Below are 72,089 nucleotides of genomic sequence, written 5' to 3'. Positions count from 1 at the left end.
CATCAGAAGAAGGGAGGCAGATGACATCAAATACAGCATTTTACATTACAGTATATGCCATGTGGCACTGTAAGCAAAGGCATTACCATGGTAGAGACTGCCACATTACTGTAACTCACCTTTATAAAAGTAAACTACAGTATAGATTCAGTCATATGGTACAGTGAGATCATTTACTGTATTGGCAGCACACTCTGTTCTAGCACAGAACATCATGGCTGTGTCATATTTCACACCTTTTGATAACACATGGATACTATTACAAACATTATAGATTTTATGTCAATTATGTAATTTAGGTAATGTAAGTGTATTTCCTAATGTGATACTCTAATTATTTCAGCAACAAGGGTGATTTGAAACATCTTGCGTTGTTTGCTATTAAATTAACTGATTGTTAAAAGTACTACATTGAAGAAGAACAAACTGCTGTGTTTCGGTGATTAAACCAAATGTTCTCATTACATATCACAATGATCTTGTGTTTTGAAACAATGATTATGTAGAATAAAAATATGTACAACTAGAATGAAAGCATGAGATCAGGTTTTGAAAGAATGACTAGCTGTGTTACAAGTGTGATCAATTTAGAGTTTTGAACTAAGAGTTTTGAAAATGTACACCTTACTTGTGAAAATAGTACCAAAGCAAAAAAAAAAAAAAAAAAAAAAAAACCTGTAATATTAATACCAAATCAAAAATAGTTAGCACATCAGTTGTAATTGAAATGGTTTAATGACAATATCTATGACAATAACTGGTTATGGTTACTCTCAAATAGTTAAACAAAATATAGATGTATGAGATGATAAAAACTTATACCATGAATTTGTACCCAATATATATGTAGAATGTTACCTGAGTGATAGGAAGGGAGAGAGAAAGTGAGCAAGAAAGTGTAGAGAGAAAGAAACAAAGAAAAAGAAGAGCCAGAGAATAAAAGAGACAGAGTAACAGATACAATCTTCTTTTATCCATTCCTTGACCATGTGACTGAACCCAAATGTGAGACATTCAGACCAATCAGAAGATTAAAACGTCCCCCACTGTACTAAAGTTGTGACAATTCGTAGACCCCCCATGTACACACATCTTGGCCAACAGGCCTTGATCAATATCAACACCTCTTTGCCTTTAAGAATTCCAAATGGCTCTTAAAGGGGGTTGAAGCAGTAAAGCAAATGTCTTTGTTCATTTTAAAATATCTTCAGATATTTTCAACCTTACACCAGTCTTTCTGTCTGTCTCTAGAGCCTACTATTAAAACCATCAAACTTTTATCATTCACTGTCTTTATAAACTTTTTGTGTCTTAGTCAAACTTCATAATTTCTTAATCATGTTTGATACTGCAATTCAAATTTGAATCAAATTCAGCAAATGTTAACATTCTCAATTAAATTTTGAATGGCTCACAACAAAGAGATACACTCAAGCAGTGAATCCATTGCGAAGGTCAGCACACCACCCTCCCCAGTTTCTGCCATCCCTTCTTGCATCTCTCCCTCTTTCTGTTTTTTTCTCTCTCTTTTATCTCTGCCTGTATTTCCTTCTCTCCCATTCCACACACAGACATTTTGACAAATCTGTTACGTCATATTTCTTCCCTGTTTTAATCAAACAGTTGGGTGGCAGGCTGACTGGCAAGCAGATTAATATCACTATTGATCAGATGGGATGAAAATATTCTCACACATGTTTTTTCTCTCCTCTCCTCTCCTCTCCTCTGCTCATCTCCTCTTTAAAAGCTTTTTTTTATTTGCTACTATTTTCACATGTAAGTTGTACATTTTCAAAACTCTTAGTACAAAACTCCAAACTGATTACACTTGTAACACAGCTCATCATTCTTTCAAAACCTGATCTCATGCTTTCTTTCTAGTTGTACATATTTCATTCTACATAATCACCGTTTCAAAAGTTTCACAAGATCATTGTGATATGTAATGAGAACATTTGGTTTAATCACTGAAACACAACAGTATGTTCTTCTTTCAGTTTAGTACTTTTAACAATCAGTTAATTCAATAGCAAACAATGGAAGATACATGTTTCAAATCACCCTTGTTGCTGAAATAATTAGATTATCACAGGCTACAGATGCCACATTAGAAAATACACTTACATTACCTAAATTACATAATTGACATAAAATCCATAATGTTTGTACAGTGTTGGGGAAGCTACTCTGAAACTGTAGTTTGACAAACTACAAGCTACTCATAAATTAAAGTAGTTAAACTACAGTCAAGCTACCCTTTTGAAAAAGTAGTTAGCTACATTACAAGTTACTAACAAAAAGTAGCTAGCTACATTGAAACTACTTTGATTTTTTTTTTTTTTTTTTTAATGACGTAGCCAATTACAAATAACTGAACAACTGTTAATGAAGAATGTTTAAGTAAAATGTTTGGGGTTTAAAACAACGCAATGCACTACAATTATGATTTCAAAGCGTACCGTTTTATTTTGTAATGTATATCAAAAGATACAATACTCAAATATAGCCTGTATCTCACACCTGACTGTCAAAGTGCAAAACTGCTACAAATGTCACACCAATGCAGGTCCGGTTCTACACACCTAAGCACCCTCAAACGCAAGCAAGAGCACCCTCAGTTGATACTGTAAGAATATCATATAGGCAGAAAAGATTTGGCAAAGGCTCCAGTGTGTATTTGTGTTTATGCCCTGGAGAATTTCAAATGTTTCTATTTACAACATGATTTTGCAGTGTTGAGCAAGCCACAAATCACAGACACAACTGTTGATCTCTTGAACGCAATGGCCAATCAGGAGTGTTTAAGTTAGATAGAATCACTGGAAGAAACGCCAGAGTTTTTATTCAGCATTGAGTTTGCACGCTCGCAAAGTCTCTCATTAACAAAGTGTAGACACGATGTAAGAGACTCATTGTGCAGTGTAGACAGCTATAACTGAGATGAGTTATGACTTTTTAGTGATTATAAATGAAGCGCTCTTTGCACGCTTTATATTATACATTCAGAATTTGAATATAAGTTTTGTTTTTCATGCTATGAGAGGGCCAACGACCAATTGCACTCTGCAGTTTCAGAAGTAATAAATACAGGATTCACGCTCAAAATTGCAACCATAAACATGGGACAAAAATATGCAATAATAATAATAAGCAATGTGCAGACTACAAAAATATTTGAATTTTTGTATCAATATTTTTTAAGTTCTATTCCAATTATTTGTAAAATTAATGACTTAAATAAATCTTAAATGTCTCACTGTACATTGCTAATCCTGTTATGGTGGAACCGTTGTTTACACATTACATCTGCACTTTACTATAGCACCCTCACTTATTTCAGAGGCACCCTCAATGATTTGATTCTGGAACCGAACCTGCACTTAAACCGAACCGGAACTTAAATTGGATGCACAGAAAAATGCAGGTTAAACACAGCACATGCAGTGATAAAGCTTTGAGACGCGAATCATGCACTTCTCGCGTCAACATTCTGAAACCCGAGCAACCTATTTTATTAGATCAACCGTGTAACAAGCGCACTAAGCTATATCGCGATTTTGTTTTCTGTTCAATTGATGGATGCTTTAGCAATGCAAAACACCGCGTTAGTGAATTAGGTTCATTAAAACTATGGCGGGACAGATAGACTATGGCGGGTCACCACTGTAATAAAATAGTTTGCATAAATTTGATATAGACTGCAATAAGGCAGGACAATCAGTTTAAAAAGGCTATTATGTGCTTCGACATAGACAGCGTTTTAATCATTTGTTTATAAGTTAAGCGTAGCCTACCCTTTACTAATCGATTCGTCCAGTTTGAACCCACTCCTGTCCTTTACATAATCATTAGACGATCTCTTCTCGATGAACTGCTGAACTGATAAAGCCGCAAGATGCGTGATATAACAATAGATGGCGGTAATGCTCGATTTTAGTTCGTGATCTGAAGACGCTGTGCTGCTTCAATGCATCGCAGAATGCAAAACGGAAAGTAGCTTGTAGCTTTTGGTCGCGCTACACCGCTATTTGCTGGAAAATGTAGTTAACTACTGGAAAAGCTACACTGTTTTAAAAGTAGCTGAACTACATACAAGCTACTGAAAAATGTAGTTAAACTAGTAGCGCCGCTACATGTAGTTAACTACTCCCCAACGCTGTGTTTGTAATAGTATCTATTCAGTGTGTTATCAAAAGGAGTGAAGTATGACACAGCCACGGTGTTCTGTGCTAGAACAGAGTGTGCTGCCAATACAGTAAATTATCTCACTGTACCATATGACTGAATCTATACTGTAGTTTACCTTTATAAGGGTGAGTTACAGTAATGTGGCAGTCTCTACCATGGTAATGCCTTTGTTCACAGTGCCACATGGCATACTGTAATGTAAAATGCTGTATTTGATGTCATCTGTCTCCTTCTTCTGATGCATCTCTGATCAATCTGATGTTACACAGTCACTGACTGTTTCTTTTCCCTTGTACCCCTGCTCTGTGGTCACAAATTTCAAATCTCTCTGTTTCTCTCTCTCTCTCTCTCTCTCTCACGCACACACACACACACACACACACACGTTTGTTTTTGTGAATTGTCGGGACATTCCATAGGCATAATGGTTTTTATACCTTACAAACCCTATTTTCTATCGCCCTACACCAACCCTACACCTAAACCTACACCTAAACCTACCCATCACAGGAAACTGTGCACATTTTTACTTTTTCAAAAAAACAAACAAAAAAAAACTCATTCTATATGATTTATAAGTCTTTTGAAAAACGGGGACATGGGGTAATGTCCTCATAAGTCACCCTCTCCTTGTAATACCTATGTCATACCCATGTCATTATACAAATTTGTGTTCAGATATGTCACAAAAACACGCACAAACACACACACACACACACACACACTTTGAAAATTGTGGTTATCATCTAAGATAAATTGCTTATAATGTAAAAAGAATTCACTACATTTGGTTATCCATATCATAAATTAAATTCCAAACAAGTTCTATAGAAACTATGCCTATAGAATCAATATCTATAGAAATCTATATGTGTACCAAATGATTCATTGATTATCCATTAAGATCAGTTGAATTCAATAATAGACAAATGTATTAGACCAAACGAGAAGAGATGAAAATGAAAAGTTTGATAGTAATAGCATTAAGGCCCCGATATACTTCAAATGAAATCGAAGAACGAACTGATGTGACGTCATTTCGAACAAAATCAGGCCAAAACGAAGTTCGTTTTGTGTTCTTTCTGGAAGTTCAAAACGGCTTGCCAAAGCGAACTTTCAGGAATAGTTCACTCTAGTTGCAAAACACCTTCGTACTACCATTGGTCCGTGACGATAACGAAATAGGAGGTGTGCGCCAATGCTCTGCCTTCACTCGCGTGGAGCGCTTCTTTGACTCATTTAGTGTATTTGAGTTTGTTGAGGAAAGAGCTCCGCGGGTGAAAACATGAACACACTGGATAGCCGCTTTATAGTACAAAATGAAGTTTTGCTTTGTTTGATACTGTAAAGCTGCTTGATTTTAAACAATCTATTGAATAAAGTGCTATACAAATAAACGTGACTTGAGTGCTAATTTGCAGAGCTTGTGCTAACATACCCATGTTGTTATGATCAGACGCTTTTCTTATGCTTTCTATAAAAATGCTTGCTGTTTTCTCAGTTTTGTTGTGTTTATTTTGTTACTGAGAAGAAAGTGTACAGCACATATTTACATATTCATCTACACGTCGCTCTCAGCAGTGTGGGTGGCGTCAGATGTTCGTTTACAGTATACCGCTGGTCATGCATTTCGAACTTCATTTTACATCTAAACGAAGAACGAAAAAGAACTTCGTTTGAAGTATATCGGGCCCTTTATGAAAGGCAGTTACTGTGAATGAAACATTTATATAGATGAAACACTTATTTTGTGTTGTGAAAAGGATACTTTGTGATTTTGCATATTGTACTAACACAATCGAAAGCAAGCTGAAATGTTTGAAAAAAGTGCACTTTTGATGATCTGTATTAGTACTAAGAGTTTTGAAAATGTACCAGTTGCTTGTGAAAATTGTACCAACAATACTTTTCACACATTACAAAGAATAAATATATGAATTTATGATTCATAAAATTGATTTAAAAAAAAAAAAAAAAAAAACTGTGGGACATTTGCGTTACACATTTATAACTATATCTCTCTAATACCTGTTCTCTCCAACCAGCAGAGGGAGCCCTCACCAGAATACTGAATACACTCCATTTCTTCTACAGTTACGTCCTGTTTGTTAGATATGAAGAGCCATGCATTCCACTATTATTTTGGGTCTGTACAGTTGCCTTAGAAGATTAAAATATGTTGGTCAAATTGACCCCTGAACATCACAATCGTAATAGTAATTATGTGTTACGAACTGCACAGGGACACAAAGGGTTGAGGATCCAAACGCAGTTTTATTGAAAGGGTAATCCACACTCGAGGTCAAAAACAGGCAAAGGGTCAAAATACACAAAAAGGCGGTCCAAACAGACAAACACAACCAGGCAGGGAACACGGGCAAATGAGTTCCAGAAACAGGCAGGGAGTCCAAAATTCAAGATACATAAACCAGAAATAACACTCAGAATTGCAGTGAAACACTAGACAAGACTTCACAGGGAGTGGATGAGTGAACCAGGCTTATATAGGTAAAGTGAACAAGGCTAATGTGCTAAACAAGGTAACAAGATAACAAGGGGGCGTGGTCCAATGAATGTCCATGGTAACAAACAAGTGAACTGAGTGGCAGGGAAACATGGGGTGAACAGACAACAATGGAGACACAAGGAACACAGGCAGGGATCGTGACATTATGTGTGTACATGTAAAAACACAGCATGTTGAAACTTTGCATGCATGTTGATGACCCTAAATGAGAAAAAGTCACAAAATGTCAAAACAAACAAACAAACAAACAAAAACCTAGGTTAACCAGCATTTCAGTCCACTCAAACATCGAAATGGGTCAAACTGACCTGCAACATAACACAAGGGTTAAAATAGCCATTAAGTAGAAAATATCCTTATAGAACCTCTGCAGTTTCTTTATGTTCTATATTCTAATATTCATGTTTTTTTTTTGTTTTGTTTTTTGTTTTTTTCAGTTTTGAGGCCATACTACCATTCAAAAGTTTGGGATCACTAAGATTAAAATTAATACTTTTAATTATTTTCAAATTAATACTTTATTTAAAATAATTTAACACAAATCACATCAATTTTATTTGTTCGGTGTACTCCAAATCTTTAGAATCCATATCAACAGATCCAAATTTATCCCTTTATCCGGTGATCTTTAGCTTCATTCTCAGCAGCGACCGTCACAGTCAAAGCCCACGCTCGTTATGATTCAAATTTGAAAGTTGTGCCCTTGAGAACCTTTACGGCACTGATATCGAATGCTCATTGGTTCACACCTGCTTCGTCACAGATTGCGACATGCCGTGTTTCAGTGGATTGACATTTGTAATGAGTGTGCACCTTCACGGAGAGAAGGTGCACACTCATTAAATAAATGTAACTTAGGTTAAATAAATGTAACTTATTAATCCATTTTTATGGATTAATGAGTTAAATTCTGCTCTGTACGCTATAAAAAACTATTACCAGAGAGGACTGCGACTGCAACTCATCATCATTTAAACTACTTTTGGTACCACTTTTGACATTTTCGCAATAAATAAATTATTGTGATTATGCTTATTTGTTTGTTATTCTTTTATTTGAATAAACTTTTTGGACTTATGAATGCTGTCTGAATCATAATCAAGCACTGTTTACTGTTGGCCAGAGGAGAACTGCCCCCCCCCCTCTCCATTTTTAACACCTGTTTGTCACCTGAAGTCACCTGTTGAGGTTTGGGTTCCTTGCCGCCATCGCCTTTGGCTTGCTTAGTTGGGGACACTTCACATTTGATATTCAACAATGTTTTGATCTGCCTGCATCGACACCATTGTATGCGAACTAAAGTGAACTGGATGATGACATCACTGTTTATTACAGTGCTGCTATAGATAAATTGACTAAATTAATAACTATTGATTCTTACAACGTGTAACGAATGGAGACTCAGGCTGAGATCCATTTGCAAGCTTTATTACAAAAGTAAGCGTGGTCGTACAGGCAGGGTCTAAACAGGGGCAAACAGGAACAGCAAGGGCTAGGCAGAATCGTTGTCAGGGTACAGGCAGTAGATCGAGGCAGGCAGATATCATTCACAGTCCAGGAAACAATAAACAGTCCAGAGGTATGTAGCAAGGAATCATAAACGGGTAACCAGACAGGATCAAGAACAGATAGGCAGACAGGATACAGGGAAACGCTCAGAAATGTTACACAAGTGAAAACAAGACTTCGCGATCAGGTGATGAGTGTGTGAGTCTTTTATAGTCCAGGTAATGCATGGCAGCTGGGTGTGGTGATTAGTGTAGTGATTGGTGGAGTGAGTGCAGGTGATTGGCAGAGAGGATTATGGGGAATGTAGTCCAGGAAGTGACAGGAACTGACGGTGATCGTGACATAACGCCCCCCTTCCGGAAGGCGCGTCCTCGCGACGTAAATGGCACGAATAGGGAGGGGGAGGTGGGTGCATTGGAGCTCGGACGGGAACAGGGTCTCCAATGCAAGTTCCAGGACAGCCACGGAGGGTCTGGAGCCACGGGCAGCCACGGAGGGTCAGGTGCCACGGGCAGCCACGGCGGGTCAGGAGCCTCGGGCAGCCACGGCGGGTCAGGAGCCTCGGGCAGCCACGGCGGGTCAGGAGCCTTGGGCAGCCACGGCGGGACAGAGTCCGAAGATGACCACGGCGGGTCAAAGTCCATTAATGGCCATAGGGGTTTATAGTCCATGGGCGGCCCTAGCAGTTCGGAGCCCGCTGATGGTTGCGGCTGTGCAGGGTCCCCACCCACAAGCTCCCCACCCTTAGGTATACGGCCCCCCCCCAAAAAGTTCTTGGGGATTTCAACGGGGTCCGTAGCGGGTTCGTGGGCAAGGAGTTCGGGTGGCGCCGGCAGAGCAAGGCATTTGGGCAGCGGCGGCAGGGCAAGACGCTTAAGTGGCGCTGGCAGAGCAAGGAACCTGGGCGGCGCTGGCAGAGCAAGGAGCTAAGGCGGCGCTGGCAGGGCTAGAAGCTTGAGCGGTGCTGGCAGAGCAAGGAGCTTGGGCGGCGCTGGCAGGGCTAGAAGCTTGGGCGGTGCTGGCAGAGCAAGTAGCTTGGGCGGCGCTGGCAGGGCTAGAAGCTTGGGCGGTGCTGGCAGAGCAAGGAGCTTGGGCGGCGCTGGCAGGGCTAGAAGCTTGAGCGGTGCTGGCAGAGCAAGTAGCTTGGGCGGCGCTGGCAGGGCTAGAAGCTTGAGCGGCGTTGGCAGAGCAAGAAGCTTGGGCGAAGCAGGAGAGACCTCTGAAGTGGTCTCTGGACCCACAGCGGGCTCTTGAAGAGCTTCTGAGCCTTGAAGAATGGAAGAAGCCTTCTTCCTCCTCCTCCTCCTCTTCCGAGGATGAGGCGATGGTTCACCGGTTGGAGCGGGTTCTGGAGCAGACTCACTGGCTGAAGCGGGTTCTGGAGCGGACTCAATGGCTGGAACACCCCCTACCTCCGTGGGCACCGAAGGCGCAGCCATCTTGCCCGTGGGAACTGGCAAAGCAGCCATCCTGTCCATCGCGTCCAGGGCGCTTGAGTGCGTTGCAACCGATGAATTTGAGTGCGTTGCAATCGGTGAATTTGAGTGCGTTGCAATCGGTGAATTTGAGTGCGTTGCAATCGGTGAATTTGAGTGCGTTGTAACCGGCGAATTTGAGTACGAAGCCGCCGGTGGGTTTGTGAGCGAAGCGGGCGACTGGCTGGAGAGCGAAGTGGCCGGCGGGCTTGAGAGCGAAGCGAACGGCGGAGGCTTAGGAATGCCAGCCGCTCGGGCTGAGGTCAGCGGTGGATCAGCCACACTGGAACGCAACCCTCTCTGCTCCCTGACTGATCTAGAGACGTGACGTGACTCTGGGCGATCAGAGGAGATGTGGCGTTGCTCTGGGCGATCAGCGGAGACGTGACGTTGCTCTGGGCGATCAGCGGAGAAGTGACGTTGCTCTGGGCGATCAGCGGAGACGTGACGTTGCTCTGGGCGATCAGCGGAGACGTGACGTTGCTCTGGGCGATCAGCGGAGACGTGACGTTGCTCTGGGCGATCAGCGGAGACGTGACGTTGCTCTGGGCGATCAGCGGAGACGTGACGTTGCTCTGGGCGATCAGCGGAGACGTGACGTTGCTCTGGGCGATCAGCGGAGAAGTGACGTTGCTCTGGGCGATCAGCGGAGACATGGACTGGTGTAGTTGTGATGGTGGCCGCCATTTTGTGAGTGTCCTTCTTAGTGGCAGCCATTACATGATTCTCCGCGACACCCACAGTAAATGGAGAGCCAACAGACCATAAAGCATACTCCAGGAAATGACTGAGGGAGAAACGTGGTCCATTACAAACTAATTGTTCTTTGAGAGGTTGATTAACACCCTCACAGAAAAAGTCAATGAGTGCACAGTCCGGCAAGTCTGAATAATGTGCAATGTCCAAATATTTCGCAATATATTCCTCCAGCGATTGTGAGCCCTGCTTGAGCCCTAGTAACAATAATGCAGTGTTCCTACCAGACCAGGGTTCACCAGAAAAGCTGCTGGATCGTTGTTGTGGCGAAGTCTTCTGTAACGAATGGAGACTCAGGCTGAGATCCATTTGCAAGCTTTATTACAAAAGTAAGCGTGGTCGTACAGGCAGGGTCTAAGCAGGGGCAAACAGGAACAGCAAGGGCTAGGCAGAATCGTTGTCAGGGTACAGGCAGTAGATCGAGGCAGGCAGATATCATTCACAGTCCAGGAAACAATAAACAGTCCAGAGGTATGTAGCAAGGAATCATAAACGGGTAACCAGACAGGATCAAGAACAGATAGGCAGACAGGATACAGGGAAACGCTCAGAAATGTTACACAAGTGAAAACAAGACTTCGCGATCAGGTGATGAGAGTGTGTGTCTTTTATAGTCCAGGTAATGCATGGCAGCTGGGTGTGGTGATTAGTGTAGTGATTGGTGGAGTGAGTGCAGGTGATTGGCAGAGAGGATTATGGGGAATGTAGTCCAGGAAGTGACAGGAACTGACGGTGATCGTGACACAACGGAATGAATCAATACTGAATTTACTTAAGCTGGACAATGACACCATTTTCTTTAAGAGCTGCTGTGCAGCCAAAATTATTTGCCAGTTATTACTGTAAAGCTGCTTTGACACAATCTGCATTGCAGAAAGCGCTATATAAATAAAGGTGACTTGACTTGACTTTATAACAGTATAGTTTTAAGAAATGGTTATGGCTAGGTTTAGGGGTAGGTGTAGGATTAGTGGCTCAAAATATCATTTTAATGTAATATTTTTACTAAAATTGTCATTTTCCTAAACATTTTTGTCGATTATGTTTATTTTAACATTCTGTATAAAATGGGTATGTTTAAGTTTGGGATGTGGTTTTTGGATCTTACTTTTATCTACAAAACGATAAAATGGAAAATATACATATCTTTATAACTTGAAAGATTTGTAAAAATACGGGGGAAAAAAATTACCTTTTAGTGCTATAAATACGTCAATATTGTACGTTTCAGCACCTTTCTAAACTTACAAAAATGTACGTATTGTGTCTTTGAAAGTGAGGTATTAATACCTACGTATTAAGTATCCTTACTCCCCTTTAAAAAAAAAGGTTTCTTAGAACTAAACTGATGGTTTGCTCATGGCTGTTGATCTGCTGAATTTCAAACAATGCAATAACTTCTTGCTTTCCTGTATTCTGCTTCAGCTCTCTCTTTCCCTTGGTAAATTGTATGCATGTATGTGTGTGTGTGTGTGTGTGTGTGTGTGTGTGTGTGTGTGTGTGTGTGTGTGTGTGTGTGTGTGTGTGTGTGTGTGTGTGTGAATGTTAGAGTAGTTTAAGTGTTTAGTCTAGTTAATAAAGTCTTGTTCATGTCACACGTAAAGTTGTCCGTGTTTCATGCTCATATATTGGAGTCCCTAATCATGCAGATCCTGACTACATGCTCTGAGTAGTAGTGTACAATAAGAATTTCCCATTACCATAACCAGGAAATTAACATTTCTTAGAATGAATAAACAATTAACATTAGTGTTCATTGGCCAAACAGGTTATTTTATTGTGATATTAATTTTATTAAATTAAGTTAATTGTATTAACTCAGTGGTTCTCAACCACATTCCTGGAGGCCCACCAACACTGCACATTTTGTATGTCTCCTTTGTCTGACACACCTATTTTAGATCTTTGAGTCACTACTAATGAGCTGATAACCCTAATCAGGTGTGTTTAATTAAGGAGACATGCAAACAGTGCAGGGATGGTGGGCCTCCAGGAATGTGGTTGAGAAACCCTGTATTAACTGATCACTTTACATAAAGGGGTTATAAAGGTGTTTTTAACGAGTAATAAGTAATTTACAAATGCATTATAAATCATTAATAATGCAGTTATTAATGCATGAATAAAAAGGGTGACTTTAATGCAATACCTGCCAAATAGTGAGCCGTTTTTAACTCACGTTATAAATGCTTAATAAATGTATTTATTAACAGTTATTTAACCCAAAACCAGATTCCTGCTTTATTTCATATTTAAAAATTGACTATCAGACTATTAGACTGAAGGGTGTTGTATTTGTGCTTTTCTTATTAATATCTTATTAATATCTCAAGACTGCCACTTTTCTTACAGTGTTGCTTACCAGAAGTTTCTGTCTTGCCCATGATACTCTCCAAAAAGGTCATGATGCCTATCCACAGCAGTGTATAAAAACTGATTTCTTGTTTTTTTAAGATGAAATTCCAACTTTATTTTGAAAATGAAACATAAGATAATAACCATAACTCGATGAGATATTAATAATGACAAATTTAATTCCAGTATTAGTTAACTGTGAACCTTAATGTAGGGTGGACACTTGTGAACCAATTATTAATGAGTTATAAACATTAATAACCTGTGAAAGTGAACCTTAATGTAAAGTGGAAACCTGTGGACCATTTATTCATGAATTCTAAACATCAATAACCTGTGAAAGTGAACCTTAATGTAAAGTGGAAACCTGTGAACCATTTATTATTGAGTTATGAACATTAATAACCTGTGAAAGTGCACCTTAATGTAAAGTGGAACCTGTGAACCATTTATTAATGAGTTATAAATATTAATAACCTGTAAAAGTGAACATTAATGTAAAGTGGAAACATGTGAAACATTTATTAATGAGTTATAAACATTAATAACCTGTGAAAGTGAACCTTAACGTAAAGTGAACACATGTGAACCATTTATTAATGAGTTATAAACATTAATAACCTGTGAAAGTGAATCTTAATGTAAAGTGAACACATGTGTATCATGTAATTATTAATTATTAATGTACACACAGAAGATAGTCTTTTTTTCTGATGAAATATTTTATTTTTGATGCATGTATCAGTAAACAAAACTTGAAACTTGAAACAAAAAAGTTTAAACTTTTCTTTTACAACACAAAATTACAGAACATGATTTCTCATGAAAAGTGGCTTATGCAAGTGAACACATTTATTTTATTAATGGTTATTAATGTTTATAATTCATGAATAAATGGTTCGTATGTGTTCACTTTACATTAAGATTCACTTTCGGGCAATGAATCGGTCCTCCAATTTCATCAAAGGACGATTTTACCTTTTGTTAAGATGGCTCTGATAGCAGCAAAGAAATGTATAGCTATACATTGGAAATCAGAAGAACCACCCATTCATGCTGTATGGCTTAGAGAACTTTTGTCCTATGTGCCTGTGGAAAAAATAATATATAATTTGTATAAAAAGTATAATTTGAAAAAAATAATCATCGATGCTTGAAGGCAAATTTATTGTGTAACGATTATACAGTTATTAATCAATTTATGGGTGGAATATGAACATAATAATTCATAAAGCTTTATGAATCATTATTATGCACATACCGACCCAAGGGGGAATTAAACATATATTGTGAATTAATTACAATGAATTATAATCAATTACATATATGCTTAGTTCTGGTTTAATAATTATTTAGAGAAACTGTTAGTTTGTCCGGCAAACTATAGCTCCTCAGTATGTTATAAAAAGGAAGGTCTGTTCTCTGGCCACGAGAAAGACTTCCTATTCTAGCATCCAAACGTAAAGCAAGGATATAGGATCGAAACGTTAAAGTGACCTGACTTTTGTTGAAATGAGCAAAAAGAACAATCGAGCATGAATTATGTGTTTAATATATGCAAACTACGACTACAGAGGTTATACGTCTAAAATATATACAGAAGGTATACACATATATATACACAAGTGTGAAAATGAAGAAAAGACAGGAAAAGAAAGATGATCAAAGAATGGCAAATTACACAGTTAAACCTTTTTGAGAAAGCCAGCACAGAAATCAGTTTAAACAAATTTCAGAGGAATTATAATACTTGCTTATTGGTTCAAGTCCGTGTGTAGCAGTTTCAATGCGCCTGGCTTGGTTGGTCCTTTCCGAGAGGGTTTCTCCGGTGGGGTTTTCAAGCGAGGTTTAACTGACGCGTAAGATGCCAGAGGAGAAAGAAGAGAGAGAGAGAGTCCAAGGAGATGGTCGTCCCGGAAGGAGAGCGCGTGATGGCAGCGCTGTCACCTGAGGCAGTTCAGGGCAGTCGAGAGACAATCGGGAGACAAAGGAAAAGGTGTGTGTCGTTGTTTTTATGGAAACCCAAGCTAACACACCGGGTGCTCCTTTTGAAGTCTCCAAAGTTGGGAAGTTGGAGTTTTCTGTTTGATTTCAGAGGGTAACAAAGGTGTCAAGTGGGCTCATCTTTTGCAGACCGGTCGGAGCCGAGATGAGATTTTACAACCCCCCCCCCCCCCCCCAGAGACTGACCAGATCACATTCCAACACACACCACACACACATCAGACACATACAGAAACACACAAACATACATTTTTGACTCTATATGTAAAATACAACTATGCCGAAATATATCCATCATGTATTTCGGCATATGCATGTTTCCTAGTGTTTAAATGAGTTTATTTGTGCTAGTGTGCATTTTAATGATGGAATTCCGTCTGTAAACCATAACTTCTTCTTTTTATATGCCTTTCTGATCTATCGAGTTTGATCTCTCCATAAAGCTCCGGACTCGAGCTATTCACTGAGATATGTCACATAGCTGACAAATGCATTTTTCTATGTGTTTAATGATATTGTGAAGAAAGTACTCCATCGTGAAATCCGATCTGATAGTCGTAAAGTATGCAAATTCAGCTAGGAGACCAAACAAAGAAACTTTGCCCACCAAATAGTGCTGCGCATCTATTGGCCGCTACAATTCAGGAGGTGTGTTAGCTTGGGTTTCCATAAAAACAACGACACACACCTTTTCCTTTGTCTCCCGATTGTCTCTCGACTGCCCTGAACTGCCTCACGCGCTCTCCTTCCGGGACGACCATCTCCTTGGACTCTCTCTCTCTTCTTTCTCCTCTGGCATCTTACGCGTCAGTTAAACCTCGTTTGAAAACCCCGCCGGAGAAACCCTCTCGGAAAGGACCAACCAAGCCAGGCGCATTGAATCTGCTACACACGGACTTAAACCAATAAGTAAGTATTATAATTCCTCTGAAATTTGTTTAAACTGATTTCTGTGCTAGCTTTCTCAAAAAGGTTTAACTGTGTAATTTGCCATTCTTTGATCATCTTTCTTTTCCTGTCTTTTCTTCATTTTCACTCTTGTGTATATATATATGTGTATACCTTCTGTATATATTTTAGACGTATAACCTCTGTAGTCGTAGTTTGCATATATTAAACACATAATTCATGCTCGATTGTTCTTTTTGCTCATTTCAACAAAAGCCAGGTCACTTTAACGTTTCGATCCTATATCCTTGCTTTACGTTTGGATGCTAGAATAGGAAGTCTTTCTCGTGGCCAGAGAACAGACCTTCCTTTTTATAACATTCTGAGGAGCTAGAGTTTGCCGGACAAACTAACAGTTTCTCTAAATATTTATTAAACCAGAACTAAGCATATATGTAATTGAATATAATTCCTTGTAATTAATTCACAATATATGTTTAATTCCCCCTTGAGTCGGTATGTGCATAATAATGATTCATAAAGCTTTATGAATTATTATGTTCATATTCCACCCACAAATTGATTAATAACTGTATAATCGTTACAGATTTTGGTGGAGAATGCGGGCATGAATAAACAAAGGTTATGAGCTTAAACCACTGTCAACTTAAAAGTGTGCATTTGATAATTCCAGTCAGAATACGTCAGACGATGCGCATTTTGGTCACTAATTGCTGGCTTGTTAGATGCTGATAAAATGATAGCTTGAATTGACATCTCTACTGTAACTGAAAGAGTCTACTCTTGACACATTTTAGCATTTGTTCAAATGGTATCAGTGTAAAGTTAATCTGATTTTAGCGAAGAAATCCTAATCTCAGTATTAGAGCGTAAGCCTGTGTTGACGAAGGAATCTCAGCTCAGCGGCATGTAAACTGTACCAGAATTGATTATTCTGCTTTGGTTGGAGAAATACCAATTGCAGTATTGCTTAACCTGTTTCTGATGAATGAATCTCAGTACAGTGTTATATAAATGTAGATTTGGGTAATGCTCCCCTTTTATAGTTAAGATTGATGTCATTCATCTAAACTTTGGCTGCATCTACAAGCATAGCTACCTTTTGACCAAAACTGTGTTTCACTCGCTGAAAGGAACATCAGTATTCATGCACAAGACGGACTTAACTACATATGCTTAAACGAGCTTTGACTTACAGCAAAACGGTGTAATTACCCTTTAAACAAGTACAAGACGTTGTTTAAAGTAGAGAGAAGAGTTTACATGAGTAAAATTTGCAAATTCCAAAACATATTTGCATTTTACTGAATGTAATATCAAGTTTTTGAAAATCTGAAAGTATAAGCGTCACATTTTAACTCTGTACGTAACAAGTTTGAAATGAGCAGACAGTCTTCATGAACTGTTTGAATTGCTGTGGTGTGCATTGGTTCCCATGACAACGACTTGTCACAGGAAGTGCTAACTCATCACCTTGTGACTCCATGGTGTAAACAAACCAGGCTAGGTGGCTAAGCTAACCCCACCTAGCAGCCTTTCCGCTCAGGCTAAGCTAACTAATAGCTTCTACAGTTAGCGGTTAGCATCATTTACGTGAAGCCTTTAACTACAGCTTGTGTGTATGCAGTGTGAACTGATCTAAACTCATTCTGCTGTTTTAGTCACTTCTTTAAATCTTTTTATTGATTTTAATTATAATAGCAGTCAGCTATTAATTTTTACTAGTATTATTTCTTTCATCTTTGAGATTTATTTACATCTTCCTTTTTAGTCTTGTGTGGTTTAATTTCCCAATATAACCACAAGCAACTAGACATACTCTCCTTCTTGATTTTGTTTATTTACAACAGTTGCTTCAATTTTATGAGCCAGTTACAAAGGAATCTGAATGATTGCTATGGCCTAATTTTGAGCACCACTAATAAGCACAATCTAATAGGAAAGCTCTCCCCTTCCTCTCCCTTTCTCTTTTCCATTTGTTCAGAGGTCAAGCCTGTTGTGAGCCATCAGTAAGAAATACTAAGAAATAATTTGACCACAAGAACCATCTTAAGTCATTTATTAAACCTAGCTGTATTTTATACACCTGGCTGCTCACTGTGCATTTAGCCCTAAATTCTGTTTGATCTTGCAGTAGTCTGTTGCCCTTACTCTCACCACAAGCGTGCCTAAATGTTGCAGATGCTCAGCCTAACTTCCCAGATGGCAGACCGAAAGGACTGGCTAGGTGTTGTGAGGAACACCCTCCTAACCAGTGCTGCTGATCAATTTCAGCACCAGAGCCAAAAGCAACTGGACAAAGATGGAAGAGAAGTAAAGGCAGATGACTCAAACCAGAGGTGTGATCACAATGATCTGACTGAAGTCAACTTCTTCCTGGCCCCCATCCTCACTGTTTTGAAACAGGAGGTGAACAACCTCAAACTCCAGATCACAGAGACTCACAAGGAGCTGATGCATGCTAAAAGCCACATAGACCAGCTAGAGTTGGAGGCTCGGGACAGACACAAGGACCCTGACAGAATAGAGACACAGAAGAAAAGCCACAAACTGCAAACAGCTCTGACAGCTGCTCAGCAACAAGAGCAGCTGGAAAAGGCAGCCAGAGAGGACCTGGAAAAGGAACTCTTTCACAAAGAGTCACTGTTAAAAACAGCAAATTCTGAACTCTTGGAAAAAGACACCAGAATCAGGGCCTTTGAAAGTCACCTGGACAACACCCAAGATGAACTTGACATGGCCCAAAGAGAACTGAGACTCTTTTACCTGCAGCAAACAGAATCACTGCAGGAGAAACATCTCACTTCACCGCATGGAGTCAGCAGAAGAACCTCCCCCAGCCAAGCACAGAGGTACAGAGAGGGAAGCCAAAGCCTTCTGCTTGACACCTTATCAGCCAATTTCCTGAAATCCTCTGCAGCTGCAGAAGGAGAAGGATTAATTCAGACAGACCCAGGTACCAGACCTACCACAGGGAGAAGCCAGGGATGGGAGCATCCTCTTCCTGCAGACACAGCAGGATCTCCAACAGCAGGCAGCACAAGGACAACTGGACACGCCTGCATCGGACCTGCAGGAGCTTCTAACGCTAGTAAGATAGCTCCTTGAACAGTTCTTACCTGAGAAGTACTCAGAAGTACAAGCTTCTGACCACTCACACAACACCACGCAGCCCTGCTCAAGCCAGCCACGCCACAAGAGCAGAGTGACACTGCAAACTTCAGGCTGCTTCTGACTGAGAGCAGAGGCTACAATCACCGGTTGCTCCTCTGCCATCAGACCTAGGTGAGTCTGAAACCCTCTTCACACTACAACTCCTGTAACCTCCTCCTACAACCACCTGCTTCACAGGCGTCCAGACGACAGGTGACACTGTCAAGGCACCTGCTACTTCAACACCTGCTGAGCAAGCTCAGAGACCTGAACCTTGCCACCAGCAAACATCTTGCCCGCATTAACGGTACCAACACTAACTGACAGGTGACACACTGTCAAGGCACTGGCTGCCTTGATTCCTGCAGCACCAGCTCAGAGACCTGAGCTTGCCTACTGTCTACATCAGCCGCCATGGAACGATCACCACTCCAGAAGACACATACAACCAGAGTCCATCACAGCCTTCCAGCCTTGTGTGCTAGTGGTGTGCCTGATCTTTCTGCACCTTCAACATCGCTCGCTGTTGTCCACAGAAAGAACAACAACGATCGAAAGGGGGGATATATGTAGCGTCTAGACCAATCAGGCACACAAAATTATTCAAAATATTTAATGAATTACCTATGAACTCACTTTATAAAAGTTTTGTGAACCCATCCCCCTAAAACTGCAACCAGCAACCTAGGTGTCCTGTTACAGATATATGGTACTTTTATGATCCGGAAGAATGCTGTAGAGACTAGTGACTCATTCTTCCTGAGAAGGACAAATAAACTCTCTTAATCCTATGTATTCTCTATATAACCACTGGGGAAATGTATAAACATGTATCCAATTTTCCCATCTCATGGCTTTCCTTTTATAGGCTTTATTCTATGTATTAATTCTCTCTTTTGAACTATTTTGGTATTAATGTTCCATAGTTGCAAATGTATAGTTAACTGAGATCACATTGGCAGCATGTTTGGTATCTACGGACTCCAACTTTCATTTCCTATTTGGAGATTTATGTTACATGTTACTAACTCTGTGACATGTTAGTATTATAAGAATCTAGAAGGTTATTCTCTCATTCATCCAATCCAGTATCTTATGCTAATATCTTGCTACAGAACAAAGACTCGTAAAACTTCCCTCTGAAAGGGAAACTCCTTACTGGCTCAGACACCTCAAGAGGGTGTGACATCTTCACCCCTTATATTCACTGATCACAAGATCAAACCCCCTTCTCTTCCTGCTCTTCCTCCTCTTCTTCTCTTTTACTGACAAATGCTGACGTCAAGATGACGCTTTAAGAAGCTAGAAGCTTCTAAGGAACCCCAAGCTTGTGCCAGGCCTCGGCCTAGACCTTCCATTCACCAAAGATCCTCTGAATCCAACTGGTTCTCTTTCATCAAGACAATATCAGCAAAGATTCAACGGGAGCCTCCACAAATTGCATCAGGACAGTTTTAATTCAACTTGGAGAGACATGCAAGTATCAAACTTAGTCTCATTATTGGATGCATTGAGTATCCTTACCCCTTTTAAAGAAGGGCCTGTTAAAACTAAACTGATGGTTTGCTCAAGGCTGTTGATCTGCTGAAATGTCCAACAATGCTGTAACCTCTTGCTTCCTGTACTCTGCTTTAGCTCTCTCTCTCTTGGTAAACTGTATACATGTATGTGTGTGAATGTTAGAGTAGTTTAAGTGTTTAGTCTAGTTAATAAAGTCTTGTTCATGTCACACGTAAGGTTGTCCGTGTTTTGTGCTTATATACAGGAGTCCCTATTCATGTCGATCCTGACTACAGGCTTTTAGTAGAATAAGATTGTTATTTCCCATAACCTGGAAATGAACATTTCTTAGAATTAATAAACAATTAACACTGTGTGTTCATTGAACAACAGGTTAATTGATTGTAATATTAATTTTATTACATTAAGTTAATTTTATTAACTGATTCAAATATTAATAATTAATTATAACTAGTTATGATTAATTATTCATATTTATTTTGAGCTAATTTGCTACAATTGAATATTTGAATAATTTGGATGTTACATTGATTGAAAATGCCTTTTTTACTTTAACTTTTTTAAAATGTATTTATATATTTATTTTATTATTATTATAATTTTTATCTTACACATCACCTCAAGGCCTTGTTATAATGTCCATGCAAGTGTTCTCTCTCTTGAGGGGTGGGACAGGGGTGAGAGGGTGTTTAGAAAAAATAGTTTACTGAACTGATTCTGTAAATTGTTCATGTAAAAATAATACATTTATTGATAAATTTCAATTGATAAGCATCATGACCTTTTTGGAGAGTATCATGGGTAAGACAGAAACTTCTGGTAAGCAACATAGTAAGAAAAGTGGCAGGCATGAGATATTAAAGATGCCATAGAACACATTTTAAAAAGATGTAATATAAGTCTAAGGTGTCCCCTGAATGTGTCTGTGAAGTTTCAGCTCAAAATACCCCATAGATTTTTTTTATAAATTTTTTTAACTGCCTATTTTGGGGCATCATTAAATATGCGCTGATTCAGCACGCAGCCCCTTTAAATTCTCGTGCTCCCTGCCCCTAAGCTTGCGACTGCCTTAAACAGCATAAACAAAGTTCACACAGCTAATATAACCCTCAAAATGGATCTTTACAAAGTGTTCGTCATGCAGCATGTCTAATCGCATAAGATTATCCAAGATGGCGCCGTGCATGTGGCAGCCTGTTGCAGCAGCTCTGAATGTTTTTAATGTTTTTAATGTTCTTAATTTTTTGTTTGTTTTGTGTTTCTTAAATTCACTTTATCAGTGCCTGAGGACTACGTTTGTGAGCAGTTTTAGATATGAGAGCATCAGGAAGCACTGGACTGTGATTGTTTTTATTTTGGCACTCATAATTGGATCTTCAGGTGCTAGCTTTAGAGCAGCTAATTCTGATTCCATAATTTTCTCAAGAGAACAACTTTTGGATCTTCAGTACTCGACAAAGGTACTGATACCTGAAATGGAGATCCCGCTTGACTTAAGGAGGAGGCAAAGGGGATGTAGAGCTGGAATGAAAAGCCGACTAAAGAAAAAACGATACAAGCCATCGCTACCAGCCATCGTAATGGGAAATGTTCGATCACTTGGGAACAAGATGGAGGAGCTAACGGCACTTACAAGGTCTCAATGGGAATATTGTGAGTGCAGTTTTATGAGTTTTACAGAGACCTGGTTGAATGAGAGAACACCGGATACAGTTGTTACGCTGGATTCCTTTCATCTGGTACGTGCGGACAGGTGTGCTGTGGAGTCTGGTAAGAGCAAGGGTGGTGGATTGGAATTTATGGCTGTAGGAATGAGGCCTTACTATTTGCCAAGAGAATTTTCTTATGTGATCTCTATCACGGTGTACATCCCGCCCTCTGCAAATGTGAGACATGCAAGTGAGCATATAAATACTGTCACAGCCAGGATGCAGACAAAATATCCACAATCACTCATCATTATCTCTGGTGATCTTAATCAAGCTTCTTTACATAATACCCTCCCTACGTTTACACAATATGTGGACTGTGATACGAGAGATGGTAAAACTCTGGATTTGTTATACGCAAATGTGAAAAATGCTTATTGTTCTCTACCACTGCCTCCATTGGGACGATCAGACCATAATATTGTTTCTGTTAAATCTGTGTATGTTCCGGCTGTGAGAAAGCATCCGCCAACAATAAGAACAGTTAAAGTGTGGTCTGAATCAGTTTATGAGGCATTAATGGACTGTTTTGAAACTACGGATTGGGAGGTTTTATGTAAATCGCATGATGAGGACATTGATAGCCTAACGGACTGTGTTACAAACTACATAGATTTTTGTGTTGAAAACACAGTACCCACCAAAAAGGTAAAATGTTACTCAAACAACAAACCATGGGTTACCCCGGAGATAAAGTCATTACTAAATGAAAAAAAGAGGGCGTTTTTAACTGGTGACAGAGATGAACTGAAGCGAGTCCAGAAATTATTAAAAGTTAAAATTAAGGAGGGGAAGGAATGTTATAAGTTAAAAAAGGAACAAAAACTCCAACAAAACAATGTGAGAGAGGTATGGAGTGACCTAAACATGATGTCTGGACATGGGAATAGAGTACATGGATCTACTGCCTCTGGTGGACAGGCATGGACAGATGAAATTAATATATTTTTTAATAGATTTGATGGTATTGACCCAAAATTTTCCTCAACGGAAGGTCTGAGGGGGAGCTTTCGTTTAGACCTCTCCTTAGAGTTAAATTCACCACACTCTATCACCTGTGAGTCTGTTCCTGTGTTTACTATACCTATGGAACAAGTAAGAAGTGGTTTAAAGAGAATTAAAATGAGGAAATCTGCAGGCCCTGATGGTATAAGTCCTAGAGTTCTTAAAGTTTGTGCTGATCAACTTTGTTGGGTGACACACTATATTTTTAATTTAAGTCTGCGTCTGGAAAGGATACCTGTGTTATGGAAGACGTCATGTATTGTACCAGTTCCTAAGAAAACTAACCCTACTGAATTTGCACATTACAGGCCGATAGCCCTAACGGCCCAGTTGATGAAGATGTTTGAGAGATTGGTTTTAAACTATATTAAGCAGTTACTATGTGCTTTTGATGATAAATTGCAATTTGCTTATAAAACTGCCATTGGTGTTGATGATGCAATTATCTATCTTTTAAACAGATCTTTAAGTCATTTAGAGACCTCTGGTAATGTTGTCAGAATTACATTTTTTGACTTCTCTAGTGCTTTCAACACTATTCAACCTGCTTTACTTAGGAATAAGTTAGAAAATGCCGGATTACACCACAGTATGGTCAGCTGGCTAACTGACTATCTCTTAAACAGACCACAGTATGTAAGGGAAAAAAAAACTGTGTGTCTCAAGTAGTTAAGTGTAGCACTGGTGTACCTCAAGGAACGGTTTTGGCACCATTTTTATTTACTTTCTATACATCTGATTTTCAATATAATTCCAAGAATTACCATCTTCAAAAATTTTCTGATCATTCTGTAATTGTGGGTTGTATAAAAGATAATGATGAGAGTGAATACAGGGAACTCCTAAAGAACTTTGCAGATTGGTGTGAGATAAATTCTCTTAGGCTAAATGTCAGCAAGACCAAGGAAACTGTGGTTGACTTTGGCAGACATCCGTATCACACTATGCCAGTGAATTTATACGAGTCAGATACTGAGATTGTCACATTATATAAGTACTTGGGTGTATATCTGAACAATAAGCTTGACTGGTCTGACATCACAACACAAATCTATAAAAAAGGTCAGAGTCGTATTCATTTATTAAGGAGACTTAGATCCTTTGGTGTATGTCAAGCATTGTTGAAGACTTTCTATGCCTCTGTTGTGTCATCTGTGATTTTGTATGGCGTTACCTGCTGGGGAGGAGGACTTGTGGAGAGGGAGAAAAACAAACTTAATAAGCTAATTAAGAAAGCAGGTTCGGTTGTGGGGTGTGTGTTTCCCACTATAGATGACATAGCTCAGGTTAGAATGACTGACAAACTGATTAACATGATGAATCATGAATGCCATCCTCTTTATGATTTAGTTCATGCTTGCGAGAGTTCTTTTAGTTCAAGATTAATTCAACCTAGGTGTTATAAGGAACGTTACAGAAGGTCCTTTTTACCAACAGCCATTAGATTTTACAACCAGTGCTATACAAGATAATTGTTAGAAATATGATTGTGTATTGATGTGGAATGTGTACTTTATATGCTCAAAACTAAACCAATGTGGTGCAGTGTATAATGTAGTTGCTCAGGTTATTGTGCACAATCTGTTGTAATTGTTTGTAATTTTATTTTTTTTGTATTTCTATTCTATTTATTATTCTGTGTATTGAGCTTGCTGTGGCATGTGAATTTCCCTTCGGGGATTAATAAAGTTAATCTAATCTAATCTAATCTAATCTAATCTAATCTAATCTATTAAGTATGGTATTTATTTGGATGTTTACATTTGATTCTGAATTAATTTGAGGCTGTGCTCCGTGGCTAATGGGCTAATGCTACACTGTTGGAGAGATTTATAAAGAATGAAAATGTGTTTATGCATAATACAGACTGCAAGTGTTTAATAATGAAAATAACGAGTCTTGTCTCTGTGAATACAGTAAGAAACGATGGTAACTTTAACCACATTTAACAGTACATTAGCAACATGCTAACGAAACATTTAGAAAGACAATTTACAAATATCACTAAAAATATCATGTTATCATGGATCATGTCAGTTATTATTGCTCCATCTGCCATTTTTCGCTATTGTCCTTGCTTGCTTACCTAGTCTGTTGATTCGGCTGTGCTGCTCCAGACATTAATACTGGCTTCCCTTGTCTAATGCCTTGAACATGGACTGGCATATGCAAATATTGGGGGCGTATATATTAATGATCCCGACTGTTGCGTAACAGTCTGTGTTATGTTGAGATTCACCTGTTCTTCAGAGGTCTTTTAAATAAATGAGATTTATATAAGAAGGAGGAAACAATGGTGTTTGAGACTCACTGTATGTTATTTCCATGTATTGAACTCTTGTTATTCAACTATGCCAAGGTAAATTCAATTTTCCATTCTACGGCACCTTTAATAAGAAAACCACAAATACAATATCATTCAGACTAATTATGATAGTCAATTTTTGCTGCATCATGAAATAAACCAGGAATCTGGTTTTGAGTTAAATAATTGTTAATAAATACATTTATTAAGCATTTATAACATGCTTTTATAACAATAATATTTTTAATGATTTAAAAATAGCTCACTATTTGGCAGGTATTGCATTAAAGTCGCCCTTTTTATTCATGCAGTTATAACTGCATTATTAATGATTTATAATGCATTTGTAAATTACTCGTTAACAAACACCTTTATAAACCCTTTGCAAAGGGAACCTTAATGTAAAGTTTTAACTTCTTTTGAGCTAATTTGCTACACTTATTAGGTAATCAATCATTACTGAATGAGATTAGTCTCAATTACTATCAACAAACAATGACAAATTATAACGAATTACCAATTTATTACTAATCACATTATTGTGTTTCTGAGAGGTAATCATTTTGTTTACACTGAATATAGTCATAAAATGCATCACTAATTATTCAGGTGTTACCTAGTCACTCTGCAGGAATTTTTATAGATACATGATGCAAGGAATAACCAAAAAAAAAAGAAAAGGATACTTTAATTAACATTAGAAGAATGTACAAAGAAGAATTACCACTTGACATATAAACATGAACAGACAAGGAGCTGAACAGAACAGGGAGAATATATACACATGTCAGGGTTCTCCTCTGATAGTTCTGTCTGACTTGTCGTTGTTCAATGTCTCTTTCTTTGGGTTGTGCTTGAGCACATGGCTCTGTCTTTGTTTATGTTGGCCATGTGCTCCTCTTGTACCACCTCCTTATTTCCAGTTACCACGGCCCCTTGTTTAGTCCTTGCCTGAGTCTGCTCACCTTTTCCTCATGTTACTGTTGTAGTTTCACCTAGATCTAATCTGCCTATTCTAGTTGTGTTTTGTTCTTCCTGCTGTTCCAGAGTGTCCTTGCTATTGCTTAATATGTTTTCCCTTTGTTTTCTCTGCTTAGTCTATAGTTCTGTTAACGTTAGTATTTACATTTTCCCTTATCTTTTTTTCCATTAGTAGTCTTCATTTTATCTTTATTTTTTTATTGTTTTACTTTATTCCTAGCATTAGTTCTCCCCTCTTTATTTGCTCTCTTCTTTAGTTGATGTTTCTTTCTAGCTACTAGTGTGGTGCCTAAGAGACCACGAGGGCTTAACCTCTTTTGATTTGTGTTCCTGCCTAGCCATTCGCTGCTACCCCCGATCGTGTGCTGCCGTTCCTTCACTGCTCTTCAGCTTACCATCTTGGGCTAGTCTCAGTGGCCGCTCTCTCAACTTACCAGTTATTGTGCATCATTCCCTGCCTACTGTTTGGACTGTGATCACCTCCTCTCCTACCATCTCTGGTCAGCTCTATTGTCAATAAACCTATTTAAACTCATTTTGCACTTGAGTTCTCTCTCACATATCTCTGACAACACAGGCTTAACAAGGCTTTAACAAGGAAATACAGGTGAACGTTATCAGTAACCAAGGAGACTAACTAGGGCACAATCAAGACTAAACTGAAAGGGTAAACATGAAAACAATGATACGTGAACAAAAACAAAAACACAACTAAACAAGACAAAACCCTGATGGTGCACCCCCCTCCCACAAGGCCCATCCTTGTGCTGTTAATATCAGTACAATGGTGAAGAGCAGGAGGGGGCTTTGGAGGCAGACAACAAAGACAGGGAGTAACTGAAGGACCAGGAACAGGAGGAGCAGAAGAAAGGGAACACCACAGTGGAGCCAACAGAGGGAGGAGCCAAGGTGGAGTCAAGAAGAGGCATTCCTGGATGAAGTCTTGGGTCCTATCAACGGAGGTGGAGCCAGACAAGATGGAGACCTCAGGTAAGCCACAAGGATGGCAGCCCAGGATGATATTGTAGGCCTGGAGGTCCAAGGTGATGCCGCCAGCTCAAGGGACCGAGGTGACGACAGGGTAATGTGAAAACGGGGTGACGCTGGAGGAAGTGAGGACCATGGCGGAACCGGAAGAAAAGAAGAATCCCAGTGGAGCCGAAGAGGTGGAGGGCTGAGGCTCAGCCAGAGGCCGGGAAGTCTGTGGCAAAACTAGGGTGACGAATGACCAACAAGGGACAAGGGAGCCTGGTGGAGTCTTAGTGATGACAGACCATGGTGAAGCTGAGGGAGCACAGAGCCAAGGTGGAGCCGACAGGCTAAAAGGCCGAGGTGGAGTCATGGGCTTGGGGTTCTGCAGTGAAGCCAGGGGATCTATCTCAAAGAGCTTAGCTGGTGGAGACAAAACCCAAGTTAGAACCAAAGAGCTGAAAGGGAGGCAGCAGCAAGGGCAGAGCCGAGGAGCTGCGTGACACCAGCTGAGCAGGTGAGTCTTGAGTTTGATGTAACCAGCAGGGAGGAAGGAGATAACGGGGTGGCCAGGTGAATGTCTAGAAAATTACTTTAGTGCTTTCAGGGGTAGAAAAAGGGTGGAAGTTGGTTCTGAGCTGATGGGCTTCAGTCTCTGTCAAGTCAAGTCAAGTCACCCTTATTTATATAGCGCTTTTTACAATGCAGATTGTGTCAAAGCAGCTTTACATTGATAATTGGTATATAATTTTCCTTTTAAAGAATAGTGTCAATGCAGGCAGATCAAAAGCACCGTTGAATAAATGTCAAGAATACTGTTGAATATCAAATGTCAAGTCAAATTAAATTAAATTAGGGCTGCACGATTAATCGTATTTTAATCACGATAACGATATCTGCTTCTCCCGATTGATTTTAAATAATCGTCACGATATTGGCCCACTCTATGAAAATGAACATAATTTGGAAATATTGGAAGTAATATTAGGAGTTTTGCTGTTTTATCTTTTGAAGTTCCTAAAGGTTTCACCAGTTTTCATAATGTTGATCAGCTAGAAATGATTGTTCTTTGCTTTACAAATTTGCCGGGCAATTTGAATCTGGTTTGTCTTATTGCAAACGAATTTTGTTGCTTTAAAATCTAATGTGAATACATATTACAAAGCGCTCACCAAAACCATGTTTTGTATTGATTTACCATCTAACGAAGTTATCATAGTTGGTTAAATTAAGTCGTTGTGCCACCTACAGGCCTTTTGGGTGAATTGTAGGTTGGTAAAGAACTTGCAAAATAGCCATAATTACATTACTCTTTTTGATAGAATAAACGTAATTAATAATCGTGATTATAATTTTGAGGAAACTGTGGCACTGGCTGTTGTGTCGATGAGGCCTTCACAATGGATGATCTAGTCGACTCGATCTCTGCTGATACTTCAGGGCTGCGTTGTGGTCGTATCAAGGCGCCGGTCCTCGGTCTCATCTGGATACGGCCCGAATCCGGTTGACTACGGTAAACCTCGGGATAAACAGAAAGACTAATATTAGCGTAGATGCCATTCTTTTTCTGATGTAACGAGTACATCTGGTGTTATAGGAAGTGTTCCCGGTTCCGGCTGAACTAATTTATGCAGCCTAATAATCCTTTAACGGATTTGAAAATATAAATTTATAATGTGTTATGTGTATGCCAGGTTAAAGAGATGCGTTTTTAGTCTAGATTTAAACTGACAGAGTGTCAGTTTGCATCCCGAACAATGCTAGGAAGATTGTTCCACAGTTTAGGTGCCAAATAGGAGAAGGATCTACCACCTGCGGTTGATTTTGATATTCTAGGTATTATCAGCTGGCCTGAATTCTGAGATCGCAATAAACGTGAAGGACTATAATGCATTAAGAGCATTGGTAAGTTTCGTCAGGGTGCGAAGAAATATAGAGCTGAGTATCATCAGCGTAACAGTGAAAACTAACACCATGCTTCCTAATGATATCTCCCAAGGGTAGCATGTACAGAGTGAAAAGCAACGGTCCTAGTACTGAGCCTTGCGGTACTCCATATTTAACTTGTGATCGATATGACATCTCATCATTTACTACTACAAACTGATAACGGTCAGATAAGTATGATTTGAACCATGCCAATGCAATTCCACTAATGCCAACATAGTTTTCAAGTCTATTTAAGAGAATATTGTGATCAATAGTGTCAAATGCAGCACTAAGATCCAGTAACACTAATAGAGAGATACAACCACGATCTGATGATAAGAGCAAATCATTAGTAACTCTGACGAGAGCAGTCTCAGTACTATGGTACAGTCTAAATCCTGACTGGAAATCCTCACAGATATTATTTCTTTCTAAAAAGGAACATAGTTGCGATGAAACTGCCTTTTCTAGTATTTTTGACAGAAAAGTAAGATTTGAGATTGGCCTATAATTGACTAATTCTTTAGGATCTAGTTGTGTTTTTTTAATAATAGGTTTAATAATAGCCAGCTTAAAAGTTTTTGGTACGTATCCCAATGACAAAGATGAATTAACAATATTAAGAAGGGGATCTATGACTTCTGGAAGCATCTCTTTCAATAGCTTAGTTGGTATAGGGTCTAACATACATGTTGTTGATTTTGATGATTTAACAAGTTTAGACAATTCTTCCTCTCCTAAAGCAGTAAATGAAATGAATTTTTCCTCAGGGACACTACAATGCAAGGTCTGACACGATACTGTAGTAGACGGTTGCATGGTTATCATTTTCTCTCTAATATTATCAATCTTGCAAGTAAAGAAGTTCATAAAGTCATTACTGCTGTGCTCTTTGGAAACATCAGAAGTTGAAGCTTTATTTCTTGTTAATTTAGCCACTGTATCAAACAAATACCTAGGGTTGTGTTTATTTTCTTCTAAGAGTTTTGAAAAATAGGCAGATCTAGCAGTTTTTAAGGCCTTTCTGTACTCAATCATTTTCTCTCTCCACGAAATGCGAAATACTTCTAGTTTTGTTTTCTTCCAGCTACGCTCCATTTTTCTGGCTGCAGTTTTTAGGGCCCGAGTGTGCTCATTGTACCATGGCATTGGATTAAATTCCTTAATCTTTTTTAAACACAAAGGAGCAACTGAATCTAATGTGCTGGAAAAGACAGAGGCAATAGTTTCTGTTGCAACATCGAGGTCTTCTAAGCTGTCTGGTATGCTAAGGCGATGAAACTGATCAGGAAGATTATTTATAAAGCGATCTTTAGTGGTAGAAGTGATGGTTCTACCATATTTATGGCGGGGAGGCAGTTTAGCCGCTTTCACCAAATGTAACACACGAGACTAGATAATGATCTGAGATGTCGTCACTCTGCTGCAGAATTTCAACGGCATCAATATCGATTCCATGTGACAATATTAGATCTAAAGTATGATTACGACAGTGAGTGGGTCCCGACACGTGTTGTCTAACACCAATAGAGTTTAGAATGTCTGTAAATGCCAATCCCAATGAGTCTTTTTTATTATCTACATGGATATTAAAATCACCAACAACAAGGACTTTATCTGCAGCTAGTACTAACTCTGATAGAAAATCAGCAAATTCTTTAATAAAGTCTGTATGGTGTCCTGGTGGCCTGTATACAGTAGCCAGCACAAATGTCAGCTTACATAATGTTACGTAAAGCACCATCACTTCGAAGGAATTATATTTGAAAGACTTTTGACTAATACTGTAAATATTACTATAAATTACAGCAACACCTCCCCCTTTGCCTTTCTGTCGAGGATTGTGTCGATAATCATAACCTTGAGGGCTGGACTCATTTAAAGTAGTGTAATCGTCCGGTTTTAGCCAGGTTTCTGTCAAACACAGCACATCTAGATTATTGTCTGTGATAATATCATTTACAATGAGTGCTTTTGAAGAAAGTGATCTAATATTTAACAATCCAAGCTTTATCATTTGTTTATCATTATTATCTCGATTTTTTATTTGTTGAACATCAATTAAATTTTTTCCATTAAATGGGTTTGGAAGTTTTTTGTTTTTATTAATTCGGGGTACAGACACAGTCTCTATGTGATAATATCTAGGTGTAAGAGTTTCTATGTGTTGGGATTTATCTGACTTCTGTAACGTGAGGCAGCTAGCAGACGGTCGGTTTAGCCAGTCTGTCTGCTTCCTCACCTGGGCCGTAGTTTGTCATGTTTCAGCTCTAAGACTATGTGCCATATTACTAGAGAGAAGAGCAGCACCATCCCGGGAAGGATGAATACCATCTCTTTTCAACAGGTCAGGTCTGCCCCAAAAACTTTTCCAATTATCTATGAAACCTATATTATTCTGCGGACACCACTTAGACAGCCAGCCATTGAGTGATGATAATCTACTAACTATCTCATCACTCTGACGAACGGGAAGGGGACCAGAGCAAATTACTTCTCCTGACATTGTACTTGCGAGTTCACACACCTCTTTAATGTTAATTTTAGTGATCTCCGACTGGCGAGATCACTAAAATTAACATTAAAGAGGTGTGTGAACTCGCAAGTACAATGTCAGGAGAAGTAATTTGCTCTGGTCCCCTTCTGGATGGAAGGTGCATCAGGCTCTAGCTCCTGGACGAACTAGTTAAAAGGCTCTGGCTCCGTGGTGGGAGGTGACACTCACACTTTGTTCATGGCACTCTGAACAAAGTCTGGGACACTCTGTGACACTGGAATGGTGGGCTGGAATGATGAGTCCTGCCTGGAGTGGACAGAGAGATGTCTGCTGGATATGGTAAAGGTGCCAGGAGTCAGAGATGATGTCTTTGTCCTTGATGACTCCCATGGTGAAGGAGGATCTGCATACCCATGATGTGTAATCCACAAATTTGGTGAAAGGATGGTGATCCTTTGATCCTAGAACAATGTGTTTAAACAGCATTACGCCTCGGTTACGACTGTAACCTTGGTTCCTTGAAAGGGGAATGATAATCTGCATCAAATGATGCTGTAGGAATGTGTGAAATCAGTCCAATGGTGTGACGAGACATCAGAGGCGGGTGATGTCACAGACCAGGAAACTTTAACCCTTTGACGCGTACGATCACACCGGTGTGATCAGTCTTGGCTGGCCCCAGGAGCGTACGATCACACCGGTGTGATTAGAACATTCAGTGCATTACGTGATCAACTGCCAAATTCAAATGTGCGTGCACGCTTTAACTGGCACTAAACCAGAGACGGACGTGCGCAGCGCTTTTCATATATCACATATATGCAGTGTTTTCAACCAAATAATGTTCATTTCAGGTTTCAGACATTTAAATACACATGAGTACTAACAAAACAATATATTTAGAGTTTGTAAAATACACAATGATGTCTATAGAAGCGGAAATAACAACCCTTTCCATTATAACTTGACAACACGTTTAATTCATATCAGACACACATTGTGAAAGTAACTTAAAAGCTTACTCTATTCTTCCCCAGTTCACCGGCACAATTACTTTCATGTATTTCGGGAGAAGTGGATAAATTCACGGGTTGTAAATCCAACAGATCCGATTCTCTGCGCGGTGCAAACTAACATGGCGGCGCCCATCGCTCATATGGCTCAACTAACGCGATCGTTATAAAGGTGTTTAAACAGCAAAACACATCCACGTGCACATATTTGGCAATCAGAATATTAGATATTTCATGCTATAGTTAACAAATTTGTGAATATTTTGAATAAAAATGGAAAAATTAAATGAAAGCAGATCATCATTCATACAGTGCTGCGGTGTGTCACGTAACAAGCAATGACGCGTCACCATGGAAACCATAAAGTGATACGTTCTAAATAACGGTCACCTTAAAAAACTCACGCTGGGGGGTCAGACAGAATATTTGAAACTTACGTGTGAAAGGGTTAAAGCATGCTGAAAAATAGCTTCTAATAGGATTGGCACACAGGAGATATGGAAGGGCGATGCAGCATCTTGTTTCCTCTTCAGGGAACCAAGGTTACAGTCATACCCGAGGTGTTCCCTTTCAAGGGAACTAGCGCTTTGTCGAATGATGCTGTGGGAACGTCTATACCCACGCAGCCGCAACAAGAAGTGTCTGTCAAGTGTGAAATCATTTTGAAAGCACTAAGATGAGAGCACTTGAGCCCCAGGCATGGAGCCCTGGTCCAGGTCATCAAACCTTACGAATGTGTGCAGTGAGGACCAACCTGCAGCATCACAAACATCTTGAAGTGAAAATCCTGACACTTGAGCTTTAGAGGCAGCCATACTCCTAGTAGAATGGGCTCAGACTGCCATAGGGGTAGGCAATCCATCTGATTCATAAGCAAGAGAGATAGCCTCGACTATCCATTTGCTCATCCTCTGCTTAGATGCTGGAGACCCCTTGTTATGGGGTCCAAAACACAACAAACAAACAAACAGTTGCACAGATCTATGCCACAGGGCAGCTCTGTGGGCATAAGCATCTAATGCCCTGACTGGACAAAGCAGATTATTTCTTTCCTGGTCAGCCTCTTGAAATGGAGGAGAACAGAGGGCCTGCAGAATGAATGTACCCTGGTCTAGGTTGAATGAATGTCTTTAACATGTCAGGCACAAAATTCAAGCATCAAGAGGCAACGGACAAAGGTTGCAGATCACCTATCCTTTTGAGAGAAGTGACAGACAGAAGGACCAACATCTTTATAGTCAGAAACTTGACTGGAACCTCTTCAATAGGCTCAAAGGGAGCCAGGGAAAGGCCTCGGAGAACCACGGCAAAATCCCATGACTGTACCTTAGCACGTACTGAAGGTCTCAACCTCAAAGTGCAACGGAGGAAACGTGTTACCAAAGGGGCCTCTCCCTAAGGACATACCACATAAAAGAATGTGGTAAATAGCTATGGCTGCCACATAAACCTTTAAAGTGGATGGGGATAACCCTGTAGTGAATTGCTTTTGCAGAAACTCCAGCGCTGTACTAACTGGGCAATTAACTGGGTCCAGTTGACGACCACTGCACCAAGAAGTGAAAACTCTCTATTTCAGGGCATGCATCTTCCACTTGGAGGGAGCTCTGGAGTGAAGAATGATCTCAACAACCTCAGTTAAGAGACCAGAGTCCCTCAGAGGCCAATCCCAGAGGCCAATCCTATGAGCTTGGCTCCCTCAGAGGCGGGGGTGAAATATTGAGCCCTCTGCCTGGGACAGAAGGTCACTCCTGATTGAAATCTCCCAAGAAGAGCCATCGAAGAGAGACACTAGATCCGGAACCACACTCTGCCCAGTCATCATGGGATGATCAAGGTGAGACTAATCTTGTCTAGGTGAACTCTCTCCAAAACTCCCGGGAGCAGACAATCAGGGGGAAAGCATACAGACGTAATCTAGGCCATGTCTGAACCATGTCATCCAGTCTGAGAGGAGCTGAATGCGTGAGGGAAAACCAGAGTGGACAGAACAACCACCATATTTGCTCCACCACCTAGGGGTGGAGCCTTCATTTCCCAGGCCTCAGCCCATCTCTACAGGATGTCTGCTCCCTGGTTTTGGCACCCAGGCATGTAATCTGCCCTGAGTGATAGCAGCTTTCCCTGGGACCAAAGGAGGATTTGGTGTACCAGTTTGCAGAGTGGAGGCGAACGCAAACCCTCCTGGTGATTTATGTAGGCGACCACCGATGTGTTGTCTGAGTGGATGAACACATGGTGGCCCCTGAGGTCTGGGAGGAAATTCTTGAGTGCAAGAAAGACAGCCATCATTTCCAGTAAGTTGATGTGCAAGAAAAGATGGTGTTCCTTCCACAGACCTTGAGTCGAGTAACCTTCTGGGACTGTTCCCCATCCCATGAGGGAAGCATCCATCGTTAGCATCTTACATCAACAAAGAGCTCCTAACATGGGGCCTTTGGATAGGAACCAGGGCTTCTTCCACATAACAAAGGCACGTAAGTATTGCCGTGTGACCTTAATCATGCAAAAATGATTGCCCCTTGGGGAAAACCCCCTGGTACTGAGACACCACTGCAGAGGTCTCATGTACAACAGGCCAAAAGGTATCACGTTGGATGCTGCTGTCATCAGATCCAACAGTTTTTGAAACTGTCTGACATTGAGTGACTGGCCTAGCTTTAATCAGTTTACTAAGGATAGGATTGACTTGATGAGTGAAGCTGATAAACGTGCTTGCATTTTGGTCGAATCCCAGGAGGCGGCTCGGAAAGCAACACTCTGTTTTTGTACTGTACGGTATTCATCATATAATTAGGGGTGGGGTGAGGTGAGTAGCCAGGGATGGGCAGTATTTCAGATACATGTATTTAAAATACGTATTTGAAATACAAAATACTATTTTGTATTTTGTATTTTAAAGCCTTTGGAAAAAATCAAATGTAATTTGTATTTAAATACATTTAAGATGAGTATTTTTGTATTTTCAAAATACTCAAAATACTTTGAGACAGTCATCCTCTTTATCAGGGTGTTGTTTTCATGCATCAACTAGTTGTGTTTGAAGCATTAACCTTACTGCATGTTAGGGATGGGTGATATCATATGACAATATCGTAGATTCGTAGCGATGATATAAATTGTGAATCGATGGAACTTTTTCTAAATCGTTTACATAGATAGGACTTTCCGCTTTCTCTTTAGCTTTGTGCAGTTGAAGCCTTTTTTATTCTTTCGCAATTCGCATGGCTGTACGCCATGAACCTGCTTACTGCGCGTGCTCCTCAGTAAACCTACAAGGCTTTTATGCTTGACGTGCTCTCTGTTGTATAATTCTGTGAAACGACAGAGGGCGACTGAGTAATTGTTCTCCAGACCACCAAAAAGCAGCGATGAGAGGAAGTAGTTTGCCGAATAATTTGTCAAACACCTCTTATACTATGTCAAACACTCGTCTCATGAGAAATTTGTGAATAAATGGATTTCTTTACATGTAAACCGATTAGGTTGTGGGTCATTTTGACGACACATGTGAAAACGTTTTTTAGTACACTTCTTAAACCCTAACCAAATAATCAAGTTAAAGGGTCATGAAACCCCAAAACACTTTTTTTGAGATGTAAACAGATATGTATAGGCTGCACATCATTGAAAACACTAAAGGTACTCAATGTTATTCATAAGTGAAAAATAGTTATTTTTGCATTTTTCAGAGCGATTTCTGTCTTCCTGTTTGAAAAGCCGAGTCGGAGCAACGTCACAAAATATGGCGTCATCGTGTACTTTCGAACATGCTGATGTAGACCGTTTCGAGCGATTCTCAACATATATTCATGACATAAAGCTCATTCAATCCAATCACTGCGCTGTAGCTGTACCAGCACAAATGGAAAATATGTTCGCATTAGAGATCGCATTACTGCAGAGAATTCAAATGTCACAAAAGTGCTGCTCATTCACCTCTGCCTGCTCTAGCTGCATTCAAACACGCTGTTTCCCTCAGCACAGCAGCACATGTGTTGTTTGTATTTTGCTCACGATGCGGTCAGAACTGGAGTTTGAATACGAACACATGAAAAATACAATTGTTTTTATGTTATACACGCGGAGCGCATATGATCGGTTTCAGCGCGGAGCTCCGCGATGAGTTTAATAACACTAGCCACGTGACACATAGCTCATACAGAATAAAGTATCCGTGTTTAAAGTTTTTATTTCACACATTCTCCTGCACCAAACATTAACCAGCATGGTGTAGTTATGCACACATATTTCATCAAGTCTTCTTCAAATGAATTATATGTGCAAACTGGACACTGATACAGTGGTGTAGCCTATCTGAACGTGACGACACGATTATTCTAAAAGACTGATTTTGAGACTGCAGTGCTCGTAAACATAATCAAAGTAACCCATTATTAGCCCTATTAAATATTCTTTCGCATTTCTCCCTTGGGCTTGGGAGTTTGTTGACATTTTCTCCGTGCTCATATATTAATATTCATTATTCTGTATAATGAGTGTGTTGTATGTCTCTGTTTCATTGGTTGTTCTCTCCCCTCTTCTCCCCCTCTACACTCCCACTTTTTCAGAGCTTTACATGCCCATTTTCACAGACTTTTTGAAACTCAGAGGTGTGAATGACCAGGGTAAAACAGGGGGGTTTCATGACCAGTAAACTTGAAATTGTGACTTGTGACATTAGAACAAAACATATTAATATGATAACATATGTATAACACTAAATTGAACAATACTGTGTTATATATGTTTTTTAATTTATTAATTATTTTATTTCAATTAACGATTGTATTAAACACAACCATTACTTTATTCATTATTTCTGCAATGCAGGCTTATTTTGTAAATGTAATCATTTTATATTTTACAAACATGGTGCTTTATGAAAATGTAACTGGACACATTTCCAAATTGTGATTGTGTTTACCCATCTATGCAAATGTTTGTTTATGTAGAGACGAAATAATTAGGTTAATCATTGTCTGTCTCCATCAGTTTAGTGTAGTGATTGTGTGCATTTGTGATGAAAATGATGAAAGATACACTACACTTTTAGTTTTATTGTTCACCAAAAAAAAAGTGCCAAATGATTTCTAATTAAAAAAGTTTTTATTTTAGATAAACTTTATATTTTCTAATTATGTATATAGAAACAAATAAACTTTACATTAAATAAATATAAAAGTTACTATACTACTTGCGTAAAAAAAAGCATCAAAAGAGTTTGAAATTCAGTTTTTGCTGTGGTATCAAAACTGATATTGATAATTGTGAAACCATGCCATATATTGTTACTGTGAAGTAAAATTAAGATTTTGGTCATATCACCCATCCCTATTCTTTGCTATATAGCAGAAAAGGTTCCCACAGTTTTACAGTTTTTTTTAGTAGTGTTCACCATAAGTAATAGACTACATTGTAACCTTGTCAGAAGTAAGTATATACAGTAAATGGCTGCTATTTTGCACTACATATGTTTATTTGTAATTACCAGCAAGGAAGCAAGCACTTAAGAGAGAGAGAGAGAGAGAATGACAGAGAGAGCAGAAATGAGGTAAGTTTCTAAGTAGTTGCACACATCTAAATGCTTTTTGGCATTCAGAATAGGCCCAGATAGATTTCAGCCTAATAGGGATACCTGCAGTGAATCTTCAATTTCACATGTATTTTGTGTATTTTCAAAATACAAAATACTGTATTTGTATTTAAATACATTTTCCCACACAGTATTTTGTATTTGTATTTAAATACATTTTTCCACACAGTATTTTGTATTTGTATTTTAAATACATTTCCATGTATTTACGCCCATCTCTGTTAGTAGCACTGTGCTTGGTTGCTCTGTAGGCCATAACTGCATAAGGAATCATAAGATCCCAATCCCAGTGGCAGTGTTCAGCTGTTGTTGCCAAGATCTGTTTTAGAGTGGAATTGAATTGTTCCACCTGGCCATCCGACTGTGGCCGAAATGGTGCGGTGCGTGTCTTTTCAGTGCCAAACAGCGAGCACATTTTCTGAAACACTTCAGACTCAAAATTTCGCCCTTGGTCGCTGTGCAATACCTGTGGCGCCCCATAATGACACACCCACTCTGAAGCAAGAACTTCAGCCACGGTTTCAGCTTTATCATTAGCCAGGGGAAAGGCTTCCACCCTTTTCGTGAAGTAGTCCTGTATCACCAGTACATAAGACTTCTGTCGCTCCGTCTCATTCAGTCGCCCCATAATGTCCAGTACAACTTAAACAGGTCTGACACCAGAGGGCGACATCCTCTCTCATCCAGTACCAGTAGTATCGAGTCTGGAGCCGTGCCACTGTGCGCTCGACTCCAAAATGTCCGCCGATAGGTCCGTCATGCATCTGCTTCATGACTGCAGGCTGGTAAACACGGGGTAACACTATTTGTGGGTAAAACTGGACATCATCCAAGCAATAGAACCACCTGACCAAAACGCCATCTCGGATGTAGAGCCGCCTCCACTGGCTCCAATATGTTTTTGTGGCTGGACTGTAAGGGGCAATAGTAGCCCATGTAGGCCGCTCTCCACTAGTCTCCATCCACGCCCTGATAGGCACAATGTCTGGATCAGTCTTTTGAGCCTCTTGTAGTTCCTCTGGGGACCAGCCACAAAAAACAAGTCTTCATTAGTCTTAGTCACACAGATTTTTTCATAGATTACCCCCACTGGACATTTCGTTATTGGGGCTAGTTGCCCCTCTACCCCCACTGGACTCTGCAGCTCCTTGCTGACAACAGAGTCCAAACTACACTGCACAGCTTGGTGACAAAGGTGCTTGGGTTGAGAAGCGAGGCCTGGAAGCTTACAAGGGCAAGACTGACGGCACGACTGTCTAGAGAGGCTATCTGCATTACTGTGGAACCGACCATGGCGGTGAATGATCTCAAAATCATACTCCCCAAGCCTCTCCAACCACCTGGCGAGCTGACCTTCTGGTTCCCTCATCTTGGTGAGCCAACAAAGACTGCTGTGATCAGTACGTACAGTAAAATGACGTCTCAGGAGGTACTGTCGGAAATGTGAGACGAATTCCACTACGGCCAGTAGCTCCCATCATGTAGTACAATAATTCTGTTCAGTTTTGGACAACTTACGGCTTCCGTATGCCAATACACACTCCCTCCCTTGCTGTACTTGGGATAGAATGGCGCCAATGCCAACATCGCTGGCATCAGTATCCAGCATCATTTCTCCCTCATCCAATGGGTAACTCAGGACTGGTGTGGTAGTTAGTAGTTGTTTAAGCTTATCAAAAGCCTTTTAACATTCTTGAGTCCACTGGAAACGGGCATATTTCCTGGTCAAGGCATGGAGTGGCTCAGCTATCATGGCGAAATCTTTCACAAATCATCGATAATAGGACGCCAGACCAAGGAATTGATGAACCTCCTGGATGGATGTGGGTGTAGGCCACTCCTGTACCTTTTGTATCTTAGCAGGATCTGTGGTTACTCCCTGCTCAGAGACAATGTGACCCAGGTAAACTACCTGGCAGCGAAAGAGACAGCATTTTGCTGGCTTCAGTTTTAAATTAGCATGCTGCAACCTATCAAAAACTTGACCCAGACGATGCAGCATCTCTGGCACATTACGGCCCAGCACAATTATGTCATCCAAGTACACGAGACATCTCTCCCACTGAAGGCCAGCTAACACCCGGTCCATTAGCCTTTGGAAGGTTGCAGGAGCATTACACAATCCAAAAGGCATTAGTGTCCGATAATTTCAATGGCTGAGTGGGTATGTAACAGGTTTCACTTGCATTTGCATCCATCTGTCCATCACAAGAAAAAGGGTTATAATGCCCCTCATTTTCATTTCTTATTTGCAAACAGTCAGTTTTTATTTCAGTTTCCTTCACTGCAGTGAATGACATTGGATGGATAGAATGGCTGGTCACTATTTCGAGTGAATTTTGTTTATATTCAGTGACGAGATGCAGACGGGAAGCCGCCATTTTGGCTAACTCTTTAGCGCTGTATAGTACAGCACTGCTATGTTTACTGCTCACGCTCCGGCTTATTCCACCAGTTATTTCGCTGTGTGCTCACCACTGCCACTGCTACCGTTGTATCCGCGTCAGTCCCTTCGTGGTCGCCAGTGTTAACTGTTCCTGCTCTGTCCCTGATCATGGTCGGACATGACAGGGGAGACTTTCACTGCTCCAGGGCCAAAGTAGCTTTCTATTTAAACTTCAGGGTTAACTCCCTTTCCCTTTTTTCAGCGGCTACAGTGAGTAGACAAATTACAACTTGATTTGGTCCGAAGATTTATTGTTTACTATAGTTGAACCCTCTGCCCTCTTCTCAAAAACAAAACAAAAAAAACTATTAAAGGGCCCGCACCGTTTTACAACACCTTGCATTAGCTCTACTACTAGATATTTATGGAGATGAGAAATAAAAACCTGTACAGCTATGGTCAGCTGTTTGGCTGAGCTTTCGATGTTGTAACGGAAAGGCTGAAATTCATCGGTTGGTCCTTGTCACATGAAAGATGAGATGAGATGTTTTTGAGATGTTTTCATCTCGTGACCATGTAGCTTCTATTATGAGCGCGCTTGCCTAAATTACGGTAAAAGCCCTCGCGCAAGTCGCGAGCTACCAATAAACGTTACTGATGCTCAAACGGCATCTTGTACAAATGTGGCTCAGCTGTGTGAGCAGAAGCGTTGCCAGGTGTCTGGCAAGAAATAGATAGCGTACAAATATATTCAGGGATTGCATTTGTTCAGTACAGTGTTGTTCAGTGCAAGATTTTGGTGTTATTTAAGCTAAAATAAAGTAAGGGAAAATATTTGCACTGTTAAAAACTAATACTGTATGTAACAATGACACAGAAAAAAATATTTTAGTTATGAAATTTGAAGTAAATGAGAAATAATGCAAAGGAAAGTACATTTTCAGAGATTTTGCACTTTCTTGTGCTTAACACTCAGGGGTCGGCTGGTCGCGCCGGCAATACCACCGTGCTTTTTTCTTATCAGTATGAAAGAGACTCAAAATACTCTGTCAATGTTGCACATACAATTAAGAGTTATACACCATTTTAATCTGTGGAATATCTTCTTTTATTTGTGTACACTCAGAGTAAAAATTCTCTGTTTATGTAATCTGTATGAAAAAAGAGCCATGTCAGAAGTCCGTGATTCAGCTCATTATCCGCTAATGCGGCCACGCCCACGGAGTGAGCGCTATTCAGACACAAATTCTGAGGCAATACATGTATACATCGTTGCAATCGTGTATTTATTGTCTTGAAAAGTATTTATCTGTATGTTAAAGTGATCTCTGGAAGCCTCTGTTAGTTCCTGGAATGTTACATGGCCTGTTCTTCTTTGGGAGGCATTTGTAAACTAAATGTGCACAGAGCGCCCTCCGGCTGCAAGTATGAATTGAAAACACAGTATCCAGCGCTCACAGTGATGACAATAAATATTGAATAAATAACAAAAATAACAAAATAACAAACATATGAGAATCCATCAATATTTCTCCAAATGTGCATGCTTTTAAGCATATTAAGCAATTACAGTCAATATAAGATTTTAAGAGTCAAAATGTGAAGCTTGAGTCTTAGATCTTTTTAATGATGTATAGTTTGTCAACTGCACATTAACATTAAGGCTATATAATATAACAAATATATTAGCCTACACAAAATGCCATAGAGGTAGGAATGTTCAGACGCTTTGCATCACATAAATACATTATATTTTAAAGTATATTAAAATAGAAAACCATTATTTGGTTAGAGACTTAAGACTTCTTTTTAAAAAAATGTGTCCAATCTTTTGACTGGTACTGTAATTTAACATAGGCCTATACAAAATTTTCTTCACATGATGTGCAATAATACGTGCATGCATGAGATCACAAAAATCATATTTTTTTTTTGTCAAGAGTGGACATTAATCCTGTTATCAGCATGATCACAGAGTGTTTCTTCACAGCCTACCTGACTGAAAGAGCTCATTAATATACAAGTCATTAGAGGTCATTATGCAAATCTTTTGTCTTCTTAGGTGTGAATCACAGGATTATTCATGATGATTCACACTTCCACGCATACTGTGTTTCTTGACCAAAAATGTCTTAGACAATTTAGATCTCTCTATTGTTTTATATGAACGAGTAGGCAGGATAATTTTTACATCATTTTGAAGCAAAAACTCTAGTCTACAACCTCCAATACCCAGAAGTCTTGTGAACACAGATTTTATATATATATATATATATATATATATATATATATATATATATATATATATATATATATATATATATATATATATATATATATGTGACCAGTCATGGAAAGTAGGGACACAAGTCGGTTCTGGGGCATTTTGAGTTATTCACAGATTCTGAAAGTATAGTCTTCAAGCTTTCCAACGATGTGTAACACATGGAATAATCCGATAATATTTGGAGAAGTTGTGGCCATTTGAAGGTAGGCACTCAAAAAAGCTTTAAGCCCAGAAAATGACCTCTAACGATTTTGCACTTCTCGCCTGTTCTCACCTGCTGGGAGTGACAAAAGGACTCATTTACATCTCATTTAGATAAGCCATACCCCCTGTAAAGCTGCATGGTTGCAAAGCAACGACAGATGCAATGGGAAAAATCGGACAGCATACTATTAATAATAAAGGATAATGTGCATTGTAAATGTCAGTAGTTTATCTTTTTTGACATTAGGACTTTTTGAACAGGATTCTGTGACAAACGTGATCATTTTGGTCACTATAGTCCTGGTTTAGACCTCAGTTAGTGGTTAGACTTGGTTTGAGTCAAAGAATTAAAAAAATCCTGTACATTAAACTCTTCAATAAATACTTTTACTTTTGACTTATAACGCACATTTTATGGCTACGGATACTTTATACTTTTACTTACGTAGGAATTTAATCTGATACATTTACTATTACATTAGTAAATCCTTGTTAAGAATATTAAGTAGTAAGTGGCTAAAATTATTAGCCTCACATTCAATTCAAGAATAGTAAGGTTTACATGAGCTAAGTCATTCACACCAGTCAATTCAAGCAGTTGAAGCGTTATTCAAATTAATAGCAGATGCTAACATTACCATCTAAAAAGCCCATTATAGTAATGGGGGGTTTTGGCAAGTGATACGATGCTAACGATTACAAATAAAATGACAGTCCTGAGCTAGCTAATAACAAAATACACATGAGATAACGTGTAGCCTACGTGTTCTTAGAATGAACACAAAACGACAAACTTTGATGTTTATGGAAACTCACCCCATAAGAAACAGAAAAGATCTTGTTGCCTCCAATGAAATAAGTTGTTCGGGCACACTTTCTCTTTGTCGGGGTCTTCTTTGTGGATGTAAGCATCTCCTAAGTTTGCACTATGCGTCTGTTTGCCTCTAAATGTCCAATAATTCGCATGTCCTGCCACTTTTTTTTCCGCAGCTAAAGAATCCAGCCGTATGTTGTACTTCAAAACATTTTCGGTGTAACAGCCACGGATCAGCTCGTCTGCGATATTCTTTACGGTCCATCTTCATTAAATTTTGATATCAGCTAGAGCCGGCCAGAGCGCTGCATAAATAAGTAGCCACGCTTCCCTTGGAGGGCGGCGGCAATAACAAAAGAAACAAAAGCCAGCCTATCCAGTATGAATACACACAGACAATGACATGCCCCTACTGCGAGATAGAATCCCAGAAAAACAAGCCGATTTCAACCTCAAAATGTATGCTTTAAAATATACCAATACTGCTATGTAAAACACGGAGATGCTTCTTCGTGATCTCAACTAACAGATTCTGCAAAAAAACGAAAATCAGCAATTTTGAAAAAAAACGCTTCTTTCTCAGTTTGGTCAATAGTTGTGCTGCTGACTTGTGTCCCTGGTTTCCGTGACAGGTCACATATTTTGGCCTAATTTCAGTGACTTAAGTTTTTTGTTTTTTCAATAACCACGCATAAACGTTATTCCTTCAAAAACACAACCATGTACATACATGTTTCTCACATATTATTGTAGCCTAGTTTGTGCTGAATACAGTGAAATGACACTTTTTCCATTAATATGTTTATGAACAACTGAAAAAAGCACAAATGTCAGAGCATGTCAAAACTTCTCCAGGGCCCCAAAAATCCTCAGACCCCAGAGGGTTAAATGTTAAAATAGCCCTCCTATGAGGTGTCAATCACAGCAACGGTCCCCAGCCAATTTGAGTTTGAGACCCCTGGTTTAAAACAAAAGAAACCCAACCGTGAAACTAGAACACCTCTTGTAAGCATCACCTCAACCCATCTATTCGAACTTGTGTCTGTTGACTTCCTCCACCTTGACAAATGTAAAGGTGACTACGAATATATTTCAATCATTGTGGATCACTTCACGCACTTTGTGCAGGCGTATCCAACCACATCAAAGTCAGGCAAGGTAGTAACAGACAAAATTCCATATTCAATGACTAAGCCCTCAAGTTCGGCTTTCTGATGCGCTTTCACCACTATCAAGGAGGTGAGTTCTAAAATCAACTCTTTTCACAATTCTTCAAGTACTGCAGTGTGGCTGGTTTGAGAACCACCCACAGTGGGAAGGCCAGGTAGAGCGTTTTAATCGAACCTTGCTACTTAAGACCCTCACGGACAAAGATAAGACCAATTGGAAGAACTCTCAGAACAAGCTTATATTTGCTTACAACTGTACACGCACTGAAGTGACAGTGTTTTCCCCATTCTACATCTTGTATGGCCACTCTCCGAGATTACGTGTCGACACGTTGTTCAATATTCTGGGTGATGCGGATGGAGGCAGTAACCAGAATTTTATGCAAGCCTATTGCAAGGGAAAATGCTCACAAAGCTACCCAGAGGAACAAAAGAAACAATGATGGCAAAGTAAGGAGCACAGTTCTGAACCCTGGCAACTGTGTTGGTCAAGAATTTGTTGTCAAACAAGTGGGTAAAGATGTTCCTATTCATGAACTAAGACCTGAACATGGAAAAGGGAGATTGAGAGTTATGCACAGAAACCTCTTATTACCATGTGATCACTTATCTTTCAAAACTGAGGGGCTCCCACCTATAAAACCAAAGAGAAATAATGCAAGACCAGCTAAAGTGGACATATCAGTTAAAACCTTACTATCATCAGCCTGTATGCTCTTATGGACTGTAATTTCAATATTCTCTTGATAGTTGAATAGACCCTCAGTGACTTGGGAGAAAACTGAATGTATTCGCTAGTACATGAACTACATTTCAGGACTTGAAATCGTACTGAGTTGAGTAGTTTTGTAGTTTTGAGTAGTTTGGGGAGAGTAATGTAACTATTAAGAGAGAATATTATTGTTATTATTGTTATTTCATGGTTAATATGTCGTTGGTTCCTGTAATCTGTTATGATGCAGTACCGAAAGACTCCAGCAAAGGGTGGGGCGAGCATAGAGAGTTAAAGGTACAATATATAATAATTTTGTCCGCTAGAGGTCGCTAGAAGCCTATTCAAAATAAAGGTGTAGCTTGATGTCGCCAAGATTTAGAGCGGAATCTTGGGACATGTGGTCTCCATTTCAACGGATGGTGCAAAAGAATAGGGATTGGAGTCGGGAAGAAATAATGTTTGGATGGGATTATTAACGTTACTGTAGTATGAAGCAGAGCAGGACCGTGTCTTGTGGGAGCTGAACGAGGCAGCTGGATCGATTGCGCAACACATGCTGCGAGCAGCGTAACTTTTATTATGACACAGTCGCCAGCGCCGCTTCAGCTTTTCCGGTCATGAGTATAGGTAACGCAGCTCTATTTAGATACATTTGAGTGTGTTGAAAATGTTATAACGTTATTTGTTTCATTTGCTAGGTGGCTGCTGTGAGACACTGTTGCACACTGCAATAAGATAGATCGATATAAGAATATCATATTAAATGCTGGATGGTTTTTGTTGATAAATGGCATGCAATTAATTTTAAAACATATTGTATGATGGAGAAAATTATGTATTACTGTTAATAAAAATAAAGCTGCATCTGATTATGCTATGTTAGCTATTTGACAAAATAGTGTTTTTCTCTGAGGCATGGTAAAGATGTTTATGCTGTTAAGATGAGTTTGCTGTAATGTTGTTATCTCTTTACACAGTTTTATTCTTATTAGAGTTTGTATCGTAGATGAGTTATTGTTAATGGGTCACGTGCTGAATTGTTCACGTTAAATTTAGCGCCAGCATGTTATCACCTCATTAAATTGTGTTACCATATTGTGATAACTATTATGAGATTAAATATTATATAATAATTATATATATAAAATATAAAAAATACATAAAATAATATATAAATATTATGAGATTGAGATGCACTTTGAGTATTTGAGTGCAGATGACCTGTGAGTACAGAGTATAATGTATACATAGTATTACGTTCATTCTGATTTATAGGTAATATTAATGACTTATTCTGCATTTTCTTTATTTCGCCACACATATAGTCTTGTTTATTGTGTGTACTAGAATGTATATAGTGTTTTATGCCAATTGATACTCATCTCTTTATTCGTTTTGTCAGCAAATACAATATGTTTAATTTTGTGTATAAAAAGAATGCAGTGTTATATGGAAGTTGGTATGCATTTCATTGTTATTTTGTGAAAAATTGAATGGTTCTTTTACACTCATAATACAGAGATCGAGGCAAACGCAACAAGTGTTTGTGTGTATTGTGTCTGTTCTTTAATCTATGCTCCCCTTTTCAGGGAGACTACATATGCAGTTTCGAACACAGACACAGAATATTGTGTACTAAATACAATCACCAGAAATAAAGAAGAAACAGGAAGTTACAAGCGAGTCCAGCACAGCATTATGGGAAATGTAGTTAATATAACATCACAGTTTTAACAGTCAAGAGATAACTTTTACATGTTGTACTAACATGAATTAAATATTAATATGTTGAGGTGCTACAAATCTTGACTTTAACGTTTTTTATTCATTATTTTGAACTTAAGACCCACTCACTTCAAAAAGGGGACATTGCAAAAACTGTAACTTAAGGGACATAAAGCCAATTTTAAACAAACTGAAAAACAGGGCACACAAAATATTTGTGTGAGATTATAGTATGCCGTCACGTACTGCTATGAAACGTGTTGAGGATCCAAACGCAGCTTTTATTGGAGCAATCCAGAACCATAATCCATAAAACAGGCAATATATAGTTCCAAACACAGGGCAGATAATCCAAAAGGACAACAAGGCAGAAAAACACAGGCAAACAGGGAAAACCACGAAACCAGGCAGAAGATCAGAAGCCATGACATAGGAGCCCAGAGAGAGCATGTTCAGAAATACAGTGTGACACTTACAAGACTTCACAAAAAGTAAGTGAAAACACAGGGCTTATAAAGGCAAACACAAAGGAGTTAATCACACACAGGTGGAATTAATCAGACCATAATGAGTCCAGGCAATGGGTTATGGGAAATGTAGTTCATGATGGGAAAACAAAGGAGATGGAGGGAGTTCCCTCAGGTGGAGATCATGGGCCCTCCAACTGGCGGATGTAGCATATGCATTCTCTTAATGGATAAGATATGATATTTCTAAATAAAATGGTTAGAAAAATATAATAATCATCATTGGACATGAAATCTACTAATTTAGTAAATCCACTTTACTTAAATATCCTGCTACTTCAATCAATCAATCAATCAATAGATACATGTTATATGGTTACAAATGTATCACTTTTGCCCTTAGAGCTACACTATATCACTACAGCTTCCCAGTTGCCATTTGCCTGAGGCACTTATTTATTTATTTACTTACTTACCATTATTATTAAATAATAATAAAAAAAATCTATCTTTATACACTTTGGATACAAAAATGGTACGTTTTCCTTAAGGGGACTTTTAGCCACATTGTACCTCTAATCTAATACAATTACAGGTGATGGATAGTTAGTTACCCTGTCTACAGGTTTGGCCGGTAGCAGACAGCATTAAGGAGATCACCTTTGTGCAAAAGACAGCAGATATGTGGCTGTAGATTATATTTGCAGGTCCTGCATGTGAGATGGGAGAGAGAGAAAAAGCCCATGACCATGAAATAATTTCAGCGTCTCTCTATCCCTTGAGACCTCACGCTGTCTGAGTCAGTCTTCCCCTCTCTTCCATCTCTCTCTTCCATTCAAATCTTCCCCTCCCCCATTTAGTCTCCTGCCGCTTGAAGCTCAATGTCTTTTTTTTTTTTTTCAGTGGAGGAGCCATGCACTGCAGTTAAGTGCTGCAGCAAATCATCACATTAGGAATACGATCAATTAGCACTATGACCCATATCCCTTCCTGACAACGCCACAGAGAACACACACACAAACACAAACACACATGCATACAAACATCTTGATACACAGAAATAGCAAGCATACTGTATGCATAACCACTCATGAATAGATAAATATCATGCACTTATACCTTTCTATTAAAATGTGATAGACTCATGAATACTAAATAGAAGTGTACACATTTGTTTTATGTATAGCCTATAGCAATACATAAACAACAGTTTAAAAATAGTACCTGGAAATTCACTTTATTTATAACTCTAAATTAAAAATGATCTACCCTACCCATGGAAAATATGGCTGTTTAGTTATTTCCTTTTTTTAGTTAAAAAAAAAACAAAAAAAAACCCAGTAAAACCTGTTAAAGCAGTTCCACCTTAAGAGCGGAACCTTAACAGATTATCGCGGTTATTTCACTGCCACTGAGCCGGCACTAATAGTCCGAGGCAGATATTGAAGAGTAGCGCAGGGCCGTGGAGATCTATTAGAAATTCCCATCTACACGGCTCATACATATTGATTTCTGACACCAAGCAGCACTGAAAGCCCCACGGGAATAATATATTTAGCAGGGTTGGCAGTGAGGAGGTCACAGAGTGCATAAAGATTAACCACACAGCCCCCTGACAGGGCTCTCTCTGTGTGTGTGTGTGTGTGTGTGTGTGTGTGCGTGCGTGCGTGCGTGCGTGCGTGCGTCCACACGCAAAACATGTTTGTTTCTATTTATTTGTCCTCTGCATTGAAGGTGAGCAAAAGAAAAGCACCAGTGATTTTTATGACACAGGAAATGTTTTATTAGTCATACTCTGACTGTAAACAGTATTAAATGGATAAAGCATTGAGTGAATAATTTTATGATTTACATATATTAATTAAATATTTACAATAATACAATACAGCATTTATACAATAGATTTGTATACTGATATCACTAATTTACTGTTTTGTAGCTTGTGTATGCATGTTAAATCGCATGTGTATCTGTTGTTTGTTGGAAGGCACTGAGCCTGGTGGCTGCTGATGCAGGGCACACCTTCACTGATTAGCTTGTCCAGGTGAAAGAGTAATTACTTCAAAGGGACAGCGAGTGGTGAGAGCAAGACAGCAATCTGCGGAGGAGGGCTTGACTCCACACTGAGAACACTTAACATTACCCCCACCCCCCACATCCATGCACACATCGCCTATTTCCTTGCTCAGAAAATGACAACACGTCTGCACTTGCTTTACCTCTCTCCATCTACCTCCCTTAGCTCTCTCGCTAAACCATTTTCTCTCATACATGTTCTATTCTGCATTAGGTAGCTTCAATTATGGAAAACTGCTTCATGGTTGACTAAATGGAGGCCTGGTAGTTTTGTGGTTAATGGTTTGATTCCTCTGAGGTAGGGATAAAATGTACAAGAAGTTAAATGAAATATTTTATAATTTGATGAAACACCTCTCTGATACCACAGTATTTTGTAAAGGACAGTAGACTCTTGGGGAGGAAGCAAGAACATTGAACAAATGTTTGTCGGTAAGATTTTTAAAATGTTTTTTTAAATAGTCTCAACCTCACCAAGGCTTCTTTTATTTGATCAAAAGTACAGCAATATCAGTACTATTGTACTATATTTTAAAGGGGGGGTCTAATGCTATTTCAGGCATTCTGACATATTTACACTTTGAAGAGTTTTATTCTCATGCTAAACATGGCCAAAATTTCAAAACATGAGTTGGACGTATGACAGAGTATTTCTGTGCCAAATACACTCCTTCCAGATTGAGATAAGTTCTGGAAAGTTTTTTCAGAGTATGGCCCTGTATCACATCATAAAGGGCGGATATCCTTGTATGGGCACTTCTCCCTGATAAGCGTGTGCACACATCCCCCAGAGCAAGAGCAAGGGCACGCCCTTTGTTCGGGTTACGGAAGCCAAGAGATTTTTCAAAGGACAATGGATCCACAGGTGCAGACTGAGGGTCGATGGAGCTGAGCCTCGTCGCAGGTTCCGGAGACCTGGGCACAGCCACGGTGATGAGCAATGGAGGCAGAGCCAGAGTACCCGAGGACAGCGGTGAGACTGAAGGGAAGGAGGAACCCACTGCAACTGAATCAGGTCCGTGGCGGAAGTGGTGTGACGACTGACCAAGGGGGAGCTGGAGGTACGAGGGATCCCAGTGGAGCCACTGGGCCGAGGGTCTCTGGTGGAGCCGATGGTGGGAGGAGCCAAGGCTGTGCCAACAGGTGGATGGGCTGAGATGGAACGAAAAGATCAGAGGCAGGAGGCGGAGCCGTAGGATCCTTCCGCACGCGTGCTGCTGGTGGTTACGTGACCTGCGGCTTGACATCATAGCAGGGACTCCCCAGAGATGGTGCAGGGCTGCAAACATCCGGCAGCGACGGAGTTGGAGGACTACGTTACAACCTAGGGTCAGGGAAGTTAACATAAATAAAGAAATCTGAAACAGTTGCTACCATGAGCCTTTATGTTTATTTATTTTTTTCTGTAGATCTCTTTTGTCACTACACAGTAACAAGGCAATCTCTTCAGGATTCGGCAGTGCCAAAATAATAAACAGGTCACTAACTAAACCCAGGGACTCTAAATAACCTATGTGAAAGAAAAAGAAACAAATGACCACAGTCTTCCCTGTCTCCCTGTCTATGGCAAAAACAGGAGAAAAAGATGTTTACAATAAAGAAAACTGGCACCCAATCCCTACTGCCTTTAAGGTGAAAGTCACGGTAATATTTACAATATTTACAAAAGAGTACCAAAAATAGCAGCACACACACCAGCTCACAAACACCACAAAAACGAGGAAAAGGAAAGGGGAAAAAAGAAGTAGCTAAATGGCTTAGACAAGAAAACAACAGGTAACACGAAGAAATAAAGGTCTAGACAGTAAAAGTTATATACAACGGGTTTGTTAACACCTGAATAAGATGCAATGCTATTTTACTACAAGACTCAAATTCACGATGTTATAACTGTCCTCCACTATTTAAAAAGGCACAGCTAATGATAAGTTAAGGGAGGGGCCCACCAACCACATTTAATATAAGCACCTTAAATACTGTTCGATCATGATCAACGAAAATATGAAATAAAGTTTGTAATACCAGACTATTATTGAACAATATGAATGGGCAAAAAAAAACAATAGGCATAAAGGCAATCAACACTGCAAACAAAGTGAATTTTGAAATGAAGAACCCTTATCTGTCCATTGTCCTTCCAGACTCCCAACTGTCCTTGGGTGAATGTCCGTCGAACTTAATGATGAGGATGATAATGACGATGATTTATAGTTCAGTGAGCCTCAAACAATAATCCAACCTGTTAACTATTCACCATGTGCTTCCCCACAAACACTTCAGTCCTTGAGTAGCGAATAATCCCAAAAGATCCACTATAAGGTTCCATGTAGTAGACCCCCAGTGGAAATGCTCCTCACATCATTGTTGTACATATTAGTAGTATTTAACTACCAAATATAAAGAGTCCTTCTAAATAGAATGTACAAAAAATGGGAGTTAGCTTACTAACAAACCCATACCACACAAAGCAAACATGATAAACAAAATTACAAGACATGAATAAAGTTTTCCGTTTACAAAATTACAAGAGTTAACTAAACAGAAAACACTTACACGATTGAGCTTGAAACAATTGTTTCTCAATCTGGACTCTACTGTGTTGGGAATACTGGAAGAGAAAGCCATGCTTCCTTTTCACAAAACAGATCTCCCTTCCTCTACTACCTCACCTGGATTTAAGCTAGAGGAGCAGAGCACTTAGGGCCCCTAGCAGCCGGGAGTGTTACTGCAACCTTCTAAACCCATAGGAACAGAACTATGGACTGTTACATACCCCGCGGCTCAGTGGAAGACTTGGCATAACCATGACATGTCTTGAGATTTTGGACATGGTAAGTATCAACATTAGTGGGATCAGATAATACCGAGACAGAGTAATTTACCAGACCTAAGCGTTTAATCACCTTTGCAGGGCCTTTCCATTTTGCAGAAAGCTTGGCCATAAAACCATCATCTGCTCTGGATAAGGGGTGAGTCCGTACCCAAATAATATCTCCGACCTGGAATAGAGTCTGCTTTCGTCGCTGGTCATAGTACCGTTTCTGCTTGGCTTGGGCTCGTTCTACATTTTCTTTCACCAAGCTGATGAATTCCTTTTGTCGGTCGAGAATGGGATAAGCAGGGCTGTTGGGGTCAGGTGGTTGTTGAAGAGCTCTCTCCATTAGGTCCTTTGAGCTTACGCCCCAGAGCTATTTCTGCTGGTGTAAATCCTGTGCTCTCATGCCAAGCAGTATTAATGGCAAATCTGAATTCAGCTAACCATTTGTCCCACTGCCGGTGTTGCTCTTCAACATAAGATGCAATCATGGTTTTCAGGTTACGATTAACCCGCTCTGTCAGATTTGTCTGAGGATGGTAAGCCGTTGTCAACTTTTGGACCACTCCCCACTGCTTGCATATCAAGTTAATAAGGTGAGAAGTGAATTGCGCCCCTCGATCAGAAACTAGATAGGCCGGAGTTCCCCATCTGGTGAAGATCTCTTCTACAAGAATCTTGGATATCTGAGGTGCTTTGGCTTTTCTCAAAGGAAACAATTCCACCCATTTGGAACAGTAATCGACAGTAACCAGAAGATGTTCGTTTTGTTTGGCACTTTTGGGGAAAGGACCCATGAGGTCAACACCAATCATGTACCCAGACTCAACAACTGGAGTACTCTGCAAATATCCGGACAACTTGGTCAATGAAAGTTTGTACTTTTGACAAATGTGACACTCTTTACAATATCTCCACACATCAGCTCTTATGTTAGGCCAGTATACTGTCTCTAGAAGTCGGAGAAGTGTTTTTAGTTTTCCCAGGTGCCCGCTGAGTGGGTTGTCATGGGCGTACTGCAGAAATGCTTCTCGATGAATGGATGGAATAACCAGTTGGAATTTCTGTCCTTTCTGGCCATCCGGCACCCTGCGAAACAAGAATCCATTTTTCACAATGTATTGAATTCATGAAACAGCAGGCGTTGGCTGGTTCTGTGCTTTGGAAATCAACTCTTGAATTTCACTATCATTACCTTGTGATATGGCAATTTGAGTGAGATCCACTGGCATGGTCTTGTAAGTATTCACCATAAAGATCGTATCAGGCAGAGCATTGTGATTTTGGGTTCTGGACAATACATCCGGTACAATGTTGCACTGTCCTTTCCTGTATCTCACAGTGAAATGGAATCCTTGTAAACGTATTGTCCAACAAATGAGTCGAGAGGATGGCTTTGGGTGTTGGAAAGCCCATGTCAGGGCAGCATGGTCAGTGACTACTTCAAAGGGTCGACCTTCAAGGTATGGTCGCCACTTTTCTACGGCCCAGACTACGGCCAAACACTCTTTCTCAGATACTGCATATGCTTTCTCTGCTCCTCTGAGCAGTCGGGAGGCATAATTACATGCTCTTCTCCTTCTACATCCTGTGTAAGAACAGCCCCTAAGCCAATATCGCTTGCGTCGGTCTGAACTCGAAAAGACTTGCTAAAATCAGGTGTTATTAGGACAGGTGCTTGTACCAGATCCTTCTTGATTGTATCGAATGCATGCTGACATTGCTCTGTCCAGATCCAGGTTGAATTTCTCTGTTTGAGTGCATGAAGTGGTGCAGCTTTCTCTGAGAAGTGGGAAATAAAGCGGTGGTACCAACCTGCCAATCCTAAGAACCTTTGGACGTCCTTAATGGATTGAGGTATGGGAAATGAGTTGACGGCAGAAACTTTAGAGGGATCTGTTTTTACACCTTCGTCTGAAACTATGTGACCAAGAAATGCAAGTGATCTCTGGATAAAGTTACATTTCTTAAGGTTAAGTGTGAGTCCGGCTTTATGGAGACATGTGAAGACCTGTTGGAGGTGTTGCAAATGTTCTGCCATGGTTTTGGAATATACAACGATGTCGTCAATATATACCATGCAACACTTGCCTTTGACTTCTCTGAGTACATGCTCCATTAGCCTTTGAAAAGAAGCAGCGGCATTTTTCAGGCCGAAAGGAAGACAAAGAAATTCATATAGCCCTGTGGAAGTTACAAAAGCGGTCTTCTGAATGCTGTCAGCCTCCATCTCCAACTGCCAGTAGCCACTTTTGAGATCCAGCGTACTGAAGACAGTGGCTCCATTTAGTGATTCCAGAATATCTTGTATCTGGGGCATGGGGTAGGCATCCAAGTTTGTCTTGGCATTCATTCCCCGGTAATCAACACAAAGTCTGGATCCTCCATCCTTCTTTTGAACTACCACTACCGGAGAAGCCCAAGGAGATGTTGATGGTCAAATAATCCCTTTGTTCAGTAGATCCTGTATTTGTGCTTCAATGAATTGCTGTTTTTCAATGGATACCTTGTATGCACGTCGCCTTACCAGTATTTCATCAGTAGTAATGATGTGGTGTTTAACAAGGTTTGTCCGACCAATTTCTTGGGTACAAACAGTAGGCCAATTTAACATCAGACTCTCCAACTCTGTTCTTATCCGTTGATCTGTGTTTGCTGCCAGTGCAAGTTGGTGTATATTCTGCCGAGTTTCATCACTGCAGATAGGTGAGGCAATGGCGAGGTAAAAATGCATAGTGGGGTGGATGTCATGGTGGAGAAAGGGGAAATAATTTGCTTTCATAGCCCCTTCTGCTATGGGTAAGCTGTACTGGGCTTTCTGAAAGTCTAGCACCATTCCAGTCTTTAACAAAAAATCCATTCCCAGTATGATCGGTACTGTCAGGTCAGCATCTTGCATAACAAAAAGGGTCAGGTCTACCGATTGTCCCTGCACCTCACACTTCCATTTTACCTTACCCCTGGCAGTCTGCCTTTGTCCATTTGCCAATATAAAGGATTGTCCGTCGCTGGGTTGGTACTGCTCTTGGTGACACCACTGTCTCCAATAAGACTCTTGGATCAGTGAGAAAGTACTTCCTGTGTCAACCATGGCGATGACATACCTGTCCTGTAAAATTATAGGAAGGGCGATATTTTTATAGTCATGTTGTACTGAACTTTGGAAGGATTGTACTACTCGGTTGCTTGCATGTGGAGGTTTGCGCTGAGGTTCTTGGACTGTGGTGACTTTCTTCCTCTGCTCTTCCACATTAGCCTGACTCCAATATCTTTTAGATTCATCAAAATCTCTTTCTATCTGGGTTCCAATCCTGACTAGTTCTCCTACGTCCTTGATGGTTCCGCGTAGCAGACTAGCGAGTCGTGGATTACAATTTCTCAGGATTGCTTGCACCACTTCTTTTTCTGACATTTCTTTTCTCCACCTCAGACACAATGCACGATAGTGGAATGCGAAATCTCTGATGCTTTCTTTTGTACCTTGCCTCCTCTCCAACAATTTCCTTGCTGCAACATCTTCATAATCCTCACTTAAAAAAAAGAGTGCAGAAAACTCTCTTTAAACTGCCTCCAGTTGTGCATTTCTCCGCTCTGCCATCCACCAGTCCTTGGCGGTACCTTTGAGTACAGCAGAGAGTGAAGCAAGGATTTCACCATCACTAAGGGGACGCACAGCAAAATACTCTTCACAATGTTCAATAAATACAACAGGGTCATCTTCTTGGGTACTACTAAAGCTGGGAAAATCCAGTTTCACTGGGGGGTTATACTGCACAGTGGTTTGGCTATTCTGAGTCTGTAAATGACTGGATTGCATACTGTAAGTTTTTTTGTTTGGACTGGAGAAACGAAATTGTAGACTTGGTGTCTGGAGTGGATGTAGATGGCACCAGTGATTGAAATCTTAGCTCCAACTGACGATCTCTTCTCTTCAAACAGTCTACAACAGATTGACCTAACTCCTGGACAAGCAGTTCTAATTGTTTCTTTACTTTATCACACTCACGTTGTAACCGATAAGACATTCTCTCTTCTATGATTTTACATCGGTTTTCAAACTCATTAAAAGCAACATTTTCACTCACCCGCTGGCTGAAATCTGCTAGCTGGTCTTCAATTGAAGTGAACCATTCAGACAGGCGTTCGATCTTGGATGTGACTGAATTGGATGGGTTGTTATTTGATTCATGATCCATCTCCGGTGGTGGTGGTGGAGGTGGAAATTGAGAATCGTCTGGAATGTCATGTACATTGTCCATAATTCTCTCACTTTCCTCATCTGAATCAATATATAGGTCAATGAAGGTGTTGATGAGATCTTTCAGGGGTTCTCTCCGTACAGTGAAAGACTCAGTTGAAAAGTCTACACTGGGCACGGCCTCATCCCCATCCAGGGCAGTCTGACTGACCTTTCTGTGCGACATGAATACAGGTTAAGGTAGCAAATATACAGGCTTAATGGTCCCTGTTCGGGCACCAATCTATAACTGTCCTCCACTATTTAAAAAGGCACAGCTAATGATAAGTTAAGGGAGGGGCCCACCAACCACATTTAATATAAGCACCTTAAATACTGTTCGATCATGATCAACGAAAATATGAAATAAAGTTTGTACCAACACAGATAAATGCGTAATACCAGACTATTATTGAACAATATGAATGGGCAAAAACAACAATAGGCATAAAGGCAATCAACACTGCAAACAAAGTGAATTTTGAAATGAAGAACCCTTATCTGTCCATTGTCCTTCCAGACTCCCAACTGTCCTTGGGTGAATGTCCGTCGAACTTAATGATGAGGGTGATAATGACGATGATTTATAGTTCAGTGAGCCTCAAACAATAATCCAACCTGTTAAATATTCACCATGTGCTTCCCCACAAACACTTCAGTCCTTGAGTAGCGAATAATCCAAAAGATCCACTATAAGGTTCCGTGTAGTAGACCCCCAGTGGAAATGCTCCTCACATCATTGTTGTACATATTAGTAGTATTTAACTACCAAATATAAAGAGTCCTTCTAAATAGAATGTACAAAAAATGGGAGTTAGCTTACTAACAAACCCATACCACACAGAGCAAACATGATAAACAAAATTACAAGACATGAATAAAGTTTTCCGTTTACAAAATTACAAGAGTTAACTAAACAGAAAACACTTACATGATTGAGCTTGAATCAATTGTTTCTCAATCTGGACTCTACTGTGTTGGGAATACTGGAAGAGAAAGCCATGCTTCCTTTTCACAAAACAGATCTCCCTTCCTCTACTACCTCACCTGGATTTAAGCTAGAGGAGCAGAGCACTTAGGGCCCCTAGCGGCCAGGAGTGGTACTGCAACCTTCTAAACCCATAGGAACAGAACTATGGACTGTTACAATGTAACCGAGCAATACCCACAGATCACACTTGATTCCGACTACGCCACCGAGGTTTTATATCCAATAATTTAATACAGCAACATAAGTTCGTTAGCCCATAAATTAAAGAACAGAGACGTAACCTTCAAGTTCAACACTTTTATTAACAATCAGTACTGAAACCTCTGAGTAAGCAATCAACTTTACATTTATAACCATCTAAAAAGAGGGAATCACAATTTTAATGTCTAGACTTTAGGTCAAATTTTAAAATCATAACCCACAATTATTAAATATGCAAGATTAACCAAGACTGCAGGAGGAGGAAAAAGAGTCGCTGGGCCAGGGACCCACAGCCTCAAGAGCACACACCACACATGCACTGATGACCAAATCATCAACCAACAACTTTTAAAAAGGTGAAATGAATAATGCAAATAACTCTACACTCCCAAATCGATACCCATTCAGTGCAGGAAACCTCACGCCACATGCAGTGAAGGAAAGACCCCAGCGGAAAGTATTGCCATGCAGGCTGGCTCCTAAAACATAGAAAAATAGGTTAAAAACTCCCCTTTTCTCAACACATAATATATACCTCAGTGGATGGTACAAAAAAGACTCAAATAGTAAAATCAATAACAACAATAACAAATAAGAAATCACTTCAAAACAAAAATCAGTATATGGCCATAAGCTTAAAACTTGTATAACAAAAATAAATCATAACCAAAACAGCAGGACCAAGACATCAGAGGTCCAATATGCATATAACTCCACAAAGGAAAATCTGTCAAGCAGAAAAACATAAATACAAAACAACTTTATCAATCTTTAACAAACTAAATTAATATATAAATTCAACGCAAGTAAAACACTTCCAACAAATCCAACACAACATTGTAAACATTCAAAATACACAATCCTTTACATCACCCAATAATTATACATAAATATTATCACTATAATAAACCTAACCATCTAACACAAACACATACCTCTGCCATAATCCAAGAGTGGAATGAAAAATCTGCATAACAGAGTGGACTAGAAACGCTGCATGATAGGCGAAACACGGTCCACATCTTGCATATTATACTAACAGCCAACATGCTCACACTCTTGCGTCGGGGGGTTATCTCTCTGCAATTAACATAGAATAAACCATGTAAAGAAATAAAGCGTCCTTGTACAAACTCTTAAAGCATCTAAACGAATGCTACGCTCATACCTCGCTATGCCACTTCAGGGTCACAACACTGGAAGACGATGGAAAATGTTATAATGTCAGGTTATGCAGCCTGCCAACCATTGCGCTATTTATAGGGCTAAATAAATACATATGCCCCACCCTGTGCACCATCCTTATTATCCACTCGGTCATGACAGCACACAACAACGCCAAACAACTCTGCTCTCCCTCCCCGCCTCTTTGAGTCCGGTATTTCAAAAGACGCGGGACTTCAAGGGACCAATCAGCAGGCACGTCCTGGTATGTCCAATTAGGGCGAAGTCATCTAAAAGCAAGAAAGAGGACAGAGAGAGAGAGAGAGAGAGAGAGACACACACACACCGTAAATATGTCCCCAGATGTAACAACTGGGTAAGCTCTGTGGTGGTGGCGATGACACATGACTTGACAGAATGAGAGTAATCATAACAAAGTAATCAAAACTCACATTTTTTTTCAATTAATCTAATTAAAAGTGCACAATTAAATATTTAATTTTTGATGCTTTTTTTCCACACGAAAGTGTGAAAACTTATGGTCGAATTGAATTTAGCCAAGGAGGAACACTGAGGTACGTCTTTATTATTTATTTATGTCGTCTTATGTTTGAATAACTAAATTAATGCTATGCTTAACTATTTAAGTGACTATATTCTGATTATAAACTAAGTATTACACTATTGATGCTCAACACACCAGCAAGTGACATTTTTTGAGGGTCAAATTTGAGGGATCGAGGGTCTGTCCATATAAACTTCCCTTGTCCACTTCACGAAGTGGAACGCACTTCAAAATGGCAGCAGGGATTCCCCTGAGGTTAAGTGTTTAAGGAAGCTTGCGAGTGCATGTCTAAAACTGGAGTGGAACGCAACCAGTGTTAAACATGCTACAAACATTCTAAAACATGCTAGCAACACTTAGCTGAGTGCTAAAGCATGCTATTATTGTCATTAAACAGTAAGTTGTTGTAACTCAAGCATACAATGTCCAATCTGCCTCAAACTTCACATGCTTGATAAGTGACCTGGTCTGAAGACATCTACATGCCAAAATTTAGTTATAGTCATATCGCCACCAGCTGGTAGCAGGAAATGTGGCAAATACAAATGACTAACATTGTCCTCCTATATTTATATACTTAAATGCACATTGCCCACCATGCTCTGTTTTCCTAAAGCCACAGGGTGGCGGTGGCACGGGTGCAAGGGCCCTTTCATCGCTGCTTGCAGCTTTAAATTTGATTTGGTTTTATTTTAAAAGTATGTATTTTAATTTTACATTGTTATGATTGAATTAATTAACTTTTTATCAACTCACAAAACCCCAATTTGGAAAACTCTGGTGTAATGTTTAATGCACTTCATGTTGTTGATAGCAAAGAATGGAATGTGTTTTCTCTCTCTTTGTATTTTTGGATCAATATGATACAAAATATTCCTATTCAAATAAATGTGATAAACTTAAAATATGATAAAGTTAAAATAGTTAAAATTTATATAATATAATGAATTATGTTAATAATATAACACTAGTGGACAACACCTGATAAAACTTAAAATGGTCAGAATGCAGTGTTTTGCTGTTTTATTAAAAAAAATGTCAGCACAGGAGGCTATATCTCAGTATGCAATAATAATAATAATAGTAATCATAATAATAATCTTTCAGCTTCTAGCAAGTGTTCTGGTGAATAAACATACAATCTTGTCTGCACTTGTCTGAGGCTACACCCTGCCCATCCTTGAGGGATCTGTCAGCAAGAAGGCAGTGGAGTGGAAGGCAGGTCCTACTGTTAGAGTAAAATAATAAAGCACCACGATGCTGGTTGTGTCCTGTTAAATCCTATCCCTCACCAGAATCTTACCCCTCAAGGACCTCAAAAGTGATTCTATTGGCTGACAGAACTTTTGGGGTATTCTGTGGACTACTTGCACAGGTACTTCACATTCTTCTTAATAAGGCTCAGGCGTTTCCAGTAAAAATCATCAGTGCACCAACATACAGAGAGCTTTTTTTATAATGCTGGGTACACACTAAAAGATTTTTAAAATCTTATAAGATTTTCAAAATGTGAGAGACCACAAACATGAGGACAAAAAATCCCAGATGTAACCATTTTGGTCCTATAGTGTGTCGTGTGCCGTGATGTGACAAAGACAACAAACAGATTTTCAACCGGTGTCCCGACTGTGAACACGGGAAATCTCGCTAAATCTCTCGAGACTTCAGAATAACCATAGCAGACAAAAGGCAGGAAGAAATTGCGATGATAGTGTTTAGAAAGATTTTGATATGTTTTAAAGGACACGTTGTATAAACACTCGTACTGTTTCCACAAATTGACAAGCTGATCGTCCATCTCTGCTGTCCAAATCCATTTAACTTTGTGCTGCGCCATGACTGCGTTTGTTATGCTTCCATCTTCTGTCAGCTCACTTCCTGATTGGATATTGTTTCGTATCATGTGATAATCTCCAGAGTTTGTCCAGGATTACCCACTGCCATGGAGACCGCCGAAATACTCTTCAACCAAGTATTCAGATATTTCGGAATACCAGAAGACATAGTCTCTGACCGAGGACCCCAGTTCATATCCAGAGTATGGAGATCGTTCTACTCCCTCCTGGGTGTGGCCGTCAGCCTGACTTCCGGATACCACCCACAGTCGAACGGGCAGACGGAAAGGAAGGTGCAGGAGATTGACCGCTTCCTCCGTACCTTCTGTCATGACCACCAGGACTCTTGGAACCAGTTCCTGGGTTGGGCCGAGTACGCCCAAAACTCTCTCCGGCAGTCGACTACAGGACTCACACCATTCCAGTGCGTACTGGACCGGGGAACCCTCCAATGTTCCGGCAGTGGATTACTGGTTCCGAGAGAGCGAGAGGGTCTGGGACTCAGCACACCATCAACTGCAACGAGCCCTGCGCAGACGCAGAATGGCAGCCGACCTTCGACGCTCCAACACTCCGGTCTTCCAGCCTGGTCAGATAGTTTGGCTGTCCACCCGGGATATCAGACTGCGTCTGCCCTGCAGAAAGCTGAGTCCCAGGTTCATTGGCCCATTCCCCATCATCAAGCAGGTCAACCCAGTCACCTACCAACTCCAACTCCCACAAGGGTATCGTATTCACCCAACTTTCCACGTGTCACTGCTGAAAGCTCACCACCCTTCTGTTCTTCCCACAGGACCTGACGTGGCTCCCGCCGAACTCCCCCTTCCACTCATCCTGGAGGATGGAGCTGCGTATGAGGTTCATGAGATCTTGGACTCCCGGCGTCGTGGTGGTCAGCTGGAATATTTAGTGGACTGGGAAGGATATGGCCCCGAGGAACGCTCCTGGGTCCCAAGAAACGACATCCTGGACCCCAGCTTACTCCAGACGTTCCACGACAGTCACCCTGAGAAACCGGCACCGCGGGGAAGAGGACGACCACCACGGCGTCGGGGTCCTCGGCCCTCTGGAGCGGGCCGTGGAGGGGGGGGTACTGTCATAGACACGTCAGGATTATAAGTTGTTGATAAGCAGTTATAACTGCATGAATAAAAAGGGTGACTTTAATGTAATACCTTTCAAATAGTGAGCCATTTTTAACTCACATGTTATAAATGCTTAATACATTTATTTATTCACATATTTTACTCAGAACCAGATTTCTGGTTATTTCGTGATGCAGCAAAAATATACTGTTATGGTGAGACTGAAGGGTGATTTATTTGTGGTTTTCTCAATAATATCTCATGACTTATGTCACTTTTCTCACTGTTGCTTATCAGACTTTACTCTGTGCATTACCCATGGAACTCTGTAAAACAGCCATGATGCCTATTCAGAGGAATGTATAAAAACTGATTTCATATTTATCAAGATGAAATGATCACTTTTTAAAAAACAAACAAACATATGAGCACAACCATAACTTGATGAGATATTACAAATGAAAAATGTGATTACTTTATTAGTTACCTGTGAACCCTAATGAAGGCTGAATCATTTATTCATGAGTTATAAATGTTAGTTACCTGTGAAAGTGAATCTTAAAAGTGGAAACATGAATCATGTCTTTATTTATAAAGTTTATAAATCATGACAAAATGGTTCACAGAACTTCACTTTACATTAAGGTTGATTTTCACAGGTTATTAATGTTTATAACTCATAAATAAATGGTCCATCCTTCATTAGGGTTCACAGGTATCTAATAATCACATTTTTCATTATTAATATCTCATAAAGTTATGGTTGTTCTTATATGTTTGTTTGTTTGTTTGTTTGTTTGTTTGTTTTTTAAAAAAATGTTTGATTATATCAACTTGAAAAATATGAAATCAGTTTTTATACATTCCTCTGAATAGGCATCATGGCTGTTTTACAGTGTATCATGGGTAGTACACAGAGTAAAGTCTGATGAGCAACAGTGAGAAAAGTGACAGGAGATATTATTGAGAAAATCACAAATAAATCACCCTTCAGTCTCACCATAACAGTATATTTTTGCTGCATGAAATAACCAGAAATCTGGTTCTGAGTAAAATATGTGTGAATAAATACATTTATTAAGCATTTATAACATGCAAGTTAAAAATGGCTCACTATTTGGCAGGTATTACGTTAAAGTTATTCATGCAGTTATAACTGCTTATCAATGACTTATAATGTATTTGTAAATGAGTTATTAGTCATTAACAAACACCTTTATAAACCCTTTACACAGGGAACCTTAAATGTAAAGTGTTACCGTTTTATTTAATAGACTGCATTGTAATCATTTGAACCTGTACCTAATTTCAGTAATCTTGTCTTATTACATTATATTATTATTCATGTTTTAAATATTCACAAAGCTGTGACAGTGTTACTGAAATTTTGATCCATTCTTATTTTCTCACACTTGCTTCTTGCTTATTTGTGATCATTTCTAATTATTTCATAAACGACAAAAAAGATTAGAAAAACTAGATATTGATTTTGAGACTTCAGACTCAAATGCTGTGACACTATGGATTTACTTTGCTATTAGTCAGTAGAATCCCAGTTATTTTGTGATATTTTATTGTATAATCTCTCTGTTTTCCAACTAGTAGATGAGGAAAAATAAAGAAATAATGTTTTTCTACTCAATAATCCCTAATTCTTTATTATGTACTTTGTGCTTTATTTTCTTTATTATATTATGTATCTCTGAGAGGGGTTTTGGGTCCTGAAGAACACAACAGTGATTCATCATTTAATTATGATTTGACAAATGCTGTTGCCTCCCAATTCCTAGCGCCTCCTCCTTTTCAATTCACAGCACTGTCAAACTGTCACGCACACTCTCCTGGGATTAATTCATGCTGTCTGTCTTTGCGAGCCTGCTGGCGCTCCCGGGGCGCAGGGTGCATTGACACTGTCAATGTACGCAGCAGCTGACACTTCCACAAGAGCCACACACATTTTAAAATGCCCCCCCCAATTGCTTCTGCTCTTACCTCACTACTAGCAAAAAATTACTGCCACAAACATACACACATACAAAAGGAAGACACTCATGCAAACAAAAACAAACAGATACTGTCATGTTTGAGCAACATGCTTCAGATGAAACCAAAAACCCACAAAGAAAAATACACAAGCTTGAATGCATAGACATCTATCATTTTATACGAATCAGCCACTAATTCACCAAAATTCACCAAAACATTAGTGTGGCGACCAGGGCGGGCGAGAGCCGTGAGGGAATGGCGTGAGGCCGGTGGTGCGAGAGTTAATGAGCCTCACCTGGGAGGCGCACCGGCCTTGAGTCTCTCACGGAGGAGCTCCGGAAGCATAAAAGGAGGAGCGACAACAGTGAAAGACAAGAGAGGACCAGGCGTATTTTATGTTTTATTATGTTTGTGTGGCCGGCAGATGTCCGCGAGGGTCTGCCGGCATTACTTTCGTTTTGTTTATTTTATATTAAAGTTATGTTGAATGTTCGCCGGTTCCCGCCTCCTTCTTCCCGTATATACGAACTACGTTACAATTAGTTACAAATTGCTATGAGATTGTGTTGGAAAGTCTTGAATAAATAACATAATTAATGTCATTCAGATAGTATGAATTTGTGAAGAACAATTTATCACCCAGACTGTCTTGTTTTTGAGATTACTACCACTGTTATGTTTAGTAAAGTTCCTAAATTTTAAGTTCCTCACCGTCACTCAGTGTTTGTCCGGTCTCATTTGAGTTAGCATTTCTTTCAAGAGTGTTTGCTGCTACCTTTTGCTATGTTGAACCCTGTGGATTATTATTAAAACTCGTGTTGGAACTTTATTCTTCTTCCTTGTCTGTCTGTGCAACACGTTGCTATCAGAAGACCAAGAAATGGATTATGCAGCAAAATTGACTGTGATTGCCCAAAAGGGCATTGATTTTTTTTTCTTGCCGTCACCTGCCCCTACAATGATGAGACCCTCAAATCGCTGTTCTGGATCGGGGCCAACTACCACCACCCTGTAGACCTCCCAGACACCTAAGGACTTGACTGGAGGGAGGCCATCATCAGGTGTCTCGATAGCATCTGTCCCCAATCCAGGACACAGTCAGACCCAGAGCCCAGCCCACCACCACCCTCGACCGCAGAGAATTCACTAGAGCCCCCCGCGGATGGAGAGCAAATCCCCACCGTGATAAGTGAGCCAGAGCCTGAAGAGGAAGGGACAGCGCTGACCATCAGCTCCGGGACAGCCCCGGAGCCAAAGTTCCAAAGTGAGTCTGACCAGGTGTGTGAGCCAGCGACATTGTCCCACCAGCTCCCCCTTGGTCAGTCGTCACTCTATTTTCACCACAGACTTGCAAGCCTTCCACTGTGCTCAGTCCTCCACTCCTATGGCTACAGCAGGATTTTTATTTTTTTTTTGGTCACACTGGCTCCGCCTCACTTTTAGCTGTTCGTCATTTAGTTCATCACCATGTTTTTTTTAAGTTCCTCACCTTCACTCAGTGTTTGTACGGTCTCATTTGCATCAAGAGCGTTTGTGTTAAAACTTGTGTAATAATTTTATTCTTCTTCCTCGTTTGTCTGTGCTACACATTGCTGACAACAAAATTGGCTCTGCTTAGCTTCAGCTGTTACGGTTTAGCCTACTCCATAGCCTGACGTGCAACTTTGTAGCTATGTACTGCACTTTGTAACATCCTCCCCAGGATGATACTGTAGCTTCACATATACACAATCAAGGACAACAACTAGTGTTTGCGATATGTGGCTTTTGCATCAGCTTAGGGAAAAGAGGTTTACGACTGGAAATCTGTTGAAAAATCACTGAGTGAGATGCCCCTATGAACATCTGACCTACCTCTCAGGATGACCTATCCATGATATATTTTGAGCATTCATCACAATATCAACACATCATGATTACTTCCTACCTGACAAGATTTGCTACCTACATTTTTACACATTTACCCTGGTGGTACTACATCTTGACAGGTTTTTCTATGCCTCATTCCATCATACCCAGTTTTAAATACTGCATTTCTAACTACAGGTAGGTCATTCTAAGATTTTCAGATCAGATTTTCAGAATACCGGCACTGTTCACTGAAAAGTTTTTTGGGGAACCCAAAATGGTTCTTCCATGTAACCTTTTGGAACTTTTATTATTAAGAGAGTAAAATAAAATAGTTCCACTGCTGAAAAATTCTTTTGAAAGGTGTTTTTTTTTCTGTCTACCTGTGTATGTGTTCACTCGCGTGCATACACACTAACAAAATAACCCTGTACTTTAAAAACAGTCCCTCTGTCTTTGGATGGCAAGTCACTGAGCACCTAATGGTAATTAAAGGGTTAGTTCACCCAAAAATGAAAATTCTGTCATTTATTACTTACCCTCATGCCGCTCCACACCCGTAAGACCTTTGTTAATCTTCGGAACACAAATTAAGATATTTTAGTTGAAAACCCAATGGCTCAGTGAGGCCTTCATAGGGAGCAATGACATTTCCTCTCTCCAGATCCATGAAGGTACTAAAAACATATTTAAATCAGTTCATGTGAGTACAGTGGCTCAATATTAATACGAGCAGCGATGGCGGGCCCAAGCCCGGTGGCACCGCCACCCCGGTGGCTTCAGGGCAACTGTGCACAGCGGGCAATAGGCACTTAAAACGGTTAAACATCAAAGGACTATGTCAAATTCACTCCACATTTACTGCACTACAAGGTGCCACTATAGAGCCCCTCCTCCCTGCCCATTTTCAAAGGATTACATGTGCCAAGTTTTAACATTATTCTGATGAATTTTGAAGCAAATCAGGTAAAAATAAGAGGGTGATCTCAATGTATGCTGAAAGTGACACATTTTCTGCTTCCAGTTGGTGGCGCTATGACTTTGAATCACAATAGTCACATCCATGTGATCAGCCTTGTACAACGAAGACTAAGCCGAAGTTTCATCAAAATCAATTAATGTATGCAGGAGTTATAACACTTTGTTTCCCTTTTCTTGCCATAAATTCGTTGCCTCGCCACGGCCAAACCATTTGAGATATCCAAAATCCGTTTGCAATTAAACAACTTCAATGTGTTAGCAACAAGTTAAAAAAAGCTTGGTGTAAATTGGATAAACCCTGTAGGAGTAGTAGTATAAAATTCATAGCCTGTTTTTTCAAAAAATTAACATTCAAACCAAAATAGCTGACTTCCTGTTGGTCGGAGCTAATGAATGTAAATTGAAAATTGTCCGGCTTGATGAGAACAATATGTGTACCGAGTTTGGTGACTGTAGGAAAAACTAACCCCCCCACTTTTGTCAAAAGGTGGCGCTACTGAGCCCCTCCACCACGCCCATTTCTATGGCTTTGTCCATGTCTACTGGTTGACAATATTGATGTGTGTGTCGAGTTTCATGCAATTTGAAGCATGTTAAGAGCCTCAAAAACACTCAAGAATATTATTACAGTTTGACCTGTTGCCATGGCAACAATATTTCAAATATCAAAAATCCTGTCATAGGTCTACATCTGCTGTGTATTGACATTACACTGATGAAGTTTGAAGCAAATCAGGTAAAAATAAGAGGGTGATCTCAAAACATTTCAAAAAGTGATACACTTCCTGCTGCCAGTTGGTGGTGCTATAACTTTGACTCACAATAGTCACATCCATGTGATCAGACTCCTATAACGAACACACTCGTGAAGTTTCATAAAGATCAATATATGTATGCAGACGTTATAACACATTTCCTGTTTCCTTTTTCTCGCCATAAATTCGTTGCCTCGCCACGGCCAAACCGTTCGAGATATCAAAAATCCCCTGGCAATTTTTCATCATCAGTGTCTTGACTTCATGCTGACCGAGTTTGGTGGCGATCGGATTAATCGTCTAGGAGGAGTATATCAAATTCCAGAGCATGCGTTTTTCAAACAACCCTTAATAGCTGACTTCCTGTTGGCGTGGTGTTTAACTTAGAGCACGAAAGTTGTTCGGCCCGATGAGGTCTATATGTGTACTGAGTTTCATACTAATACGTGCAAGCGTGTTTAATATATGGACCAAATTTTCAGACTTTTTTCAAGGGGGCGCTGTCGAGCCCCCCTGCCACGCCCGGGTACCAGCCTCTCTGGCGTCCTAATGGCCGCGGATTCCAATGTGTGTGCCAATTTTCAAGAGTTTTTGAGCATGTTAAGGCCCCCAAAATGCCCCGGAAGACGGAAAAAAATAAATAAATAAATAAATAAAAAAAAAAAATAATAATCCTTAGAAGAACAAGAGGGCCCTGCGCGAATTTTCGCTTGGGCCCTAATTATAAAGCGACGAGAATATTTTTGTGCGCCAAAAAAAATAAATAAATAACGACTTATAAAGTGATGGCTGATTTCAAAACAATGCTTCAGGAAGCTTCAGAGCACAATGAATCAGTGTATCGAATCTGCTATTCGGAGCACCAAAGTCACGTGATTTCAGCCATTGGCAGTTTGACACGCAATCTGAATCATGATTTAATACACTGATTCATTGTGCATTCTTCATGAAGCAGTGTTTTAAAATCAGCCATCACTAATTAAGTCGTTATTTTGGTTTTTATGCGCAAAAAAAATTCTCGTCGCTTTATAATATTAATATTATGGATATTATATATACTTATGGATCTTGAGAGAGGAAATGTCATTGCTCCCTATGGAGGCCTCACGGAGCCATCGGATTTCAACTAAAATATCTTAATTTGTGTTCCGAAGATGAATGAAGGTCTTACGGGTGTGGAACGGCATGAGGGTATGTAATAAATGACAGAATTTTCATTTTTGGGTGAACTAAACCCTTTAAGGATTCAAACATTAGTCTATACAGGTCCTGAAACCTGAAGGATCCCTCTACAGTCTGTTCCCACTACAACCTTCTAATCACATCCCCTCCATGACTCACCAACCCCTTAAGCCTGTTCCCACCATCACCAGCTTCCTAATCTAAGCCTCAGATGACATGAAACACACACACTCATAGACTGTTCACAGACCATCAGACACATACCGCAAACAAAAACACCAAGAGAACTCTAAACAAGTTGTTTAGAGTATTAATTAAGATGCATATTATATTGTATATTCTGCAGTGTTTTTAGAGTTATGTCAGCAAAATAATTATTACTTGTATAATTATTACAGTCTACACATATTTTCCAGTTATTTCTTCAGTGGTTTCTGTATATTCACTTGCAGAAACTATTGTGCCATTATTTGAATTTTGCAATTTCTTTGTTGGAGCCAGTATTTTTTTTTTTTCTAGTATCATCAATTTCAGATTTACCTGCCCCTTATATGTCATGTAACTAACTTCCACTATCTCCTCTCTTTCATTGTTTCAATGTATGTCAGCCTGTAAATTCTGCCAAACATATCCTTTTCAAAAGACAGAGGACTTCTGAGTGAACCTATTTCTTAAATACCACCTTACTGCCAGTACAGAAGCTCAGCAGTGCCTCTAGAGGTACAGTAAGTGAAGTCAGACACATTACTGAATGCTTTTCTGAAGAAAACTTAGGGTACTGTGCCCAGTACAAAAACACTTGATGGGCCCCCCGCCCCTCCACATCTTACCAGAACAAAGCTAAATACTTGTCAAAGGTATCTAACTTTGTTCTGAAAATTAATTAATCCTAAATTTATAGATGAATTATAAATTTAGGATGAATTGATTAATCCATTAACCAATTGCTATTTAAAACAACCATAGCATTGTGAGGTGATATATTTATATAAAAATGTATCATGGTTTCCACAAAAACAATTAAGCAATGTTTATAATAATTATAAAAAATTAATAAATCAACATTATTAGAATGATTTCTGAAGGACCATGTGACACTGAAGAGTGGAGTAATGGCTGATTAAAATTCAGCTTTGCCATTACAGAAATAAATTATATTTTAATTTCAATTATTTTGAATTGTTTTGATCAATTCTTTCAAAAACATTTTAAAATCTTTTCCTTTAAATCTTAAATCTGATCCCAATCTTGATTTACGCAAATGAAAGTTCACCACATCCTAACTGACTGAAGCTTGCCAGAATGCAGAGAGAAGGAATGGAAGAAAGCTGAGGCCATTCACCTGAGACTAGTGCTATTACAAGCTAATGCATAATTAGACAGGTGCAGTGCAAGATCACTCTACCTATGTCATCTTTATTGATGGCCTGCCATCTAGTGGCCAGCACAGAATCACTGCATCCATACTGTGATTGCAATAACCAGTGTTTAACAATCTAAAAAGAGGATGGAGAGATTTGCTTATTTGACATACATTTTATATTTAAAAAATCAGCAGATTATGTGCAAGGTGCAGTGTTTGAATGGACAATCTGGTAAGAGTATGAAAGAGATGAATGGACCAAATAAAAGAGAAGTACAGAGAATGTAAAAAATGTGCATAAGACTAAAAAGACACAGACTGCCTTTTATGATTCACTGGGTTTAAATCTGATCTAGGGCTTACAGATTCTTTTTCTAGATGGGCAGATCAACTTTTGGACCAGTGGTCAAAGCCATTTTCAACTTGTTAGCATGCGTGATACAAATACCATTCAAAAGAGACCTTAGGAATGCTAAGGGGTTAAACAGATTAAAAGAACAGCATTCAACATCTTCAGACAAGTCGATTTGGCAGTTGTGGATCCCTGCATAGGTAATGTACACCATTTTATACTAAGTTTCTTCTATGTACTAACATTAATAATTTGATACAATGTTTTTACATTGTACTTATAAAAATGCAATTACATCTGTAATTAATTTCTGTGCACCCATAATGACACTGTCAACTCTACCTCTACTAGAGGTACTACTTAGATCACCCTTAAACCTAATCATATCATGCAGCCTGTCCCTAACCTTTATCATATCCCATCGCAATAGCAGCAGTGTTTTTCAATATAAAAAACATGAACACAACACATTGTACCAAACCATT

The sequence above is a fragment of the Megalobrama amblycephala genome, linkage group LG7, assembly GCF_018812025.1.
Source record: "Megalobrama amblycephala isolate DHTTF-2021 linkage group LG7, ASM1881202v1, whole genome shotgun sequence".
Classification (NCBI taxonomy): domain Eukaryota; kingdom Metazoa; phylum Chordata; class Actinopteri; order Cypriniformes; family Xenocyprididae; genus Megalobrama; species Megalobrama amblycephala.
Note: the sequence above shows the minus strand (reverse complement) of the source record.